Below are 72089 nucleotides of genomic sequence, written 5' to 3'. Positions count from 1 at the left end.
CTCCTACAATTCCCAGGCAAAAGATACTTGTACCTCTCTCTATTCTCCAACAAGAATGCCGGTAGGTGCACTGCAGAAAAGGTGCTTGGAATCGGTCCCATTTTTGCGATTATTTCTTGAAAGGTATATTCCTCCGGCAACATATCAAATAAATCGGCGCCCTTGCAAATCACATCCTGGATCCGGCTTCGGTTCAGATAGTACGCAAACCGAATCCGATCCACATGACTGTAAGCCTTCATCTTGAAAAGAAAGTCGTTGATATGGCGAAAACAGAAGCTGCAGTGCCAACCCGAATCTGCTAAGAGGAGATCAGTCTGTCTGTAGTGCGCATACCGGGTCTTACCAGCCTGGTACCGGTGCACTGACGCACGCCAACTCTTATCATCCAAATAGAACTCAAATGAGTACAAATAATTTTTCAGTTGAAGATGGACCCGGTCCGGTATACCATTGCACCACCTCAAGAGGTCGATTGTGTGGCCGCTAGGTACTTCATCCACATCTGACATGATTAACAAATCATCCTCTGTTATACCGGCGATCTTGATAAGCTGATCCAATGCCACTCTTTGGTACGATTCCTCCACAAAAGGATTCTCTCCCTTCATAAACCTTCCCCCAACCATTCCATAAGTCAACCTGGACTCGACAAAGTCAAACCGGGCCCTGTCATTTGCGAAGTACAGCGGCTTAACCAAACCAGTGAATGTTGAATTAGACTCCAGCAGCACAAACTCCGATACATATGGGCTGAGTTCCTTCCATCTGATTTCCAGCATGTCAAGTTCATTGGAAAATAGCACCGCATCGAAAACTCGTCTTGGAGATTCACGAATTTTCCACCCATGCAGGGAACATAAGGTTTCCATGGAAACATTAGGATTATAATAATGCGGGATTATGTTGAATGGTTTTGGTGGTGACTCCCATAGGGGTCGTAGAAAGTAAGTGATTTTCTGGCCATGAGCGTAGATCAAAAACACAATGGTGGGGATGCAGATGAAGAAGAGAAGAAGGACCTTTATGTCAAAGTCCCGCAAGGCACATCGCAATCGGGAGATGCTTATCGCAGCTCGTGAACCCTCTTTTAACTGCAATAATGAGAAAAAATAGCAAGTGAGAAGATGCTGACAGATAGTGACTACAAAGGAAAACGACATAAGCACCCAAAGGAAAATTATAAAAAATTGTTCGGGCCTGTTCGGCAGGGGTGGTAAACTTAAATTTTAAGCTCCGCTATGGAAGACGTGTTCGGCAACAAAGCTTAAGAGATGAATGTTTATCTTTCTTAAGGAGACCTTTAAGCAATGCAAATGCTTAAGCTATGAAGAGATATGCTTAAAAAGGCAAGCTTAAAAAAGTGGGCAAAAGGAAGCTTAAGAAAGAGATGTTAAGCTTTGTAACGGAGTACGTGTTTGGCAAGCTTAAAACTCCTTTAAGGTACTAAGGAGCTTTAAGGAAGCCTAAGGAAGACGCGCCGAATGGGGCCTTCATGATCAGATTGAAAAAGCATATAACTGGTACAAAATAAAATGTCGCTGTGCCATTGATGTGATGCCACCTTTGTAAAGATATTAGAATGAGAAGTATTTGAAGCCACTAAAATGGGAATACACAAATTGAGAAAACAAACAGTTCAATAACTAGTCGCACTAGTAGACTCCACTAAAATGGGAAGTATTGTGAAGCCCAAACAACACAGAAGATTTTGCATACTTGCAACTAACACAGTAACACTTAACCTTTTGAATAATTTCTGAAGAACACCAATCACGGAGAAATAGACAGATGCAACGGAAACGGGCCATCCTGTCAGATTTTCAAAACATTCCAAATGTTTCTGTCAAATTTTATAAACTTTCATGTCTCTTTACTGTTCCTACTTGGCTGCAGAAAACCCATAATGAACTATTTGAGCCAACTAAATATGGGTGGCTGTAGATTCTAAAGTTTCAGTGTTGACAGATCTACCCCTCTTTCTAACCAAACCCACTTTGTTTTCCACTTCATTAAACCCAAACTTAAACAAGATTAAGCAAACTAATTGCGGGCTCAGAAGTTACATTCTAAGTTTTAATGAACAAGTTTTGAGTGTGCTTCGTTAAGGGCAATTTGGGCCATTTTTTGGTGCAACCATTTTCAAACAGTTAGGTGTCAGCAGGGACCTTGTACTATATAAATGTTTAATCTAGTCTGCAAAGACGGTGAACATGGGTATAACTTGCAAAAGTCAGATGGTTAAAACAAATTGACTGAGCATTAATTGCATAGATAACAATGAAGGGGAAAACAGTAAAGCTTTTGGTGCCAGCAAATAGCAGAAAAAATGAATATGGTTTAACAATGGACAGACAATGTACAGTTAATTCAAGAAAGATACCACTTGGTCTTTATAATTTTGAATAACTGAAAATTGAAACAATAATGAAGCAGATAATTCAAACTTCAGTTCCTCCTTCAGGCTAAAATAATTAAGAATTCAAAGATTTGAAGGGTTCCATGGGGTCACAAAATTTTCAGATCTCCCTAAGTTGAATTTAAACTGTGTTTACCCAAGAGTCTACTAAATGGTACAACAATGGCTATAATAAGTTAATAACTAACACTCTACTGTGCAGAAAATCAGAAAAGATAAAAGTGTTCTTTCTAGGGTTAACGATTTCAAGAAAGTGATCAAATTAGCAATGTTACCTTGTCTATAACAATAATAGCAAATATACAATATGAAAGTTATTTTCCACAGATCAAGAATTCAATATTTCAGATTGAATTTACAATTACAAAAATTGGGGGCCTCCATTTCGCATAAAACATAGCCATTTGAGCCAAGGTTACCGGAAATCATAAATCAGCACTAAAAATCCAGATGTCCCAATTGAATTTCTAACCAATAAAAGAAACCAGATAAGATCTGAAATTAAAAATAATCAACGAATCTTACCCGGCCGCACATCTCCTCGCACAAGCCGTCCGTCTTCTTGGAATTGCAGTACGCCACATCTTGCATCGTACAAGAAAAATCCCCCAAAGTTCGTAAAAGGCCGTAAAACTACTCAAATCTTGATATAATAAATTTGCGAAACGGGGAAGAAACCCCCTTCCCCTCTTTTGCGAAAATCCGAATCGACCAAGATCGGATCAGCAAGAAGTGGTCTTTACGGCGGTGATCCCTCCAGGCTCCTCTCTCTCTCTCTCTCCTGTTTCTATGCTTTGCTGGCCTTACACTGTCTTTTCTGTTCGCCTTTTTTATTCTCTCTTTAGTTTGTGTCCAATTATAAGGAGAGACGGTCTCTCTGTTATACTCTGTACAAAAAAAGCGTGTTATTATAGCCGTTTGGGAAAATGGGTATGGGTCATGGATGGACGGATGGGGTCCCCGTGTTGAATTCTGTTATCCTAAGGTAACTCAAATTTTGATTTTGCATCAAGACTGTTCGATCTACTCTGGCATGAATATTAAAGATCCCCTGCATTCTCGAATTCTGATCGGACGGTCCATATCTAAACTCAAAATTTGGATTACTTTAGGGAATCTTCTGTACAGGGAAGAGATGCTCTGTTCTGTTATACTCTTGAGTTTAGATCTGGACCGTCTGATCATAATCTGTGCCAATCCAGCTCGATGTAAAATGTACGGGACCAGTTAATATGCGTGCCAAAGCAGATCAATCGGCCCAGATCTAATCTCAAAACTTGAGGTACTTTAGGTTGTATGAATTCGGATGGATGGATGCCTCTCATAACCTTTATCGCTCGATATAGAATTGTAGATACGACCTCCCAAAAAAGGTATTTTGCTATTCTGGTTTAAAAATTCAAGATTCAAGAATTCGGTGCATATTTTATTTTATCTGTGTATATAACGCCTGGCCGAGATAACCTCAAACTCATTATACATTTGAATAATTATATGGAGCCTGATAATTGTACCCCAGACAAAATCTCTAAACGTGCTCCCTTTAATAGAAAAAACTTTCAATGTTATCTAACTTTCATTTTCAGCGCTAATATTCAAACATTTAAAGCTCTGTTTATAACATTTTACAATGTCACTCGCAAGCATTTAAACATTTGTCTGCAAGCATTAAAATTCTAAATTTGTATAATTTAAACTCCTAACTACTTTAGTTTTTAAGCCAAAAACGAAAAGATTCATTTCACCCACTTTTTTTTATTTTTTCTCTGATCATTCTCATCAATTTTCTCGACGATCCGTGATGAATTTTGCGAATATAAAAATATGAACGTTTTTTATCCGATTTTCTCTTTCAAATGAGATCCATGAAGAATAACTTTCGAGTTATATTTGTGTCGTAATTTTTTTTACCACTTTAAATCTTTGTGACTTTCAGTTTTTTTTTTATATTTTGTTCAAAATAATTTAAACCTCTATTTACAAGCATATAAACCTCATGTACAAACATATAAACCTCATTAATAACACTTTAAATCTCTAGAATAAAACATATAAACCTCATGTACAAAGAATTAAAACATCAACAATAACATTTCAAAACATATAAACCTCAACAATAACACTGCATTTACAAAGCATATAAACCTCATGTACAAAGAATTAAAACCTCAACAATAACATTTCAAAACATATAAACCTCAACAATAACACTGCATTTACAAAGCATATAAACCTCATGTACAAATAATTAAAACTTCAACAATAACATCTCAAAGCATATAAACCTCAACAATAACACTGCATTTACAAAGCATATAATCCTTGTGTACAAAGCCTTGAAAATTTTAATGGTTGTAGACTGAGATTTAAAAACTTGAAAATTTAAAGTCTCATGAGTTTTACTTTAAAATTAGTCAAAAGTATTTCTTCATGGATCTTATTTGAAAGATAAAATCGAATAGAAAACGTTCGTATTTTTAGATTCGTAAAATTCATCATGGATTGTCGGAAAAAATAAATTATAATGATTAGAGAAAAAATAAAAAAGAGTGGGTGAAAGAAATCTTTCCGTTTTTGGCTTGAAGACAAAAGTAGTTAGGAGTTAAAACTATGCAGATTTTGAATTTTAATGCTTTCAGACAGAGGTTTACATGCTTGCGAGTAGCATTGTAAAATGTTATAAACATAGCTTTAAATGTTTTGATATTAGCACTGGAAATGAAAGTTAGACAACATTGAAAGTTTTTTCTGTTAAACTACTTGGGGGACGCGCTCAGGTATGATGGCTCGGGGTACAAGAACATTTCTCTAATTATATAATCCCCCCCCCCCACTCCCATCACTTCATCATCCCCCCATCTCTTAAACAGATTTTAGAGATGAGTTTTTTTTCTTTTTTTCAATGTCATCCACATTTCTCACGATCTATGAGGAATTTTGCGAATCTAAAACCACGAATGTATTCTACGCAATTTTATCTTTCAAATGAGATCCATGATGACATACTTTCGGGCTCATCATCACACAAGTATTTATACCTCATCGTGTAAGTATTTATACCTATACTTGTAAGTATTTATACCTGTACTTGTAAGTATTTATCCCAATCGTGGACCCCGCATCTCCGCATCTCCCCGTCATCCCCTTATCTCTTAAACATATTTTAACTTCCATAAACTAACTTAACTAACTAGTTTAATTAAATTTATTCAAAACATTATGGTTTTCCAAGTTTAATTAAATTCATAGGTATAAATAGTTGAAAGATAATAAATTAATACTTGCAAACTAAGATATTAATACTTGCATGTCTAACTTGATATGACTATATGGGGGGACCACTCAAACTACACGGGGAGAAGAATCATACACCTTTTTAGAGGTGAATTTTTTTTTCTTTTTCAATGTCATCCACATTTCTCACGATCTATGAGGAATTTTACGAATTTAAAACCACAAACGTATTCTATGCAATTTTATCTTTCAAATGAGATCCATGATGACATACTTTCAGGCTCATCGTCACACAAGTATTTATATCTCATTGTGCAAGTATTTTTTTGTTTTTTGAAAAAGTGGATATTTTCACCTGTTTCATTAGAAACTAGATTGTTCTTACAAAAGCAGAGATATAAACTCTGGAATTAGACTAAACATTGTCCAATATTCTGGTTTCTAGTATACCAAGAGTATATCTACCAAAAGTTCTAGCATCAGGATTAGTAAGGCTGCTAAAAGAAAATATACTACAAAGCAGCAGAGAAACAAATACAGCAGTAGATAAGCAGGTAAGTCTAATAGCAAAACAAGAAAACAGAAAGTGAGCAGAGTGATTATAGCATCAGTGGTCTGAGGTGGTAAGAGATGAACTAGGTGCATTTGGGTTTGCTCTTGAGGAGTATTCAGCATCCAGAGCCTCAAAATCTGCCCTGTCTCTTAGGTATGCTGACAGGTCCGACCCCTCTAATCCAAGAAAGGGTTCTTCCTCGGAGTCCCAACTGAAGGTCTCCCCCTGAGACGTATCTGTCTCCGAGAGGATTATAAGGGGGCCTGCCTGGGGCAAAAGAGATACATCCATTGGTAATATCAAAGTTAGTTTAAGATAAGAGTCATCTGCATTAGCTTTACACCAGTATGTTGTTAACGAAATAATTTGTGATTCTAAAGAAGCTAATGTTGGTACTGGACTATTGTTAAAGCATACTTTGTTTCGGTTTAACCATATAACCCAGAGTGTTGCTGCCCTAATTAATTCTAACAAGAATTTATCTTTAAGAGGTATGTATGCATCTAAGATGCATAAATCATAAATATAATTACAGTTAAAGAGAAAATTGTTGTGTGATGCAATCCATGACCAGATAGATTGGGCTATTGGACAAGTCACAAAAAGATGGTCAATGGTTTCAGGTAAGTTACAAAAAAAAGGCATGTTTGATCTCCTTGCCAACTTTTTCTAGTTAGATTATCCTTTGTTAGAATTTTGCCATCTCTTACTAACTAAATAAACACCTTTATTTTCAAGGGAATTTTTGTTTTCCAAAGAGTGGTGTAAGTTTTGTCCTTCATACCCCCATATTCTAACCAATTATATAAGGAATGTACTGTAAAAATTCTGGTATGGGTCCATCTCCAATAAATTGAATCAGGTTTTGAGATATCTGTGAAAACAGCTGAATAATAGAAGGATGATCTAAGTGTTAGTTTGTAATAATCTAGAAGTCAATAATATGATAAATTATCATAAAGCTTTGTTCATGAATTGAATGTTTATTTATATATCATTTTGTTGCCTTGAGTATTATTGAATTTATGGATCATTTCGAGTTCATGACTGAAATTGTGAAACTCCATAATATAGATGACATATACTCTTCAAAAGTCACTGACCAAGGTAATTAGCAGGAACACTAATTACCGCGATAAGATTAGAATGTGGATTAAAAGATGGTTAAGTTTTACAAACCACCTGACACGAGATGTCATTTTAATCACATAGATACATGTTCTAGGAACATGGTATTTGACAGACCCCGAATGAAATATTAAATAAAATTGTGTTCGTGTCATTTATGTTTTCATTCAGTGTCAGGTTCTACAGTATGAGGTATTTATCATTCCCACTGAGAAATATGTATATGTGATTGTTATCTAACGATGTCCGTAAAAAGCAGTCATAACGGCAGCTTTTCCATATGTATAGCTTAGCTGAGGAAGTGATAGTTTACCAAGAATACTATTTGTCCCTCGTATTTTATACGAGCTATAGCATCACTAGGCCCCTTGATAGAGTAAGATTATCTGCTAGCGGTATAATTACAATAGTAATTATATTTGATAATCTGCTCAAGATCAAGAAAAGATTCAGTTAGCAAGGATGACACACATCTACCTTGAAACTAATCTGATAGCTATGAGACAGAAGAACAGACACAAGTAAATAGTTTACTAGATCGTGATATTGTACAGTACAGCATCATCTGTGTAATTGGATGATCATGATGTATACTGCCAGATACTGCTCATGATTATAGAAGTTATAACAGTTTTAACTCTATTTACCAACATAACACAGATCCTATTGGGTCACACCATATAGGAGTTAATCGGAGAATCTTATTGTGATTGATTATAAATTGGTTATGATCAATAGTAAGATGGTTATAATTAATTATATGTGTTATAATTAAATTATAAATGTCATATAAGATGACAAGCAGAAACAAAGGTTAATTTATAAACGTACACGTTACGTTGTATAAAAGTTACCGAACAACAACCGAAAAGAAATATAATTGTACATGACAATTATATATATATTTGATTTGGATTTTAATTATTATTTAAGGATTTGAATTATGGGTTTAAAGCCCAAAAATAATCAAAGCCTTAATTAAAATTAAAAGTCCAAAGTCAAAGCCAAATTTATAAAGCCTTTTACTAATCATGACACACCACCTTCCACACTCTTCTACATGCTTTTACACCCTAAGGTGTCATGCAAGGTGGCATGGAATGAAAGGTGGCATGACATTTTGGTAAATAGGCCGAACTTGAGGGGTATTTTGGTCATTGACGAACCTCCTCAAATGCCTATAAATAGAGGGGTGAGATAAAAGAGAAAAATTACTAATTCACGTGTTATCGGATTGTCTGATCAGTTCGTTAATTATATTTTCTCTCTTTCTCGGTTTACGGTTTGTTATTTAATATTCACGAGATCGGTAAATAGTGTTTCTACAGAAAACCGCAGTTTACGGTATTTCTGGCAAAAGAAATAAATCGCTCTCTGGTTAGTCCTGGTGGATAACCGATAGAGGCATCAGACGTCTGATGCTCCGAGGAGAATCATTCTCGTGATGTAGCTCTACTCTCTCGGTCTGCATTCCAACTGTGATTTGGAAATAAGGTATAAATATGTTATATTAATCTATTTAATTGGTAAGTAGATTAAAGTTTTAGAAATCAATCATGGAGTAGATCTGTAAAAATAATTAAATTGGGTTTTGATGCCAAAGGAATATTGAAGGTGGATCGCCTTGGAAAGTTTCCTGACATACCCCGTTTAATCCTGAGCTTAAGTTGGCCGTAGAAATTTTTGTTCTACGATCATTCCGTAGCTTAAGCCTAAACGGGATTTGGTTACCCCGAAACCCAACACTAAGTTGGTTCCATTCAAGTAAAAGAATGCCTGTAAGCTGGCTGGTAAATTGAATTGATACATAGTCTGATCTAATGGCCTGAGCTACTGAGATTAAAGGGTTAGATGTGATACGAAATAGATTTGGGTATTTGCAATATAAGGCAGATTCACCTGACCACCTATCTAACCAAAATGATGTATCTATACTATTACCTACTATTCTATTTATTCCTAGATCTACAATATGTCTAATGGAAATGATATTGGACCAAAAATGGGAGATGTGTTGAATTTCTAAACCTGAGGGGGTATATTTTGATATCAGTATATCTTTTCATTCCCTTTGGTGGTGAGATCTTTGAATCTATACCACCATTTGGCTAGTAATGAAATATTCATTCTTTCTAAGTTAATTATTCCTAAACCTCCTTGGGACTTACTCAAACATATTTGACCCCATTTCACTAAATGGTATTTCTTCCTTGGAGATGTGACAGAACCTGACCAAAGGAATTTCTTCCTTAATCTAGCTATGGTTTGTCTAACCCTAACAGGGATTTTATAAATAGAGAGCCGGTAAAGTGGAATGGCTGAAATCACAGAGTTCAAAAGTGTTATTCTACCACCTAGAGATAATAGTGTTCCTTTCCATGTTTGTAGTTTCTTCTCAATTTTTGTGATCAGGGGTTGCCAATCAGAGTATGCAAGTCTCTTCCAATGTAATGGAACTCCTAACTAAGTAATTGGTAATGAGGACAATTGACAACCTAGTTGATTTGATAGATTAGTTGCTAGTGTGTTGGAGATATTAAGAGGGATTAAAGCACTTGTAAGTATTTATCCCCAATCGTGGATCCCGCATCAACCTTTTTCAATCGTCCCTGCATCAACCTTTCTCTAACAAAAATAGTTGACCGCATAGATATAAATACTTCAGTGCATAGGTATAAATACTTGTAATACTTGATATTAATACTTTTAAATGTCAGCAGTGTCATATGTGAAAAATATTAGATATAAATACTTAGATGACGAGGTATAAATACTTGTGTAACGACGAGCTCGAAAGTACGTCATCATGGATTTCATTTGAAAGATAAAATTGCGTAAAAGACGTTCATGGTTTTAGATTCGCAAAATTCCTTGTAGATCGTGAGAAGTATGGATGAGATTGAACAAATAAAATTGGAGAGATAATAGGGAGATAAGAGTGGGGGACAATTATCAGGGCCCTATGCATTTAGGTAGTATTTGGACCTATCAATTCTTTGTGAGGTCCCCATCAGCTGGCATTAGTATTTAGACCGTTGGATTAAATCGGTGTTCTTTCAATGCTAATTTAATTTAATTTAATTTAATCAGACGGCGTAGATTGGAAGATGTGAGATTTCGCATCCCCTTATCATTTATCCCCAATGCAATCCGAATTCGCGTCCTATGAGGTATCTCAAACTTTTTGAGTGATTATGTACATAACGTGGACCATTCAAATCCTGTCTGCACGAATCTCAAAGCACAACCCTCTTTCTTCCCCTCGAATTTCATGATCCTGAAGTACATCAAATAGTTATCGTTAGATCGTGCCAATGTTCGATTTGGACATTATTTATCGGTCCATTTCTTAATAGAGACTAGCTGAAAACAATGTGAACTAGGCCTAGGTGCTATGTCAAATCCAGTATGGATGCATAACCTTGATAAATCTCATTCTTCACATCTTGAAATTTGATTTACTTTGAGGCTTCAAAAATGATTCAGAAACAAATGGAGGAGCAAAAAAATAACGAATCGGATTTAAATAGTTAATTAGATTCAATTCATTAGTTAATTGGGTATTAAATAAAAAATTAAAAAACAATGTTAATTTTAAATTTTCAATATTCTAATTTCTAATATTCGAAAATCAGGGGAGACAAAATTTTGTGGGCATGTATATCTTCTATAAAATAAAATAAAATAAAAAAAAACAGTATCAAAAGTTACATACCATTAGTTAAAAACATATCAATATTAATTGAAATGTTAACAAACAATTACATTGTCTAAATCAACTGAACTAATTATAGGTTTTACCAATAATGTACTAACTTATTACTTATGCACTAATCAGTAATCACCAAAATTAATAATAAAATAACAAAATGCATGAAGGTAATGCCTCGAATTTATTGGTGTTGTCAAATTTACACAATGCATTAAAAGGAAGCATCTGGAAAAGTTATAGTGGAGTGACGATTAGAACCCGTATCCTCTCAGGTATTGCACAATTATTGCAGATGATCACTTACTTTACGGTTTGAGATTAAATCTCAACCGGCTTGGGATTCGGGTCACTGTAGGGGCCCCATTTTTGGGCTTTGAGATTCGTGCCAAGTTAAAAAGTACGGTTCAGATCTAGTAATTGTAAAAGATTCCCTTATCAGGTATTGGAGAGGATGTGAATTCGTGACGATTAGGGGTGTCAAAGGGTACAAAACGAGTCGAGTGAAAGCATTTTCATATTCTTTTCTGTTATGTTATGAAAAAAAAATATTCTTATTCGTATTCGTATTTGATAAGTTTAAAAAAAAAAATAACTGTACATGTTTTATCGAATACAGTACAAATTAGATAAAAGGGTAAAAGAATGATATTGAATAGATATATGACAAGGAATCCACTTACAACATTTAAAAGTTACAACGTCTTACAACAATTTAGTTTTGCTATTTTTAAAGTTCAAACAGTCAATCTAAACCGTTCAACATGTAATTTGTATTAAAATGTGCTTGAAGAACAAAAATTAAATAAATATGAATATCAACGCGCTCTTCTGAATTCTGAAATTTCTATAATACAATTTAATGGTAACAAATATCCGAAAAATATTTAAATGAATGCAATTGTGTTTGATATTATATATCTATATTTGAAAATTGAACGGAGATGTACCTAGATAAAAGTATCTTGCAAAATAATTGCAATTTTGACTTGACAATTATAATTTTAATTGCAAGAATATAGAGTAATTATTATTTTTGCAGCTCATTTAATTAGTAATATATTTAGAAGTGCCACATTAGCTCACCACTTATTTATAATTCATAGTTGCATATAGGGCTGCAAATGAATCGAAACGAATTGAACTTATCTCAGTTTGAGTTTGGTTTGAATTAATTTCGAACTAAGTTTGGTTTGAATTAATTTCGAATCAAATTTTTTACGAACTCAAATTTGAATCTTTTACGAACTTTTTTACAATAAGAAAGAGTGATCGTAGTCGCCGAAAGTGAAAGGTGAAAGTCGTCTAGGGTTTTAGAATTAAGAGCGAGGGTTACGACTTACGAGTTATGACTTATGGCTGGGTGGTCTTATGTTTTAACTTTTAAGTCATCAACGAACATAAGTCATCAGTTGAAATCAACGGTTCACGTTACTTTGAATTTCGAACCATAATAGTTTGCGAACCTATTTCGAACGAACCAGGTCGAGTTTAAATTTGGTTTGAATTAATTTCGAACTATATATTTCAAATCGACTTTTTTACGATATTTTTCGAATCAAACACAAATTGAATCACAAATTACGAATTTTTTGTGCAACCCTAGTTGCATAGATATAAAACATATTATTGTAAGTTACTGAATACAACTGAAATTGCAGGAATGTAAAATAATTACTGTTTTTGGGAGCTTGTTTAATGTGAAATTAAAATTATATTACTAAATATAATTTAAATTCAAATTAATTATAAAAATAGAAGTAACTAGTTTACAATTCACATTGGAGATGTAAAATTTTAAATTTTAAATTTTAAATTATTAAATATAATTAAGATCCGAATTCTTTATAAAAATAGAAACGAGATGAAATTAATCAGGAGGTAATTGTTAAATTGTCAACGAATGAAAAGTCGTGTTTTCCAATTTTGGATATACAATTGTTCGAGACTCGATTGATATGACACGTATTCAATTTTGTCATTAAAAAGTACCAATTGAGCTTACAAGGTCCACCATAAGCAATTTTTAACGTGTACACAACTTTAAAAATTTGATCTAAAATATTTAAACATGTCATGATTTCTTCACACTAATTTGATGATATTATTAAATTGTAGGGGGAGGATTTTTACCTTTAAAAAGTAAAAGAGTACGAGATAATGATTCGTGAGTATATTAACACGCAGGGATGGGGTTTATTTATTTATTTAGAAATAAATAAATAAATTTAAACGAAATAAACATTTTTTATGTGTGAATTAAAAAAAAAAACAGCTGAAGAATAGAAGCATATCATAAATCTATGAACCTTAAATCTAAACTCTCCATCCGTAGAACTGTTTTTCACAATTTACGAACCAAAAGTGCTTCTTTCGTTTAAATATATTTGTTTATTTATAAATAAATAAATAAAATCCAGAAATAGTGTCAAGAGATAAAATATGGTAGAATGGAATTTTTAAAGTAGGACATAATTGTATAATTATTTTAAACACAAATACATTTTTATATTTTTTTCTAAAAAAAAAATATTAAAAAAAATGATGATTAGAGGTAGGCAATTTCCTCCGAACTCATATGTTTCCGATTTTTTTATTTATATCCAAAATAAAATATAAATTTAAAAAACTAACCAACTAGCTAATGAAATTGCAAAACTACCCAAACCGGTTAACCATTAACCGGACTCAAATCAAATTTATGGTTATTGGTTTCCCGGACCCATTGAAATAGTCCGGTTAATCATTAACCGGAAATTTGATTTGAGTCCGGTTAATGGTTAACCGGATTTGTGTATTTTTTTTTTTTTTTAAAACAGAAATTTTTTATTTTTTGTATTAAAATATTAGAAATGTTGAATATATTTCTTTGAAAATAAATGGAATACAATATAATTTGATTTATTAGAAAGACTGCAACTAATAACCCGGATCAATATTTTTCAGGCCGGATTTTTCGCGGCTGTAAGAAAAATTAATATATTTCTTTATGTGTTATTGGAAAAAAATAAAAATGCTTAGATTCTGAGTTATTGATCCCGGTTCAAAAGTCACTTCTATGTAATCTATAAAATATTGTGATCCTTCTAGGACATTTAATTTATAAAAAGTTGTATCTATTTTGAGAATTCTTTTTTAAAAACAATCATTAAATAAATTAAAGTTTTTGTTTTTTTTTCAAAAATAGATACAACTTTTCATATTGATACTAGACCATATTATTCATCATTTATTTCCCCCAAACAGCTCCCATACCTCTTATCTTAAAATGGAAATAATATAAATTAAGAAAAGCATATATACCTTGAACCAATCAAGGACCGCTCAATCCAAAGTTCTTGGCTAGATTCATTTGAAAGATCACCATCAAACATTGTCTTAAATTTACTAAATATTTTTTCAGAATAAAAAAAAAATGTTGAAATCGGACATATAATTTAATTTCCAAATGCCTCTCATATTGTCTGGACGCCAAAAACTACATAATTGAGGTAGAGATGTATTTTTGTCCTGTAATGATGTATTTTCAGTTATTTAATGACAGAACAACTGTAGAAAATATTTCCAATAAAAATATATAATCATCACAAATCTGTGCAAGGTCTGACATGAAAGTGACAAAGGAGAGTGTTTGCAATATTAAAGAAAAAGAGCACAAAGCAATTATGTTCAATACACTTATAATGAGATTTTAGTGTGACATAACTAGCTTCAAACTAATTTTGGAGAAATATTTATAAATTTGAAATTAGCTTGGTAAATATTCAAATGTAATGATTTGATGGGATAATATTTAAATAGTATTTTTTTTATTTTTTATTTTGATAGGTATATCAAATACTGATATTCTAAGGTATGTTAAAGAAATACAATATTCTAATCGACAATTCTTGCAATATAAAAAAGTTCTCATATTGAATTTATTTTATCAAAAAATATCAAAGAGGAAAGAAAAAACAAAAGTGTAATTTACAGGTCATATCTATGTTTAGTAACTATTGTGGTTCCCTAGCATCTTACTTTAACACCTAACACCTTGCGCCATTGAAACTTTTTCTTTGTACATTTTTAATTAGTTTGTTGTAATAGAGGCACTGTGTTCAGGACAAGTATTGGACAGTGGGACTCACAATTTTACATATTAACTCAAGGAAGCCAATATTATTTGTGCTTTAAGATTCGTGCAGAACTTAAGTTTAATATAAGTGCTCCATAATCAACAATTGGACATACTCAGTCTCCTCTAGTCTGTGGCCGATATATATTACATGGTGTGGCGAGTTTCTGAATTGTAGGGTCTATAAGGATGGGAAGGTCCTTGAATGGTCGCTGACTAGCTACAGGATATGAGAATCAGTACCGCCGCAGAGGATCCGACGCGGATTCTGATCACAATTTTCTTTGTCGTGGGCGATCGAGACGAATTCGTATCCTCTGAGATATCTCAAACTTTGCGTGACTTTGTGGAAAATCCCAATCGTTTAAATACGTTCTGCACGAATCTCAAAGCCCACATGACACTGACCCCATACATTACCCCCGAATATGCACCGGACACGTCGGTCACGCAAAAGTTGAGATATCTCAGAGGATACGCACCCGATGGAGACTGCCACCACATTGCGTATTGTGTCGGATAGATTGACAACGGACCCAACAAACCAAATATCTCTACAAGTTTCCTATACTTTCCTAGAAATTCATGTACTTGGATCCGGTATCCGTTTCTTGCATATTTTTTTAGAAATTAAGAAATTGGTTGTAAAAACAATTTTTTGATGATATTTTATCTTAAAAAATAATAAGGATCAAACTATTAATTCAGTTCAGTGTGAGATGACCAAATCAATTATTCCTACCGTAAATTGAAAAAATGGAGTGACCGAATTGATTCGATCACTCCCTCTTGAACCGAATATTCAAAATTCAGACTCCACCATTCCTTCTTTCAAATTCAGTTCGAGAGTGGTGACCGAACCATTAATTTGGTTTTGGTCATGCATTTTCTTTCACAATCTATATTGCCAGTGTAGTTCAAATGTGATTAATGATTCAGTTTACATTGCTCGGATCAAATCTATAGTTTGATCCTTGCTATTTTAAGAAAAAAAAAATATCAATCTTGTTTCCTGATAAATAAAATTTTAATTTCTAAAAACAAAAATTGCGTTTTCTTGAGTCATTTGATTATTTCTTTTGTAAATCTGAAAAAGATTGACAGTTTGACAATTGAGACCATGTCGTCTTGTTGTATGATCAAATGATTGACACCGCACTTTACCAACTTCGTGCCACGCATCTTCAAGTGTTCGGTCACCGGTGCCATGTGATACCTACGGGCCCACACCAACTGCATGTCAGAGGTAGTGGGGCCCCCTAACTTCCGTACCTTGATTTCTACAAGTACGGTAGCATGTCAAGGAAAAGATTGGCTACGGGCTTAATCTCAAAAAAAAAAAAAAATGTCAAGGAAAAGATGTTCGATTTTACCGTTTTTTTTAGTTACCATTCAAATAAATCTAAATTAAAAGAATACTACCCGAATTACTAAATTTAAGATTCTGCCACGTTCACGTAATGGATTTGCAGACGGATCGCCACTCGTTCGCGTAATGGATTTGCGGACTGACTCGTTTCCAACCTGACTCGCTCGACTGACTCGTTCTCTAAATAGGTCTGCGGACAGATCCGTTCTCTAAATGGCTCTGCGGACGGATCCGCTCGCAAGATGGATATGCGGACCGACCCGTTCGCGAGATGGTAGAGCAAACATACATGTTCAAAAAATAATGAAGAAAAACACTAACCCTAAATATGGTATGGTATGGTATGGTATAGCTACCTTCATTATTCAAGGAAAAAAGATAGCTTAAATAATGATTCTTAGAGGAGAACATGCTTCAACTCAAAAGAAAGGAGCTCATTAAATGTAGTACTTCATTTTGTCTTGTGTTTGCTTAAAGTTATACATCATCTAATCCACCCCACATGTCTAAGATATTAGATATATATGCACATGCTTAGAGAATCAAGGTAGCTGATATTTGCATGTGCAAAATTTGCTTTCAGTATCCGTCTAATTATTTGTTATTATATTTGTGCAAATATAATTAATTAAATACGAATATTATTAGGATAAGTAAAAAAAGGATGTGAATATAAATGGATTCAAAGAATTAATAATATTAAAATAAAATATGGGTATATCTGAAGTTTCATTGCCCCCATCTTAAATCCTGCCTGATTTAGTTTCTTCCTGTTCATATTCATTTGATATAAAACTATCAATTCTTAGTTTTTAAATATGTACATGTATTATATCAATTTAAAAGAAAAAACACATACAATTAAATATGATTTTAATACACACGATTTGGTTATCAATTCTTAGTTTTTAAATATGTACATGTATTATCAATTAGATACTTTTATAATTAATAAAGTATTTAATGCCCTCAAATTTTTGTTTGGTTTTTCATTATCAATCAGTGTATGAAGTATTTGAGAGGATGACATACTATGGGATATCATCAAACCTGGTGCTGTACCTGACAGAGAAGCTCCACAAGGGCACAATGGCATCAGCAAACAATGTAACCAATTGGGTGGGTACAATTTGGATGACACCAATCATATATAGGTGCCTACATAGCTGATGCTCATCTCGGCCGCTACTGGACTTCCGTTTTTTTTTAGTTACCCGCTTGACTGACCCTATGATTTAAAAAAATATATATAATATTTTGTATCCAAGACATTCCAAGTACATTTTAATATGAATGTCATATTGAGTGGTTCGAATCGACTGTTTAAATTTTAAAAATAGAAATAACAATGTTGGAACATAATGGACACAAAATTAATAAGACATTTTAACCCTACTCATATATTATTTTTTTGTTATATTTTTTATTAAATTATATAAACTCATCAATTTTATTACTAACTTTCGTTATTAACGGTAAATGATAGAATACAAGTAAGATTAATTCATACGAGTACGAATACAAAAACACTTCCATCCAACTCTTACTCTACTCTGATTTTATTTTGCAATATTAAATATTATATATATATATATATATGTATATTCAGCATTTTAGATTTTTTTTAAGTGAAAATATTAATTTTTTCAGCATTTTCGCCCTTCAAGAAAAAACTTTCAATATTTCAGCTCTTTCCCCCTAGCCCTAACTGAGCATGAAATTGATGGATTTATTGATGAATAAAAGTGACATTTAGTTAGAAGACACTTGAACAAATTTGGAAATTTTCAAGGACAGAATAGATGTTATCATTAGCCCATAAAAAAGGTAACCTGTTTCGATTAGACAATCACCACCATCAATTGCTACCCCATAATAAGCTCCCTGCCGGTTGTCCCATCTACTTTGCATTTCATTATCGTAAATTTATTGTCTGTATTTGCCTCTTTCTTCGTAATGATTACATCACTAATATGAATTATTCGACATTTTCTTTTAGGCTGTGCTTCACAAAACTCACACGGAGAGGAACGGAAAAAAAGAGAAAGGAAGGAGATAACCGCGGTTCCTCTCGTTACAGTAATTTTTACATCCTGATTTGGGAGGTATAAAGTTGAAAGATTTGTATTGAGTGTTACCCTCGCTACAGTAGCGTCTTCACTCCTTTCACTCTCTTATTTTCTTCTTCTAAAGCAAGGCAACGATCTCGGGCAAATCCGGTTTGCTGGCATTTCCCCTCTTCTCCTGTTCCTTCCCTTTAATTAGCCATGTTTGGATGTAGCGAGAATAGCGAGAACAGCGAGAATAGTGCTGTTTCGATCCATCCAAACATACTCAGGAACAACGAGAATAGCGCCGTTCTCGCTATTCCTACAAAAAGTTGGAATAGCAAACGTACTCTCTCAAATGTTCAATCGCTGTTCTCGCTATTCTAAATGTTCAATCCAAACAACATTCCGAATAGCTTTGAGTTAACGCTATTCTTAAATAGTAGCTATTCTAGACCTACTATTCTCAACAATAGCTATTTTAGCTATTCTCTAGTGCATCCAATGTATAAAAGTAATTACAAATTAGTGTTTGAATTTTGAGGACAATATTCGTTTTAAAGGGGGGGACGAATGTAACACCAGGTAATTTGAGTTACGATCTAACTAAATCATTATATTTTAAATATAGTACCACGCAATTGAAATACTAAAATAAAAATACACTTATGTATTGTTCTTCTTATATTTTTTTTTATGTAAATAGATTAATTTAACAATAACAAGTAATTCAAAAATAACATTCTTGAATAGAATGAATATATTCTAATTGGTGATATTAGTATATATAAATGAGTAAGGCTTGGGTGCTATGGATAGCATAGAGGGCTACGGTGCTACGGTTCAATATTCGAATTTTCAAAATCCTAACGGTCGATCCGAACCGTTCATCTTGTTCTCCATATTAATATGTGTTTGGAGACCAAATTTTACATTTTTTGAAAAAAATTTACTACTTTTTTAGCTAGGTAGAAAATCACTTGATCTAAAAAATTCTGCACCATTAAGATATTTGATTTTCTATCTATCTAAAAAAATAGTAAATTTTTTTCAAAAAATGTAAAATTTGGTCTCCAAACACATATTAATATAGAGAACAAGATGAACGGTTTGGATCGTCCGTTAGGATTTTAAAAACTCGAATATTGAGCCGTAGCACCGTAGCCCCTATGCTATCCGATCCATAGCACCCAAGCCATACTCTACATAAATTAGCATATATTTAAACGGAGTTAGCGTAGAGTCGGCAGTCATAAATCCTCATTAATAAAAGTAAATTGACAACTCTCTAGCATAACCGCCTCAATTAATTAGCGACTCTCCATAATAAAATCTACCATCTACCTATCTGTCTCTTCGCTTTCTTCACAGTTGAGGAAAAGGTTAGACTCTACGTAATTATTTCTCCTCCTTGGTAACTCATGTAGGAAATCCAACTCAAGAAAATAAGGTATTCAATCTTACATTCAAGTATTTGCTTAGTAAATAGATTAAACAATCTCTTATAGTTATTCATTTGATAAGATTTCTTATACTTATTATTTGTCATAATTTCTAGGTTATATTTGTTTATTTGATGAAGATTCTGAAAATGATATAATTTCTGAAAATCATTTCTTTATTAAAGTTCATTATATTTATTATTTGATAAAATTTCGAGATCATATGATCTGTGGAATTTAAGAAAGATCTCGATGGGCTGAAACTTGTGAAATTTCATAAATTAGTTTGTTAAACAATATATAATCAAATATTATTTCGTACTATATCTAGATATAATTCATGTCTTCTAGAATGTATTTTACTAACTTCCTAATATATATGTACTTACCCGATCAAAGTACGTATCATACTAATTTAATTATATTTATTTTATATAAATTCTTGTTCGTTTGTTCTCGTCACTAAATCAATATTTTGATATATCTATCTTACTTTAATTATAGTTAATATTAACATTTTGAGTTTCCTTACAACCTTCCCTACTTGAAATTAATGTATTCTTCTTATAAATCTCCAATATATGCAATCATATACATCGTACTATATATATATATTCATAAAAACTATATATCTTTCTATATGAAAATGTTTTCAAATGTCTGAAATTAAATTAGTTTACACTATAGTCTCAGATCATATTAATCACAAGTAATTATAATTGTGTTATGTAAACGGTAAACCTTCATCGAAAACCCTAGGAATTATTCACCGATGACCCTAAATTTATTTTTATTGTAAAGTAGTCTAGTCCTAATCTTAATAAATATAATTTGTGCAATGAGAAATCTACATAGATATTAATTTAGAAATCATGTTATGTGGTCTAAATCTGAGTGGTAAATTACGGAGAGAAGTAGAGACTACAGTAAATTACCTCACGACAACAGGTACGGGTTTTCTGGACATTGTCAAATTGTTACTTACCGTTTTGTTTGCATTTATTTATTTATGAAATTATTCATGTTGAATCGAACGATTCCCTTGGCTTTGTTTAGAATACTAGGATATGATTATTCGTTTGATCAACGGATTTATAGGATGTGTTGTGTTGGGTATGACTCATGTGTGATTAATGAAACAAATATAAAATATAATGGATAAGTTAAAGAAAAGGGGCCAATATGCGTTGAACGCATGTTGGAATGTATACATTGGATCTAGTGTCCGCCTGGACCCCTCGTTAACGTGGCGTTGGTTGAACTTTCCATCACGGGTTAATATCTTGCGGTGGTTCGAGTCCCCGTTGAGTGAGACAGTTGAACTAGTGGTGGTTTGAGTCCCCCTAGTGAGACGCCAATAGCTGGGGTGGTTCAAGTCCCATTCGTGAGACAAAGAAGATATAGCGATGGTTCGAGTCCTCGTCTAGTGGCATGGCCAAGATCTAGTGGGGTTTGAGTCCCCCTAGTGAGGCAGTTAAAAACATGAAAGATAACTAAAGAAGTGTATGTGTGTGTGTTTTAAATATGCATTAGTAAGATAGCATGTGGGGATATATTTTTAATATCTTGTTTGTGTTAATAAGTGAATTTGACAAATTTCGGGACTGGAACTAAATCTCGTACTGAGACACTGTTCGATCTCTCACCCGTTCCACTTTTATGTGGGTTCCAGGAAATGATGAGGCCGACATGGAGCGCGAATAGGAGGGATGCGGATCAGGAGGTCAACGAGCGAATGGCTCAAGTGTCTTTTTATTTTTCTTTTTAGTTGAACTTTAATGTTCTCTTTGAAAGTGGATACATTGACTGACATGACAATTATCGGTTTGTTTGTCATGTTTGTCTTGATCTTATGTTGATGTGTGTTATGTACTCGAACTAACTGTGGTGTTAGAAGACTTGTTTGATTTTTAAATATTGCATGAGTATTTATTATTGATAATGTATGTGATGTGCATACGCCTTACGTGTTAATATGTGGCGGGTTGTCTCGGGGTGTGACATGGAGCACAGCCTTAGAGGTGGAAACGCGGAATGTTTCATCTCAAAACCTGAAGTCCTAAAGTAATTTAGTGTTTTCGCTAAAAAAAAAAGGTAATTTGGAATTATTCAGGCATTCGTTTGGAGTATGAAATGAGATTTGAAATATTTGAGGGTATAGATATTTTTTCCTTAATTTTATGAGTGAAAAATATCTTACTTATTGATTTAGGATGTAAATTTTCGTCCCGTATTGTGAATTGTATGTTGCGATTTGAGTCACGTGTCGTGTTGTGATCAAGTCAGATTATTATATGTCATGCTGCGATTAAGTTTAGAGAAATGGTCCCAACACATTAGTCGCGTATATAAATGATGATGTTTAGACCAGTTCGTATGTTGTGGCTTATTAATTTTAAAAAAAAAGATAATCACATGATACGAATAATCACAACATAGAACACAAAAATCACAAGACATAACCAGCACACATGCCATATCGTACCGTGATGTATCTGATCACAACATGATGTTTTACGTCCCTATATTACCCCTTAAACATGCTTTGCAAAATTTTAATATTTTTTATTTATTTATGATAAGTAAGGTCGAAGCCCTCATTTATTGATATAACATCCATTACATGCATAAGATTTGTAACAAACGAAAATTTTAAAAGCAATTTTTAGCTCATGATAACGAGCTTCCAAAATAACCAAAGAAAACGAAAAGCAGTAAGATCTACCCTAAAAATAAAACAAAAGCCACACAATTTTTAATATTTTAGAAATATACACAGCATGCAAAACGAAAATACTTGGAATAAGCAAATAATTAAATGTATACATTTCTCGGAAATACTTTTTTCTTTTTATGTGATTTGATTGGTTTCTGTCCCAGTGATTGTCCTTTTCTTGGTTGACCCGATCACCGGACATCAATCGGATCAACCGCATTACGTGTCTTTTAATTTCGACCACTTCTGATGGAAAAAATTGACTCTGATGGAGTCTTTACAATTTTGCATTATATTCATAAAAAAATACATTTTTGCATTTAATTTAAATACGTTACGTCATCCGATGAGGTAGGCTGTAGGCATAACTAGGGGTGTTCAAACAATCGGTTCAGTTGAAATTGAACTAAAATAATCAAACTAAATTTTTTTCAATTTTTAAAAATAAATCTGAACTGAATCGATTAAACTTATAAACCGATTAAGAACTGAACTGAACAAACCGAAACAAATTTCAGTTTGCTTGGTTCAAACCAAAGTAATCCTATTAGTGTCATTATTAATGAAAATTACACATGTTTATACACAAGTTGTTCAATTTTATACAAAATATGTAGATATTCTAAAATATTTAAACTAAAATGATGATTGAACCAATTAAAATATAAATCATACTTGAACCAATATAATTTAGTCGGTATTGAAAAGTCTAAACCGAACCGATCTATTTAAACCGAAATAATTCAAAAATTCAACCGATCCAATCCATTTAAACCGAAAAACTGAACCATTTAAACCAAAACTTTTTGATTCGGTTAAAAACCGAACAGACCAAACAGTTTGAACACCCCTAGGCATAACAGAATGAGAATTTATAATTTAAAAAGTAAAGAAAATATTTCTGAAACGATAATATAAATTATTTTTTTTCTGCATTATGACTTATGAGCTGTTGAGGTCTTTTATTGTATCTAACAAGTATATAGGCCTGAGACAGACTTGATCATTATTCCAGGCCAAATCCATGACCTTACCAGCATTGTATTAGGCGATTCATATCCTCTCCTGCCACGTCAGCTTCCAGCACAAATTGGACAGCAATAGGCTGTACGCAGTGCTCCAGCTCCGCACTGCACGGGTATTAAGGAAGAGTTCGGATCCAGTGAAGTAACTCAATTTTTGAGTTTTAGATCGAGACCGTTCGATTCAAATCCGTCGCTCGAGATCTGAAGTGGAACGCACACATCCCAAGCAGTGAATCTGAATGCCAAGACAATCTTGAGTGACAGATTCGAATCGAACAATCTCGATCCAAAACCCAAAAGTTGGGTTACTTTAGGGGATCCGGACCCATTAAGGAAAGGATACCGGATATAGACTACCGATGTCAATGGTGGGTCGGATCCAATTGGTTGATCCGACGATAGCACAGAATGTCCGATACGGTGAAATCTGATTTAATTACGAGCCAGAAGTGAATCGGGTCATCTTGATCAGCTCGATGTCTGATCAGATCCGTTTAAAAAAAAGAAAGATATATATAACCCAATCCGAGTTTTTGCTATTTCTAATTCATTCATATAGACCTACATCGAGTGCTTTGATTGAAAAATGATCGAATCCATATCCTCTTAACATAATATTTCTATTTAGATCCGGATCGTCCGATCAGAATCCGGACCAATTCAATCTGTGATGGAATGCTACGGACTCCTTTGATATTCGTGCGAATTTTGATCAGGCGGTCCGGATCTAAACAGAAATATTCTGGAAATCTTAGGTGATATGAATTCTAAATGATTCAGGTTATAGATAATAAGGTCCATATACGACATTACCAGCCCATTTAATTACAGGCCTCAATGAGCATCCAAAAAAATTATCTGTTAAATCGGTAGAACGGTTTTTTTTTTTCCTTCTTTCATTTAATTTCCCATTAAATTCTAGATTTCTCGAAACCAGAGCAACATGCAGCACGTCTTAAACGAAAGCCGACACGTCACAGAAACACATTGCTCATGAAGTAGTTCGGTTTCAATAATAAAACTTTATCTGTTGATATTGATCCAATAGATTTTCCAGTTAAAATCCATCAATTATTTTGGTTATGTTCTTACAGCATTACTCCAAATGTAATTGTATGTTGAAGAAAAAACTTAGACATCATTTTATTTGGTTTAGCACAGCTTCAATAATTTTTAATTAACATGGACACAACTAGTTCGGTATCATTAAATTAATTATAATTGAACTATCTTCAAATAGTATATTGTGTATACTATAATTCTCTTTTATAGTAATTTAACAATATATGGCTGCATAGTTTAACAATATATGATGCGAGATGATTAAGAAATTGAGGTACTAATGATGCTAATAAGCTGTTTAACATCATTGACTTGCTTCATCAAATACTAAAGGAGAGCAAATTAAATAGCTTGAAATGCGCTTTGGCTTGTTTTACTTTACTTTTTTACAAAAATACGATTCTTCAAACAAATATTTCTCATAAATATAATATCTTATATTGGATTTCGGTTACTTTTTGCTTTACTTTGGTTTTGTTTCTTCGAGTTACAGTCGTTTCAGACTTTCAGTTCAGATGATTAATTTTTATTCGAATACTCAAATAGTTTTAACTTGTAAGTGTATTTAAGGTTCTAATTTATCCGGATTTAAATCATTAACCTTTAAATATTAACAAATCCGATTTATCAAATATGTTATTTAGATGGAGTCAAGTTTGCCAGGTCTAATTATATATGTGAGTTCCATATTATACTTTCAGTTCGTCATTCTTTCATATTTCAAATTTCGACTTTATATTTTCTTTTGATTGATTTCATTGAGAATCTGCCAACCATTTGGTATCTCTCTCTCTCTCTCTCTCTCTCTCTCTTCATTTCGGTAAAACAAGAAATCTTTACCTTTAGTACGAAGCTGCTGTGAAGGAGGTATCTCATATGGCTTTCATGTTGTATAGTCGAAATTGGGCTTTCAAAATAATATGGGCCGTGGAGGAGGTCTCTGGGCCTTATGCTATTTCTATATCATACAGCGCATCGATTGATAAATGATGTAGATGAACTGGCGTACTTGATTGAAGTCAATTTAGAAATTAAGGCCCATATACGACATTTCATTCCTTACAGCCCGGCCCATTTTATTACAGGCCTACACGAGCATCCAAACAAATTATTTGTTAACTCCTTGGAACGGTTTTTCTTTTCTCGGTTTTTCTTTTCTAATTTCATTTCCTGATAAATTCTAGACTTCTCTAAACCCAGAGCAATGGCGTTCGCCACTAGCCACTCTATCTTTTCCTCGCCTCCACAGCAGCAGCATATTTATCCTGAGACAAGGCCGTGGAGCCTGCTCCGCCTCTCGCCAGCGTCACCTCTCTTTCCTCCAAATCGAGCCTGTACTTTCTCATGCCGAGCGCAAAGTGTAGCCCAGCAAGCCACTCGGACTCGCACTCTTAGGGAGCTTTGCCATGGCCGTGTGCCGGAGAGCATACTAATGAGGTGGTCTACTGCTCTCTCTTTCTCTCTCGCTTGCTTTTTGTACAGTACCTTGCTCTTATATATCTGAGGCATTTCCGCAAACACCTTCTCATCTCTTCTCAACTATGCCTTCAAGCATCTTTAGTTCCCCCTTTTTCTTCATGTAGCTCATTTCCCCTTGAGCAATTTCATCAAGTACTGTCTCTCTCGCGGTCATATTTTAGGAAGCATCATTTCCTCTCTCATCAACAATCTCTCTCTATTTGACGCAAACAAATAGCATTTTTATATATTGGTATCTCATTTGATCCGGAGCTTTCCAGTCTTGCATATTCTACTCATTCCTCTCACCTGACCTGAGCCTTTTGCGAGTTGCTCAAACTTGGTTCTATGCAGCAAATTGTGTATTCTTATGCGACGTCTCATTTGGCATGAGATAGGTCTTAAACCTGCTCTAGCATTTCATCAAGCACCTCTTGGATTACCCTTCTCATTTTTATGGTTATCTTGGAGAGGTATCACTATGATAAACTATGTCCACTGTCACTGAACTGTGGTCCCCAAACACTGAATTAAGGGCTTGATGTCCAAACCAGAAGTAAACGATTATAGTGGGCAATTAGGAATACTGAAGAGACTTCTTTTAGCTAATCATGGTCTAATTGAAGCCAAATTGGAAAATATTTTATTAAGAAACAGAAATTATACTCCGGAAACCAGTACTGGTATTTAACACCTCCTCCTGTTGATGCTAGCAAAGTCCTTGGTTTATGCTATAGTGCTGAATTAATTATATATGCCCCCATTTATTTCAAACTCACCTACATCCTTCGGAGTTCTATTTTATATTTCTTATATTGTCTTATGCTATTTTTTTTAGGTCTGAAGAAGTAGGATATGTTACACCAACTGATGTACAAGAGCAGTCTTTGCCAGTTCTACTCTCTAGACAAGACTGCGTGCTTCATGCGCAGGTCATGTTCATGTAATTGATCACATCTAGCATTTAGTCACTGTATTATCCATCTCAGTTATGAGTTATCATACTGTACTGTCCCAAAATCTCATGTTTGTTGGTCCCTTCTTGGTTTGTTGCTATTTCTTTCCTTCTTACCTTAGGATGTACAAAATCCAGGCTCTGGTACTGACATGAATTAAATGATACGGTAATGAGCTCTAAATGGAAAATTTTGAATGATTTTGTTAATTCTAATTGCTAACTTTTCTTTCAAAAATTATTTAAATTCTAGACAGGCTCAGGCAAAACATTGGCATACCTATTAGCAGTATTTTCGGCCATAAACTCTTCAAGGTCAACTGTACAAGCAGTCATTGTCGTACCGACAAGAGAACTTGGGATGCAAGTAGGTATTTTTTAAAAATTGGTGCTACTTAGTAAAGGAATTTTATCTATATTTGGTACTAATGCCAGCTTGTATATACTGTATTATTTGCCTTTACCCCATATCTGTTCAATTGAGAAAAGAGTATTTTGCAAATTACACTCTTTTTATTCCTGGATATTTGCAAATGATACTCAAGTGCTAAATAAGGGTAAATCAATGACTTTGTACAAGCTGAACCTAATTGTTTCATAGTTATTATCTGATCATGAAATTTAGCAGTTGAGTGATTTAATTTTCATTGAATTTAGCTTTTAGGAAAAGAACCGGTCATGGTCAGTATATTAAGTAATTACCTTGTCCATCGTGCTAGAATAACAGTTGGGACTTGGGAGTTATTTGCATCATTCTCATGTGTAATGAACCAAAGAGGATTATGGCATGTCTAAATAGACCCTAAAAAACAAATAGGAATTGATAACTCTTGCTAGGTTACTGGCTTCATTACAAACAGACAGGCTTTTTAGAGCTTAAAATTACCTTTAGTATATATTTTCTCTTTATATTTTACAACTGGTAAATTATCTGTGTAAATATTAGGTTACAAAGGTAGCTCGAATGTTAGCAGCAAAACCAAAAGGAGCAGCTGAGAAGTCACAAAAGGAATGCAGTATTATGGCTCTATTAGACGGTGGTATGCTGACAAGGCAGAAAAGCTGGTTAAAGGTATTGATTAAGTGAGCAATTTGCTGCTTTGTGGAAAGATGGTGATTACCACATAAGGTGTTTCTGTTGTGTGTTCATTTTTTTCATGGGCTAACAATGTTATATAATGTCAGGCAGAGCCTCCACAGATTATAATAGCCACCATAGAGAGCTTATGCCGAATGATTGACCGACACCTTTTGAAGCTTCAATCCATATCCATTTTAGTTATAGATGAGGTTAGTATTAGAATACCAGCTTCTATTTGTATGGAATCTTCTTCTTGATATCTCTTAGTGGTTGCAATGGGTTGGTCATGTAGAATTCAGTCCTAGTCATTTCGAATTAGTGACAATTCGTTTTTAATTTGGATCTGTTTGCATCTCATTTTTTTGTGTTGATCTATCTGTCATTTTTTTTTAGTTTGGCGCTTGTAGGATTAATGTCTCAGTCATTTGAGGTAAATAACTGAACAAAAGTTCATTTGTAAGTGTGATTGATGTTTTCTTGTTATTGAGCTGACTCAGTTAGCTTAAAATCTAGTTGGGGCACAGTCATGTTAAAGGTTGATTTGTATATCATAATTGGATTTTGGGTTACGGGTTGGATCAGATTTTCTGAACCCAAGTACTTGAGCACCTGAATCGAGAATTTTTTTATATAAATATTTTGTTGGATAAAATTATAAATTGAAACAGAAGGTTAGTTGTAACTTTTCATATAAGATATTTTTGTACCTGATACAGTTTGATTATATATTTGGATCAACGAAACAAGTAGCACTTCTTCGAAAGCTTCTCGGTTCGTATTCTTCGTCCGCAGCACGACAAACGGTTTTTGCAAGTGCTTCCATCCCTCAACACAACAGATTCCTCTATGACTGTGTCCAGCAGAAGTGGACTAAGGTCTCTGTTTACAACTTCACTTGTGCGTGCATGTGTGTTTGTGTCTGCATGTGCAGGAGTGTGTGTGTGTGTGCGTAGGGGTGTTCATCGGGTCTGGTTTAATCAATTTTGAACCGAACCAAGAGAGTCTGCATTAAATAGTTCGGTTTTTCTGGTTAAATGGATCGATTCGGTTCATTTTTAAAAACCAATTTAATTGTTCGGTTCGGTTTATAATTTTTAAAACCGGTTAGACCGAAATTTTTAAATGGGTCCCCGTCTGAACCAAACATTTAACAAAATTCAAAATTACAACATAATGTATAATGCTTGGTTCGGGTTTAAAACCGGTGAGACCAAACCAAACAAATTTTTTAAATCCATCTTGAAAAAAAATTAAAAAAATTAACAAAAAATGTTTATTTTTATGATTAATATATTTATTTCGGTTCAACCGAACAAACCAAAATTTAGTTCGGTTTGTTCGGTTCGGTGTTAATTCGGTTGATAAGCTTATTTCGTTGGTTTAGTTGTATTTTTGAAAACCGAATAAAATTTTGGTTTACATAATTTATTTCAATTTTAACCAAACCAAATCGATGAACAACCCTACCTGTGTGTGCACTTGTGTTTGTCTGGGTATCACAGTATGGTTGAGTTCACTTGTGCAAATGAACCAAAGAAGAAGGAAAAAGTGTAAATGAATCAGGATCCTACCAGTTTGGTCCAGTAAGTCCTGGCACATGGCCTGACTGAAGTTATTTTTTATTGGTATGCAGTGTGGTATTCATTAGTATGTATTTGTTCCTATGAGGTTTAATTTATAGTGATACTTTCCTATGTAAGTGCCGTTTGTTCTAATTTATCTATCTATTTATTTGTCTTTAATTGGGTATGTGTTTCAATTTTTGCACAGAAAGATGTTGTACATGTACATGTTAATCCTGTGGAGCCAATGCCCTCACACCTCCACCATAAGTTTCTGGTAGGTTTGATAAACTCTCCCACACCAATACTGCTTTTTGACAGCAGTTTTTCAATAGTGCCCCCTTTTACCTATATATTTTGATTTGATAGTACAATCTTTTGTTGTTTGTGACATTGTGGTGCTTGTTGGTTTTTGCATCAATTATTTCTTTTGTTAATTTCCTAGTCGGGTGTCTTTGTGGCATTATGTGCAAGATTTCCTGGATTTATTGATATCCTATAGTTTTGGTACTTTCAGTTGTAAATTATTATGAAATATTTAATACCCGTGGGCTTTTGTTTGCTTATTTATCTATTTTTGTGGCCAGATGTGCACCAAGAAGGAGAGATTGCAGGTTTTGCTCCAATTGCTTCATAGAGACAAACCTAAATCTGGCATCATATTTGTTTTGGAACAGGTTAGTTTTTCTTCTACATGTTGAAATCTGACTAGTTATAAATGCTAAGTCGAGTCACAGTTTGTGAATACATGGTCATTTTCTATTAAGGAGAAAGTTGGTACCCTTTGTGCAACTTATCTCAATAAATAAATGAATAAATAATGTGCTACATGTCAATACACCATCATACCTGAATGCTACTTAAGGATATGATGGTGGTAATGAAATTAAGCTTACTATAGATTTATATTTGCTAGTATCCAAAATTAGGTAGAAATTTCCTTGCCAACCCAAGTCTTCGAATAAGTACAGTTCTTGTAATATGATGGTGGTAATGAAATTAAGTTTACTATAGATTTATATTTGCTAGTATCCAAAATTAGGTAGAAATTTCCTTGCCAACCCAAGTCTTCGAATAAGTACAGTTCTTGTAACATTCCCATTTAAATACAATGCAGGAATGTCTGCTATTGTAAAATCATTGCTTGGTATGATATAAAAATGTCGCTTTGCTCCTTTTATTCTTTTTCCATGTAAATTTTTCTGCTATTTCTGACTTATAACATTTCTCACCATTTCTTTTTCTCTTTTGTGTAGTCAGAAAAATCAAGAAACGCAGGTCATAGTCCATCAACAACTGTAGTTTATGAGTTCCTTAAAGATTCATATGATGGAGATCTGGAGATACTACTGCTTGAGCAAGATATGCATTTCAATGCACGTTCCACCTCTTTTTTGGTATGTTTTCTCCAAGGCTTTACACTTTAGTGGACTGGGATCAAAGTACAGATAAGGGGATGATAAAAAAAGAGCTTGTTGGGAGTATGTTGGTGAGGGTAGTGAAGAAAGGGCAAAGGGGGAATTTTGATTGACCATGTTACCCTTCTTGATGAGAAACAAGGAGCTTTAGGGTTCCGTTAGGCAAGTTCTCTTGAAGTGCTCTCAATAGAAAATCAATTGGTTGGAGACCTTACTAAGAAAAAATCACCATTACTCCTGGACTTTTCTCAAAAAAAAAATAATAATAATAATAATAAAGAAAGAAAAAAAAAATTAAAAAATTAAACATAGTCCACGGGCACATGGTCAACAAGTGGAATCATGTAGTGACATGATGAGATTGAACAATCACGTTATGTGGTTATGAAATGACGAAAATTATTCCCCTTTGAAGGGTTTTCTTTGTCATTTCTCGTGACATTGTAATTGAAAGGGCAAAACTATTAACAGTGTAACTTGCAGTCAATACTTTACTTTTAGCTTCTTGGTAAACCATGTTTATTGGGTATTATGAGAAGAGAAGGGCTATTGTGAGGTTTCCGTTACATATTTAGACAGTACCTTTGAACTGCCATTGTGTGTTTACAGGAATCAAGGCAGAAAGGGTTCTTGCTAGTGTCAACTGACATAGCAAGCAGAGGGTTTGATTTGCCACAAACAACACATATCTACAACTTTGACCTTCCCAAAACTGCTATAGATTATCTCCACCGGGCTGGGCGTACTGGTCGAAATCCGCTTTTAAAAGAAGTGTGCACCGTTACGACCTTAATTACACAGGAAGAGAGATTTGTTCTCCGAAAATTTGAGGGTGAGCTGATGTTTCAGTGCGAGGAGCTATCTTCTCTGTAATTATTTTCTTCTGTCCCTAGGTTTTCTATATTTTACCAGTGTATTTGACCTGTGACTGTTTATGCAACTTGGTGACATTTTTCAAGATTCTTTTGGGTAAAACTTGCACCTTTAGTCATCTGAAACTTGTTTTATTGTACCTTTTGTGGACTACTTTGGTGTGACTACGAAGGTGCTTAGAACATCCAAATTGCATTTCTGTATATACTTTTTCTTTATTCTATATCCACTTCTCAGCTTTACGCTTGAGTAACCATGTTACACTTCCAATCTGGTTACACCTGCACCAGTTTGGACTTTCTTCTGATATAAGATTAAGCTCACATCATTCTGCAGTGAATCAACGTTCCTACAAAAGGTCATGTAAACGGTGCACGTTTTGTGAATACGAGTTTACTACCATAAAAGTGTCACAATAAAATATACTACGAACTATAAGTAAAAAGTAAAAAAAAAGGAAAGAAAGAAAGAGTTGTGGAGATATGGGTATGGGATGGGGATACATAAATGAGATAATTAAGCAGATCTCAACATATATCAAACCACTGCAACACAACATGAAACCTAAAGAGCCGAGGCTCAAAAAAGGGGTCTACATTGTCCATAGATGAATCCTCATAAGAGAGAGAAGAGAGGTTTCAAAAGAAATTAAAAAAAAAAAAAAAAAAAATTGAAGATTGGCAGTTTATTGGGATAGAAGCTTGGAATCACATGCCACAATCTTAACACGGTTAACAGTTTCTTGAATTTCGTCATTCTTGAAGGTTGCGTCTTGTAAAATAAAGGTCCATACATTGTCACAGAACCGGTACGTGTGCAGATGCCCCTATTTCGTAGAGAGAGAACAAAATGAGTAAATTAGTTCAAATCTCTAGATTCACAACAGTTCAATAAACACAACATAGTACATAAAAAAGCACACCATTCTTTTCTTTTCTTTTCTTTAATTCCAAAAGCACCCTTTTAATTTATTTTTTTAGTAAAGTTGGAGTTAAGCCGCCAACTATTTTAATATCTGAAAGCACCCTTTTAAATTATATTAAAACACAGACTACATCTTTCCCACAGTATCTAGTGCACCTACTAAAAAGATAAAGTTCATTACAACAACAACAACCACGTCTTTAGTCTCAAATAAGTTGGAGTAGACTAGAAATGAAACCAACTGGAGTCTCAAAGTCCCAAACAAGGTTTTCATTAGCTCACACAAAAATTCTATAAACTTGCATATTGTCTACTTTTCAACATTTCTTGTTACCATATTATATATCACCACTTGGGAAATACTACACCAAAGGTTATACTGGTTCTTAGGGACCGGTTCAGTGAATTTGCAGTTCTCATAAAAAAATTCATTTTAAGGACTGCCAACAAGCAGTGAAAATAAGCTCCATGATGCCTCCATCGAAAATCAATGTATCAAGGATCCGCTGTCAACAGAGGCAGAAACAGATATTTACCATTGGGAGAGGGTGGGGGGCAACTTTGGTAAGAAATAAAAATTTAGTAAGATATATTTACACTGAAGCAACTTCTTAATTTGCTTCTATTTTTTTTTATATAAAATAGCAGCAAATACACATGAAAATCACAGCCTTGTAGGATCATAAGGGGAAAATATGCACCCGGAGAAAGATAGAAAATATCAACAATATTTGTCCTAATAGAAATTCTCTGAAAAACTCAAAACTACTAAATATTTTTAGATATAGAATGTGCTACATTGGTCATTCCAAAAAAATTAGGATGTGATAGGATATCAATAAATTAGGATGTGATAGGTTATCAATAAATTATTTTGTAGAAACTTTGCACTATTTCGTGTATTTCATGGGAATCATTCAAGATTGAGGATTCAGGTTCTTATGGGGCAACTATGTGATGAGCACCTCCCTGCCAGACAATCTAGTTCCATAAAAACCCAATTTTCTAATGATATAATGCAAACTAGTGGTATATCAATCTTTAAAAAAGAATAAAAATTAAGGACCTACATGCGCATGTGCACAAAGTAAAGGAATATCACACAAAAGATCAGGAATAAAGAACCTCTTCAGTTCCTGTGAATACTGTAGAGATGGACTAGAGATGTAGACAGGATAGCCAGCTGGGCTTTGGTCAACTAAGGATTATTGATAGTATTAGGGTTTTAACTCTCTTCAGATGTCAGTTCACTAAATTCAGGTAGTCATTGGTTTCGGGTCAAAAATACAGGGACAGTTAGGTTTAATTAGCATTGAGGTTTTGTTGGAATTACTACCATCTCTATTTTGCAAACCAATTCAATTATCTCTCGTTCAATTTGGTTCAAGTACAAATCAGATCCTTTCGTGGGTTAGTAGGGTATCCCTTAAGATTCAGGCCATCGATTTCTTCACCTATTTTCAGCCAGGTTTAGATTTCCCATGTATTACCAAGCATATTTAGCCAGAATAAAGATATAAAAAAAAAAACACTAGACCAATGAACAAAGAGGTCCTGTTACTTATTGCGTGTTTCCAAAATGTCAAGTTATTATTGATTTCTGACATAGATGACAGTTCAAATATTAAATGTTATCCTTTTGCTCCTTAAATATATTTTATTTTCATATGGTATATAAGATTATATTCCAAATGTAAGTAAATCAGGCATAGATTAACTAAGCAAGGTGGAAGCAAAGATTGGATACCTAATAATTAGCAAAGATGAGGAAGCTAAGGCACCAAAAAGTTATTTTCTATTTAGATGTCGAAAAAAAAACTTGCTATGTGGCATGTTATTTTGTTCCTCAATGTTAATAACCACATATGCAGTTGTTGACATTGCATTTAAAGAAGGACACTTTTCATGAAAATACATAAACAGAATTAACAATTCAACTCCTTCAATATGCAAGTAAGAATATACCAAAGACTGCTAAAACTTCCATCAAAAACACGAAAATGTATATATAACAAGTCAAGGATTGTAAGTCAACAGGTAGCAGAAAGTACCTTGATAGTAACCTTGCTCTTTACTTGGCTTTCCAAGGCTTCTGTCATCGACTGTAACAAAAGTTTCATACAAAGTTCATAAAAAATAAAAATAAAAACAATTTGATGATATTTAAGAATTCACGGAGCTCTTCATATATTAAATCCAGAATCAACCCCCAAATGAAACTTCATTGCAAAATTAAGCCTCAATAGGTTCCTCAATATAGCCACAATTTAGACGTCCCCAATAATTATTGTTCAAGTTAACCTTAGTGCACTCCTCAACTTACCTTAAATATTGTCCAATGAACCAAACCCAACATGGGGAAATCAGATAATAAATAGAAAAAGAAAGGGTAATAAACAAGTTGGAGTTAATGTGGAAAGTATTGAACAGGTTTGCAACTGGGTCCAAACTAAACCTAAAAAATTCAAAACCAACCTTATTTATACAATTAAAGCCATGTTGTAAGTCTGCCTCATCAGCTCGCTTAATATTAGTCACTATCAATTGTGCAACTAAACATAAAAAATAAGCCATAAAACGGCCAGAGCTGATCAACTTGGTGCTATTGCATACTATACAAAAAACTCATACCAGTTCTGGACAGGACACTCAGTACTCAATGGTAGTAATTTTACCCCCAAACAAAACAAATCAAGCATTGAAACCAGAGCCAACACTCAATAGTTGAATCAATTTTCATATTTCTATCAATTAAACAAGTCAACCCCAATTTACCACAACAAGCTCAAAGTTTTACAGTTCTGTGCAAAATTAATCACCCACTTGAAGCAATTTGCCTCAGTTTACCTTCTCTAAGCAGATATATGTGCAAGCTGAGAAGATAAAATCTAGAAAAAAGAGGAATAATGATATAAGAAACCTTATCAAACTGGACTAGCACTTGAATGGCTAGCTCGGGGCTTAGTGTGCCATTTGATACCATCTCATCTAAAGTCTCTGTCAAGCACATGCCAATTGACGACCGACGATAAAGCTCAAAAGTCGCCATAAGTAAATAACTGTGTTGCCAAAACATGATAAAGACTATTACTTCACAAAGTATACTTTACAGGTTAAAAAAAATCTGGGTTCAATTGTGCAAACTTATCTGTCAATTATCTTCAATTAACCCTAAATTTCACAATCCAGAGGTGCAATCAAGAACCAATTTAGTGTAGAAATCAGGGTCCAGTACAGGAATGTTGCCACAGGGCACAATTTGGCTAAAGGAATATTTTTTTTATGTTGTTTTCCATGGTTTTTTGTTAATGCAATTTGTTAGATCTAAGTCTATTGAAAACAATTTTATCGAATTATTTTAATGCCAGCCTAATTAAGATATGATTGTGGAGTGATTTTCCAAACTGACTGGCTGCGTTTTGTGCATAATAACACTTGAATAGGAAGAAACTCACAGTGAAAAATTACACCCATTCTTCTTTGATAGATTGGTTCTTCAGATTCGATTTTTTACTGATTTCTTTAGAGGCAAAGGAAAAGGAAAAGGTAGAAGAGATCAATTGATGATCGGAAGAGAAATTTGGGGATAGCGTGAAGTATGTTTCGTGAATTAAAAGAGTGTCGGCCAGGTGGGAGGAATTTCCTAAACCACTAAATTTCACTCTTAAGAGCCAAATTCTAAGAAAAATAATATAATTGCTGGTAAAAACTTACCGCCTCTAACCCCCGAAGCAACCAAGCTCTTCAGATCGACGACCTGGTGAAATCAGCAGATTAGGGTTTCTCCAAAGCAAGTATAATTGAACAAAGAAACAAAATTGTGACAAAATTGGATGTATAGTGGAAATTTGAGAGATTACCTTTTCGGGGGAGAGCAGAAAGAAAGAGAGGAAAAAGAGAGGGGGAGAGAATTCAAGATCGAAGCTTTTATATAGCAGAGCGTCTTTTATATAGAGAGAGATTGGAGAAAGAGATTTTATAGCTTGTTGGGCTGTTGGCTATGTCGGGGAGTTTATTGTATAGACCCGGTGTTTCGGGACCTTGATATTCTCAGACTTCGACTGGAAAGTCTGAACGCTGGATAAATATATTGACAGAGGATACTTTGCTTCATGCAGCGTCCGATAATAGAGTTAAAATAGAGTTGTATATGACTTTTTATCTGTATGAAGTAGAAACTACTCTGTAAATATATTTATCAGGAACGCTGTCTTTAATATGTGCAATAAATATATTTTTCCGGAACGCTGTCTTTCCCTCAAAATTTTGAATTTTGATATGGTTGCATTCTCAAAATGCGGCCACTTTTCTGCGGGACGCATCTAGAGGATGCGGCCAACTTTTTTTTTTTTTCATGCAGTTCAATCTGAATGGAGAAAAAAAAAAGGGAGTGGCCGCATCCCCTAGATGCGGCCCGAAAAAAGGTGGCCACACTCAGGGGATGCGGCCATGTCAAAAATTGAATTTTTTAAAAATTGTAATTGTTTGATTTTTTTTTTTTTAGAAGTATGGTATATTTACAAATTTCGGAGTTGATTCCCCAAGTCAATTATCTTTATCTCCGATCCAATCTTTTTTTTTTTCCTTTTACCTGTAACAGTCTTTTTTTTTTTTTTTTAATACGGGATGTGTGTGCTCTGTTTAGTTACTGTTGGTTGTACGTTTTTTAAGAATACTGAATCAAAAAGCTTTTTCCATTATTTGTAACCTTATGTATTTAAGTTTGAGCAGGGTTAAAATGCACCATTGGTTTTGTGTTCCAATCATATTCGTCTCTATTTCCGTTTTTAAAGTTCAAATAGTCGATCCGAATCGCTCAACATGATATGCATATTAAAATGTGCTTAGATACCAAATTTTATATTTTTTGAAATTTTTTTAGATAGGTACAAAATTACTGTTTTTGGATGGTCCAGATGCAGTGATTTTGTACCTATCTAAAAAAATAGTAAAAAAAATCAAAAAATATAAAATTTGGTCTCTAAGTACATTTTAATATGGAGATCATGTTGAGCCGTTCAAATCGACTGTTTGAACTTTGAGAATAGAGATAAAGAGATGAAATATGATTGGAGCACAAAATCAATAGTGCATTTTAATCCTACTCTTTTAACTTTTTATATTATTTAAACGGTGGAAGCCGCTCACTTTCCAAACACCTATCCCTTTTTCAAATCAAATCAAAAATCTATTCGGTTTGCATAACTGAACCAACTTAAAAATCCAATCAGCCAAATTATAAACCGAACTTTAGTTGGTTTATTTGGTTGAACGGAATTGGTATATTTTTCTTTAATTTGCAACCAATAATATAAAGTGCTAACTTGATAATTTATGTGCTAATATAATATTTATTGAGTAGAACTAGGGTGTTCTCAAGTCTAAAATCCGTTAAATCGACTTCAAATGACGAATCTGAACTGTTGAAACCCGCCTACCTTACGAGTGATGCGTCTACATGTGAAAATTTTAAACATTCGAATTAATTTAGTTCAAAGTCGAGCGGTTAAAATTAGAAGGTTAATAAATTAATTTTAATGCGTTCATTTTTTGAACGTATTTTGATCATTTGATTATATGCAAAAAAAAATTTTTTTTACATGTAGATGCATCACTCGTAAAGTAGACGGGTTTCAATGATTCGTATTCGTTGTTTAAAGCCGATTCGATAAGTTTTAGATTTGAATTCACCAAAAGACTTGGTGAACTTAAGAACACCCTAGTTCTACTCATATTTATTAATAAATATTATCGTTCAGTTAATTTTGTTCGATCTATTTTATTTTTAATCATTAAATCGACTATAACCGAAGATTAAATTATTATAATTTGTAAAACGAATTGAAGTGGGGACCATCTTATCCAATATAATTTGATTTGGTTAAATCAAACAAATTTAAAACCCCCACTCTCTTACCCAACCAATCTCTCTTCAAGAGCTCTAATAAATGCAAAGCATCACTCATTAAATCAGAAGGTTATGAGGTGTAATAATCACACACACCAGCGTTCATGTATTATTATACTTAATGTGTAAGTAACACTTCGAAGCATAAATTCTTCTTCATAAAAGAATAATGGCTCAAGTTACCAAATTGCCCCCCACAAAAGATCGGGTTTGCTAACGCATCAAGTGATGCATTCAGAGTTTCAGACCATGGCAATATTAAACATGAGCAAAAAAAAAAAAAAAAAAACCTAATAATAATAAATTTATAGGGACACCGGACACGTGCTTGCGTTTTACTTAATTAGTCTGGAAACACAAATTTACTTTAGTGAGTGAGTTCATTTGATTAAAAAAAAATATTTTAGAACGAGACATATTTTATTTATTGTTTTAATTAAATAAATGTTTCACTAATTGAGGAAGTAAACTATAAAATTGTATTAAAATTGACAAAAAATACATATAAAATTTACAAGTTTTTTTAACCATAAGGAGACTTAGCTACCTCTCACGCCCTTTAAGATATACAATTATAGAGTGGTGATAAAATATCTCTATCTCTATAGTCTATTCTATTATTAAGCACGTTGGGTGTCCGATCCGCCAACGGCTACGATTGATAGATGAAACTTCGGATTTGATCTCAGCTCTCCAATTACATATTTTGTCTTCTTTTGATTAAATGCATCTGTTTTATGTATAGAAGTCTAAATTTAGTTAAAAACATACTTACCACATATGTTGCCACACGATACGTTACAATTAAAATTGAATAAATTCTTAAATTTAGCGATACATTTATCTGTTTCCTTATTTTTTTTGTTTCCATATTTCTCATCTTCAATTGAGAAGACTCAACTTTCCATTTTCTTATTTATTGTTTCCTTACTTCTTCGTTTCTCTTTCTTTGTTTTTATACATATTGGTGTGGACAATTTAGAATATATTTCCGATATAGAATATATCAATGTGTGTGTGTGTGTGTTATAAATTGGAAACAAAGAAGAGTATAAATTGGAATGTGTGTGTGAATATATATTTTTCTTATAATATGTGTGTGTGTATATATCCTATACATACACACGATAACATTTTTTATTTATGTTTTTTGATATCATATTATATGTTGATATTGAATTGTTGTATGATATTTGATATTAGATTCGAATCAAGCTATTATTTGATATCATTGGTACTTAAAAATAAAAAATCATCATATCATCAAATTGTTATCAGAGATCACGATTAAAGTTAATTAAAAATACATAATCATATAAATTTTCTATTAACATGTGTTTTAATTTTTAGATAATTATTATTTTCATTGATATATTTGTTTCTTATAATATGTCCCCGTTGCAACGCACGGGTATGATACTAGTATTTAATAGTGGGAGTAAAACTAGGGTGTTCTTAAGCTCACCAAGGTGTTTGGTGAGCTTAACTCCAAAATATATTATATCGGTTTCAAACGACAAATCTAAGCCGTTCAAATCCATCTAGTGAAATAATGAATTTACATACAAAGATTTTAACTTTTCAAATTAATTTAGTATAAAGTTTTTTTTTTGAGAAAATTGGTAGTGGCTACCAAAGTAATTTAGTATAAAGTTAAGCGGCCAAAATTAGAAGGTTTATAAATTAAATTTAGTGCATTCATTTTTTAACACTTTTTTACCACTCGACTTTATACAAAATCAATTCGAAATTCTAAAAACTTTACATGTAAATTCATCAGTTGTGAATTAAATCGATTTTAACATTTTGAATTTATTATTTGAAACTAATATAATAGATTTTGAGATTAAGCTCACTAAACACCTTGGTGAACTTAAGAACACCCAAGTTCTACTCTAATAGTGGACTTATTTTGTTGACGAGAATGCCACGGAAAATTCTAAATTAAAATCAATTCACCGAAGTACGCATTAAAAATATTTCTTCACCGAGATTAGTCTGCGATTAAAATTAAATCCTCTCTTGTATACACACGCTAGAAACCAGTGTTCTAAATAGCTAGCTATAACGCAGCTATAGCGGTTTTGGACCTAGAAAGCTAAGCTACGGGGTAAAACTGCACTAATCGAGCTACGGCCGCTATAGCGTGTAGCGCGTAGCGGCAATAGCGGTCCACTATGCTACATGGAATTATGATTTTGTAATTTTAATGAACGTTAATGTCCAGATGTTTTTTTTTTACTTTATCAAACTATATCAATATAATGGAACATGTGCGGGCTATACCGCTGTATCAATTAAATTTTGTATTATTCATTATTGTTGGGTTTTCCAAAAATGAAAAAATAAAATAATGCCTAGAGATCTTGTCCGTGAGAAATTGAACTTCAATATGAATATTATAACTTCTTAATCAATTTGGTTTTTTTTTCTCGATGAAACATGTTTACTATTAGTAGAAATATACAATATAATTTTTGAAATAAGAAAACACTATTTATGATAGCTTCCGCTATAACTACGCTATTCGCTAAAGTTTTTTTTTTCTCCCCGCTATGCTGCTATAAACGCTATTTAGAACCTTGATAGAAACTCATTGGAATGTTGGATGCTTTACCGACAGATTTGATAAGAAAGTATTATTAATGCATCCTTCTGCTCCTGTATGGAATCTCACCATCTGGTACCGTGCCAATACGGAAAAGGGGTAACAGAGCAATTTTCATTTCATGCAGCGGACGAACCATATGTAGCGCTGTTTTAATTCTATAGTTCTTGCGCTGCATGAAGCTAAAATTGATCTGTTAAAATCTTTATCCCGAAAATGTGGTTTGATTGATGCATGCGGCATGTAGCATTGTAGCGTGCCTTTGAATGGGATTAATGATGTAGTAGCTCTTTGACTGTTATGATGTTATCTGTTAAAGCTAAATTTGGGAACTTGTAATAAAAGGTTGGTCAGTACTCGGTAATCAATCAATACTGTGTGCATTTCACTCAAGAGAGATCAACATAACTGGTGTTAATATCACTTTTATGTCTCTAATTGTAACTGTTAGTGGCGGACCTACTATACAAGAATGGTGTCAATTCATCTTCATTCTTTTTCAAAAACTAGTACTAAAAATAGAGTAGAACTAGGGTGCTCTTAAGCTCACATCAAATCGATTTCAAATGACGAATCCGAACCGTTGAAACCCGCCTACCTTAGGTGTGATGCATCTACATGTGAAATTTTTAAACATCTGAATTAATTTAGTATAAAGTCAAGCGGTCAAAAAATGTTCAAAAAATGAATGCACTAAAATTAATTTATTAACCTTCTAATTTTGATCGCTTGACTTTATACTAAATTAATTCGAATGTTTAAAAATTTCACATGTAGATGCATCACACGTAAGGTAGACGGGTTTCAACGGTTCGGATTCGACATTTGAAATCGATTTGATGAGTTTTAGAGTTAAGCTCACCAAAACTTTGGTGAGTTTAAGAGCACCCTAGTTCTACTCCTAAAAAATATATATCTCTTATATAAATTATAGTAAAATATTAGAGGTACAAGAAATTGACCCCTATATTTTTTGTGAAATTAATATATTATTGACCCCCATTTAAAAAAAATGATTTGTGTATAATTTGAGAGATTTCTAGCATTTTAGAATTTTTTTTAATAAAAAAAAAATCAAAAACTCACATGTGACACTTCTTATTTTATATTATCTCTCTCACTCACCATTATTATTAAAAAAAAAATTGTTTACCCCCATTCCATGAATTCTTGGCTCCGTCCCTGGATACTGTAATGTAAATCGTGTAATTAGTTGAAGAAAAATAGAAGTAAATATTGAACTAGTATAGATATCATCATCAGTGAAGTTTTAAATGTTAAAATATTAAAATTGTCTCTCGGAATTTGTTTCAACAAAAATAATATCGATTTAAAATAAATTAAATTTGTATAATAGCAATAATTTCTAAAAAAAGATTATTCAAATAAACTTTGGATATAGAAAAAAAAATATAATAAAATACACGGTTGACTGCATATTTTTAAAAAAAAATTAAACATATGTTCTATCTTAAAATAAGGAGAAAATATGAGCTATCCGATCATAATAAATAAAGAGAGAATAAAATCGATGAACGAGAGTGTTAATAATATGAGACAGATAAAAAAAAAAAATTTATGAAAAACCCGTAGGTAAAATATTTTGAAACTTACTACAGAGACAAAAATATTTATGAGCCAACACACTATAGAATATTAAGTCCACAAGCATTCCAACTTAATATCATAAATTCAATAAATAGTTCATTTCATAGTTCGTACAATTAAGTACCTGGTGACTTAAAAATGTTTCGAAATTTCCAACAATATATTAGAATATGAGTGAGTCTATGGTACTATGCATATTAAGATTTGGCACTGTGCTAAGGCTTTATATTCGAGTTTTCAAATCCTAACGGTCGATCCGAACCGTTCATCTTGTTATCCATATTAATATGTGTTTGGAGATCAAATTTTACATTTTTTGAAATTTTTTTTACTATTTTTGTAGATTTATTGAAAATCACTGTTTTTGGATGGTCCAGAATTTTCAGATCAAGTGATTTTCTAAATATCTAAAAAAATAGTAAATTTTTTTCAAAAAATGTAAAATTTTGTCTCCAAACACATATTAATATGGAGAACAAGATGAACGGTTCGGATCGACCGTTAGGATTTGAAAACTCGAATATAGAGCCATAACACGGTAGCAACCCGTGATATGCATAGTACCATAGACTCACTCTTAGAATATTGTTATAAAGTCAAGGAAAAAGTTACCAAGAATTTTTATTGCTCAACAGTGTCAATAACTGTAAGCATCATACTACGGGAGTACGGGGTACAAATCCATACGGCAATTTTGTTTTATTTTGAATATATGTTTTTTTTGTCTTAGAATCGACCAATTTTACAAAACAAAAATTGCATATGAAGCATATTTTTTTTTTCGGGTGATTAGATCAACTTATAAATAGTTGAAATAGTAGAAATGCAACAAACATTAAGATCACCATCGATCAATTTTACACACAGTTGTGCACAGGCGGCGACACAAAGAATCACCAGGTTTGGTGAACTGCAGTCTCAAATCTCAACACTTGTGCACATGAATTGAACTATGATGATGTGATTTACTTCAATGTTCAATCATTTTATAATACGTCGTAACACTTCTCTTTAATTTAGGTTAATGCAAAAGGCAACAATAAAAAAGACAATACAAACAAACAAAAAAATCAGGACAGGATATATGCATGTAAATTAAATATTATAAAAAAGAAACAAGGCAAAAAAGTACCGCTCAAAATTGATAAACAAAATTGGTATGACTAACCTAACAATCACACAAAAATGGAGTGGAGAAGAAACATGCAATATGACAGCAAGTATAATATGATAGTCATCTAAGTTGTATGCACAAATAATGCTCTTGTGGGCTTGTGGCTAAGCTTTATAAACAACATTATATACTTGTTCGTCATCTTACTAGTATTTTATTTTGGTTTTGCAAATGTATCAAGGGAAAAAAAAAACATCAATATGAGATGCTGGAGAAGACTAAAATATAAGTTGAATATGACAAATAAAAATGAACGATGATAGAGCAACTCAGAGCACATTATTCAACTGAAAATGAACGATTTCAAATCAATACCCTTGGGCGTCGTTAACCGAAACAATAATGATAACTACACTTTAAAATAAGTCTTTTTAGACAATTTATGCTTACAAAAATTGTTTTTATAGAAAATAAGTTTACACTTATAGTTTTTTTATGATAAATAATTACATTCCACGAGAAAAACAAGTATTAGACTTTTATTAGCTTGGTATTAGTTTTTATTTTATTTTTGTCCTAACTCCTAAGTGATAGCCTATAAATTGAGTGAAAGCTGTGTTGGATCTTATGCAAATTGAGTGAGGGCTTTGTATAGAAGTACCAAATGTAATGAAAAAAATTCCAATAGGAAGCAAAACTTGAGGAAAACATGTTGGGAGGTGAAATCCTACTAGTTTTGTACTTGTATTTTATTTTAATATTGAGTTACACTTACATTCTCTGTTCTTAGCATAGCATTCATCTTTTATAGTGAAAGCATTGTTTCTCGAAAAAATATTAAATCGTACAAAGAAAAATCTTAAGAATAAAACAAAAAGGGGGAACAACTCTCAAAAGTATCCTTTAGTAATAAGTTCCTGTAATTCCTCAAAATTAAATGCATCATCAACAGAGTACTCTCCTGAAAAAAGTGCGAAACATGGAAGTAAAATGTTAGTCAATTTTTTCTTTAGAAGTACAAAAGACAAATAAAAAATCCTAGTAGTAGATTGGTGCTAAATACTAATTGTTGCTAGCATAATTTGGACCCTACTATAGAACACAAATAAAACATTGCAACATTTTACTTTGTTCTTTTTTCATTAGGCTACTATTTTGATTTCTAAACCAATAAAAAAAAGGAAGTTCTAGTAGTCTGTACTGTACAGTTCAGTACCAGACATGACAAAAAGGTAACACAGAGAGAAATTCTTGAAGCAGTTAGAAATGGTGAACAGACAATGAATAATTTTATATTTCAAGAATAGCAACATTTATTGCTCGACTAAAATTTATATGAATACATATATGCTGATAAAGTTACCTATTGAATCCCGACGTAGGGCAGTTAAGTGAGCACAGCTGGAAATATTTATAAAGTCAGAAAAACATGGTTATTTCCTATGATGTTATCTTATAACAAAATTCTACCTCCTGGCCAATGATGTTTGACCCTTTTAAAATAACTTTTGTTCTGTTGGGATTTCTATGGCAGGATAGTGCTAATTTAAGGGGGGATATCGTAAAAAACCAATTGGTACTGCAACAATAAGGATTGGTCCTGTAATTGAACTTCTAAAAATTTATATGCATACCTGCCGAGAGCTTTTCCAAGATCAGCACATAGAGACCGAATGTATGTTCCTTTTGAGCATGTAACTCGAAATATCAAATTTTGCCTAAAGATTTTCACCAAAAATAATTTTAACAAACAAAAGAAAGAACAAATTCAAATAATATATTGTCCTCAGAGAGGCATTTGGATATTGGTGATGCTTAACTACAGATATTATAACAAAAAAAGAACAAAAGCCAATTGATGAAAATAGAGACAACACATGAAATGAGAACTTTAATTTAAAGTTGTCTGATTAAAATAATTGCCTTTGCACTTCCATAACATCTAGAGGCAAAAACACATCCACTATATTAAGCAAGACTTCACAACTACCCGTTTAAAAAAAAATGAAAAACTTCAATTACCTGGACCATAACTCAATAATAAACCATTACTACAGCTACAGCTACAGATACAACTTTAACAAACAGTACTAAGTAGCTACCTGGCTCATAATTTAATGTGGTATTTGGCAATGTTACAATACTGAGACATCATCAATTCATCATTAGTATAATATTTGTACAGGTTTTGGTGTTATATGGCCTGGTAGTTGAGCATGACTTGAGCCTAGATCAAGAACAAAGCAATGATTAGGCAAACACTGAAGAAAACAAAGTAAATATAAACAAACCTGGTATTAATTAAAGTTCAATGGAAAAGATAAGTAAAATATAAAATAAAACCTGTCTTCCAAACTTCGCTCAATTTCAAATTCATTGATAGAAATTCGTCTGGGTGCCAACTCTATTGTCTCTCCTCTTCTGGCTTTATCATACATTTTCTCTCCTCCAACCTTTGCAATTTATTATTAGCAAAAAGTATTTTATTAGATTCAAGGATTGCCATATCAGTATTCCAATTATTGGTACCATGAACTGTTTTAACCAAAAGAGGGTCACATTTTATTTTTTCTTCACTCATTTGGTGCTTAACTACATAATTGAGGTTAAACAGATTCTAATTTAGGCCAGATTGAGGGCTACTGAGATTAAATAGAGTCTAATTGAGACATACCTGGTCAAATTGGGAGGGGTAAAGTACAATGTCCATATTGGAGAAGTACATGGTATGAAATTTCTTTGAGGCAACATGCATTACTAAAGGAATGTTCTAAACTTAAAAGGAAAACTTCTAAGCTAGAAATAGAACTATTAAATTAATAAGTTTCCATACCTTAATAGCAGAGAACATTGGAGGGACTTGCCATATCTCTCCCAAAAAAGAAGCAGCTGCCTTTCTTATGTCTTCATCTCTTATGTGCTCCCAAGGCTCTCTTTGTATTACCTTATGAAGAACAGGAAGCGCACATAATTTAAAACCAGAAAAACAAAAACAATGAAAACCAATGAAAAAATAATAACAATGATCAACTACAGTAATAAAAGTTGAAATTATTTCCTGAAAGTACTAGTTCAAAAGATAATCTACAAATAATTCACACTAATAAAATATTACCATATGAGATGATACAGTAATTATCTGTCTATTTCCAATCATAAGAGCTTACATATGGAAAAAAAAATAAAGCTACCTCCACAAATTTCAGCTCTCATGTAAGATGCTTAGGAGTAAATGTCAGGGCATGTATAAGGAGTTTTGTACAAGGATCTTCAAAACTCAAAACCCTAAATGATATAGTGAAACAAAAGAAAATATAAAATTTAAATGAAGAAAGATAGAATAACTCACTGGTGAATCAGCATCCCAAGTAGATGTGGCCTCTCCTAACCTAAAAACGCCACTATAACCTTTCGTCATTCCTTGATATCTATCAATTCAAAAACACAAAAACATGATAAGGAGGTATATTAATAGGAACGATCCAAAAGTGGCATTGGTAAATATAAGACCCTGCTTAACGATAGCAACTACATAATGCCAACAACTTGATTCTGGCTAATATAGAAGTAAATTGTTCTGTTATGGGTCAATTAAGCTTAAACACTTAACCTGTTTAGTCATGCGCATAAACAACTCAGGACAAGGAAAAACAAATGAAACAACTAACAAGGGGCTTAAAGTATGAAATACTGATATTTAAAACAGAAAAGTACCGAATATCTGAGTGTTTTACAGGGATAGGTATACAAAAGAAGCAAACTTGTAATATGCATATAAGAAATTAAATTAGCAATTAGCAACAAGACAATGCTATAATACCTATCGGCCACCTTAGTAGCTTTACCCACACAAACAATTAATAGACCAGTCGCCATTGGATCCAGCGTACCACAATGACCTACCTACAAATTTAATAAACTAAGTTGTTAAAATCATACTCCGGTATAACATACCTACAGGAATTTGTAGAAGCACTCCCAAATTGCTCAATTTGACGGTCATGTTTTCCAGCTAAACCTCAATTAACAAAACAGCTTTAGCTCAATTACCCTCATTGTGCAAGAGAAGAATCAACAAGCCAAGCAAAGCTAAAAATAATTTTAAACGGGCTCCAAAAAATTGACAACTAATTGAGAATAAATCGATGCACAATGTGGAGACACTTAACTGCATTGAATGAGTTAGGACTAATTAATTAAATTGGGGTTTGGTCAAACTATTGGAAACTGGTATCACACCGGTAGATAGTTAATATAAAATCAACTAGACAAGGTAAAAAGTGTACTCTGCAGATCTGTACAGGTCAAAAAAGCACCTTTTGTACTTTTACCAGCCGCCGTAACTTCCCACAGACGGTAAACGAAGTCCATCCTATCTTAGGAAAAAAAAAAGTCAAATTAAAAAGGACAAAAAATACAAAACAAATAGGACTATATGCCAAATATTCAGTAGATAGTCAGCACCACATCAATTTACTTCCCTGCATTTTCCGAAATGGTAGCCTGTACAGAATGCAGAAACTGCACTTACCAGGTGAGGTACAGGTAAGCTACCAGCCACCAGCAAGATGCTGCACAAGCATGGTCCTATACCAGCAACTATAATTTGAGTGGCATTAGCCAGTACTGCACCCTTTAACTAACTCCAGGTCATGTAGGGTTCAATGCAAAGATACAAAAGGTTGAGCACTATTTGCAATACAATGAAAAAAGAAAAGAAAAAATCTTCTGAACTTAAAAGAGATAAATAAGAACAATTACAAAAAGAGAATCAGATAATCATAACTTCACCTTTAGGCTTATCAACAAGCACAACTGTTCCATGAGGCCCATCCCAGCGAGGAGGGAGCTCTGTTCTCCTACTTGCCAAAAACGGGACTGTCCCATGGGGCCCATCTCTTTCCTCTCTGTTCCCCATCCCCTCTCTGTCATCCCTTGACACTTTATTCTCCCTCTTCCCTTCACCCTTTATTGGCTTTTTCAATGCCTTGAAGAACTCTGCTACCTTTCTCTCTCTTACATCACCCCCTATTGTTGTTCCGCTCTCCTGCTCAAAGAAAACCAAGTCCCTCTCCTTTTCATTTCCATTGTTAAAATCTTTTTGCTCACATTTGACGAAGGCATTGTCAAGTGATTGGTCAGGAAAGTACTTCTTCTCTAGTTGATATACCTATTATCAGTTTAGGGTATGTCTTGCCATAGTCAGTTAAGGACACTTTGGGTTCAGCTGAGACTTAATTATACTTAACTGAGTGCTCATTGGTGCGCATAATTTGGAATTCAATATATTTGAGCACTTTAGTACCCTGTTCTCTGCATATCAGTTTCATGTATGTATTTGGTGCGCATGCACATGAGGTAAGTGTGTGCATCAGGCATTCAAAGTTAATTTCTTATAGATCAATTGTTTATCAAAATGTCTTAACAAAGAAGTTTCAAAATGTCTTAATGCTTGAGAATTGAACCTTTTGAGGCGAAAATGGGTTAAGATGACATGACTGGTACCTAATATACTCCACGAAGGCTCATTGGTGGTCTGAATGGGGTATTTAATTAAGCATTAAGGTGATTCACCGCCACCATATTCTTGAATCTGTGTGTTTATGAATATGAGTGCCTTATTTGCAATCATGGTCTCAATGGGTGTAACGTTAAGGTACAACACCACCGTAATACATGGGTCAATTGTGTGTGCTTATGCACATGCATATTTGTTTACAAATGCGGGTGCATGTGCATGTGAGTGTGTGTGAGTGTATGAAAATGCACATGCTTGTGCTTAAGTGTTCGCGTGCGTGTGAGTGTGTGTCTGAGTGCGTACTATTTAATTGGGGATTTCATGACTAAATAAGGAACTTTTATGCATCTATATATGTACTGGTTTGGTCGAAAACAGTATGGCAGAATTGGTTATCTTAAAACAAAGTGTTAAAGTGTAAACATTCATGCACACCTACTGTTTGTCATAAAGTCACAAAGAAAGAATGGTACGGTAACCATGACTAACCATGCGGTAGTGCTTGTTTTTCTCCCACGGGAAGGCAAAAGCGTCATGGAAGTAGAGCTCCTCTTCACGCGCATGCAACCGAGGGAAATCGATGATCTCCGGCTTCAGCTCCACGGACTCCGTGGAGCCCTTGGATCGGGTAGTGGGCTCATCCGAACCATACATTCTCTTGTCGCGCTTGGCATAGTAACGGCGCTTGGAGCGGTCCATGACGGGTGCTTCCTCGACGTCTTCATCTCCACTGGAAGAGGAAACATAAGGCTCCTTTTGGGGGTCTGGTTGGTGTTGGGCTGAACTTCTGGCATCTTTGTGTGACTGGACGGGACGGTAGTTGACGAGCTCGTAGTAGAGAGGGTAAGGCGTGGCGGTAGTGGAGAAGGGGACGCGGGAGAAGAGAGGCGAGGGTTTAAAAGGGAGGAAGGAAGAGAGAGGGGGTTTCAGCCGGAGAAGAAGCATCTTTTTTTTTCAATAATTGCTGTGAGATAAGACGCGGCTTTTGTACATAGTTTTATAAATTTTCCTTTTATATTTGTGTCCGGCTACTGAGCTAACTGTACTATTTTAGTCTTAAGTGTCAACTGTTTCGAACATCTTTCGAATAGATTTCAAAGAAAAATACAAATCGTTCAAACTAATATACTTCAAAAATCACGAATAAATGTTCTGCATACTGGTAGTTTTCATGTGATTTAAAGGACATGATACGTCTACACCGGTATTCAGGGGCGGATTCAGAATTTCTGTCATGGTAGGGCACTAATCGGATTCAAATTATTTAATCGGGTTCAAACCAATTAACTAATCGGGTATGCTAACTGATTTCTTCTCGCAAGAGATAGAAATGAAAGATCGCTGGATGAGCGCTTCTTTAGAACTGAGTAGATGCTTAATCAATCCAATCCAATTTTAAACGAAAATAGGAGTTAATTTCTAAGCAGTTTTTATTTTGCCAGTTTAATCTCTTTTCTGTTGCAGTAAAATAGTGGCAAACAGAAAACTGGTATACTGTTACCCAATTACTTTTTTTTTTTTTGGTTTTGCTCACCTCTGCTAGCAGCCAATGAGAATTAAGTGACTTTTTTTTTATTTTGTTGCAAGTGAGTCAATCAAAGCCTCAAAGCAGCGGAGGAGTATTTTATTTATTGGGCCAGCGAATCAATCAAAGATTCAAAGTAGTATTTTATTTAATCGGAATTAGGCAGCGGAGAAGTCACATCGAAGTCTGTTATTTATCTTTTAATTCAATCAAGCGGAGCGGGTCTTGTTATAATTTTATCTGAGCCAGGGTTAGGCACTGTATCTAAGCCAGGGTTAGGCACAAGAGTAAAAACGTACTAGGCCTAATTTTTTTTTCAAATCTAGGGGTAGGCAAGTGCCTACCCCTGGACCTATGTGGATCCGCCAGTGCCGATAGTTTCCATGGTGAATACACAGGCTTCAATCTCTATGCTTGGAGCAGGGAACTCTCCAGTGGTAAAGATGATAACTCTTCTAAAGATTCCGACAGTAGTGGCACCATACAGAGCTATGAGATTTCTTAATTTGCAGGGACTTTTTTTTGCATATACGGATATATTGAGGATATGATAGCTTTTTAAGAGCTGTTTTGCTTATTTCTTTAAACGTGTGATATGCAAGTTGTCATAGGTTTCTAGTTATTTTGATATACTTTGTTTTGTTATTGTTACTTCTCGGTATGTTTGTATGGTGCTTGGTACCACTGGTACCAGTAAATTTTGTAATGGTTTCTTGCAATGGATATCGGTGGCATAGTCCACTTATTTCAACAAAAAAAAAAAAAAATGTTCTGCATACTGGATTTCTGGTATTTTACCTCTTGAACTGAATTTTACAAAAATCTCTCTTGCATTTGCTATAAAATGTAAAAATTATTAGTTTATAAAAAGGCACAGCGACACAAATACAAGAAATAAATTCTATATTGATTAGAATGTTCAAAATTTCCTTATCGAATAAGTGCTGTTTTTCAGTGCAATCAGAGCCGAACGAAAAGTTCATTATACAAAATACTATAAGCAGAAAAATGAAAATAACCCAATATTAAAAAAAATATGTATTCTTATTACGCTCTACATGGAAGTTATCATCTCTATCTCTACTAAGTAAACTACAAGGGTGATCAATACAAAAGTAAAAATAAACACTACGGGAAGAACAGAACAAAAAAGAAAAAAAATACAAAATTTAAATAATAAATGAAGAGAAAATAAATAAATTAAACAACAGTATTGTTAGGGAGAACAATCCCCATCATCTTGTAATATGATCTCTCAGCCTCAGACCAACGTGCTTTGAAAGTTGCCCATTCTTTCCTACATCTCTCTCTCACCTAAATATTCACACCATGTAATAATAATGTTAATTTAAAAAGATCTTGAAATAAAAGTAACTATTTTAAAATGAAAAATCTACAGTCATATAAGACATGGGTTTATCACACACGAGCCTTATGCCAATCTCTCCTAGTTAAACAATTGTACATTTCTAATGTTACATAGAATATAAATGGTATTTTTCATTTTGCAGGACTGCGAACGGTAATTTGCAGCCATACTTCGCTAGCTGGGATGGGAGGAATTGGAAATTGTTCTAGGTTTTTGGATAGATATCTAAGATATTACTTTATGATAAATGAATGACCCGATCTTTGGGATAGAAAATCTTGGGTGCACACTTCTATCTTTACCAAAGTTTAAACAGAACCAAACTCAGAAAATAGCAAAGATTTGTATTTACTTACCCCTTCCCACGGAGCTTTTCCATTTTCCGATTTACCCTGCATTATAGAAGTTAAAAGTATGTTATGTGACTTCTGTGCATACTTGAAAGATAAATAATTCAGTATTAACATATTTGAAATGAAATATGAAAACAATCACCTGGTTTCCAAGTGAAGGGACTGATTGATGTACAATCCATTGGGAATCTACAACTCCAATTTTCTCATGAGCAGGCTACCACATAGAAGATAGCACAATCAAAAACTGGATACAGTAATAACCAAACTTTCAATTTCAGACCAAGTATTACCTCAACACATTTTCTCAAAGCAAAATCAAGGCCCCATCCATGAATCAAATCATTCTACAAGCATGATAGACAATGATAAATAATAAGTTTATTGAGTAAAACAGATAGCTTGCTTCTCATGTCTTAACATTAGTTTCTCACCGTCTCACATCCAAAGTGGAAAGGACGCACCACAGCCAATAGATTAAGGTCATGCTTAACACATCATGGTTAGGTACAGGCAAGTAATGAGTGTGATCTAATATAGTGTTCCTGTTTCTTTGAATCTATTTATCATTTAGGTAACCAAGAGTCCTGTACAGGTATAATTTAATTTTGTAACAGCCTTAATGCTACCATTGAGTTGCAAAATGATAATACCTGAATCATATGCCATACACATCTCCATGAACTTTTGGAGAATACAGGTGCCATTATCTCTACAAATCTGAAAAAGGTACAATTCATTAACTACCAGTATAGGTACTTGTGGTGAAATTAAATAAAGCAAACTAGACAAATGAAAATCAAGGGAACATACGCAGCACAAGGTGGGAGGAGAGGACCATCGCTACACCAGCCAGGTCTCTCTATCGTGTCTCTGTCAAATTCAATAAAAAAAGTTAATAAAGAGTTACCCTGAAAACAAAAGCAGATATCTGCTTATAGGCTTTATTTTATTGGCATATAAATTGCGCTTGTTGCTTCATGAACTACAAGAGGTCTAATTAGAGTTCAAACATTAATTGCAGAACCCAAGAATGCCTGACCAACCGGTGTTAAATGGGTAAAGTTAAGAAAAAAAATACTTGTGGACTTCTGAATCGCCTCTTCGTTTTGTCATTTGCCATGTGAGCCCTTGGTTTGGCTCCAAGCCGGGTTGTGATATTTCCAAACCATGCTTCTTTACCAATTTTATGTACCTGCCCATTTATTAATATTCAAAATGTGATGATAGATTAGTTATCTACTGGCTATTTGTACTAAATTCAACTTCCAGTGCACCTACTGGCAATTATTTTATGCTTACCGTCAGCAAAAAGTTAAGCTTGGAAATAGGGGTGTACAAAGATTGGGGTAATAGGTTTTGTCAAAAAACTTAAAACCCAACCCAATTATACTGAGTTGGAAACTTTTTCAAGTCAGCACACCTGTAAACCCACCCCACCCATCTAATTTTTAATATACATATTTTATAGGCTAAGATCACTACAATATATATCAAATGGATCACGAGTAGATACGGATATCTCCAGCTGCACAAAGGTGAAGCGGAACTAATACTGCCATTAAAAATCTGATATGACACACTTAAATACAAGAGAGAAAATGAGAACCATACTTTTCAGCATTGAAGTGTTCTACCCCAAGATCTTCATCCCATATAAAAATGTACTCAAATGGGGCCACTATATCCGGGTGCAAGAATCTTTTCGCAAACCACCTGACATATATGGAAAGTAAAGTAATTAACAAATCCTTAACGTTTTGTTGTAAAGAGTAATAGAATACCTTGCAACCTTTATAGAAAATCATCTGTTATCCTAACCCCCCCCCCCCCCACACACACACACACACAGAAACACACGAACTTCCCTGACCGTCCTCTCACCGGTACGTGGGATAATTTATTTCCATAGTTCTCTGAGAGAATACAGTGATGCTTGACGCATTTTATAATGCCATCTTGAAAATTGTCATTAATTTAAGAACTTGAGAAGGGTATGAAGTTGAGAAAAATGACCATTTAGTTTGTTTCCTGCCACTAACGTGTATGGCTTTCTTTGACCACTCAAACTCATCCCATTCACTTGTCCGTCCATCATAGTGGAATAACATTATCAGAAAATCATCCGAAAACTGCAACAAAAAATAAAATGACAAGTAGTTTTCAGCAGTCGTGACAATCAAGGGTCATGCGTCTAATGACAACAAAAAAAAGTACTGAGGCTTAAGGAAAAGCTTAAATGTTAAGCTCAAGCCTTAAATAGAAAGAAAAAACAAAAAAAAAAAAAGAACAGAGAGTGTCAAGAAACAAAATTCTATTCCTGCTCCATGTTGACCTATAATCCAATGTGGACCAGTTGATACAAGATGACCATGACTATCTAACTAACAGTCAGGTAAAATTTTAGTAGGCATACTACAGCCTGCCAACATAATTTTGAGCGGGTGATCTACCAGAGCAGTATGGTGGGAACTTCTACCTTTTTTACAGCCCTATCTATATTGTGCCTCTGATCATACCCAACTGTGAATGTTACAAGGTACTTCTGCTTAGTTCGCAAATCCTGCGCATTAAAAAAACAATTATAATAACTGTTACTATGAATTTAATTAATAAAGCAAGCACTAGATATTCACAAGAGCTGAAAGCTGTTAGCAAATTGGATAACCTCTGGAATGACAAACTAAGAAAGAAAGACAAAAAAAACATGCCCACTTCACTTCTCATAGTAAAAGAAGAAGAAAACCAGAACCAAAGTTTTGATAAAAATAATGCAAACACCTTCTTGTAGAAAAGGAACCACACAAATAGCTTCTTTTTATTTCTCGTTTTTTTGTAAAAACCATAGTACTAACACTGCTGAAAATGATATTATGATAATTTGTTATGTGCAATACCTCACTAGGGTCACCCCACAACCTGCGTAGATATAAATCTGACTCCTGTACCACTATACCAGGTGCAAGTTTCTCTGCCCCCCTTGGATTTGTCGGAACATATATCTGCATAGCAAACACATCAAAGTTTAGTTTCAGTTAGTATCAACACTAGCTTAAATGATGTAACTCATCGCTACGACATACAAAAGAACTTTTAGTATAAGTGTACTTCAGAAATCGTGTACTAGTATGCAAAGGTCGGACTACTTGTCTTGGTAGTTGGTACCACTAATAGGAGGTTGAACACAAATAAGTGCTCAGTTATACAGAGTTAAGGTTAAGGGTGTATCAAGAACTTATGCAAAGCTTAGTAGTACAGAGCCAAGGAAAAATCGACATCATATTATAACTGTTGCTTCATTTGTTTTATTTGGGAGTTGTGTTACTCATTTGGGAAACCACCAGCTCCAGAATACTGCACCACCAAGAAAAGGTTCAATTTTGGGGCATTAGGAATACCATAAGATCCTGCACCTACCTATGGTGGGAAAGTTAAAGCAATCTAAGAGGGATTAGGATACATATATTAGGCATGGCATGTTCATTGTAACCTGTCAGGTGACTCAAGTCAACCCACTAACCTACAGGATTTGACAGGTTGGATTGAGGTCCAGATTTATGGACCTAACCAAGTTCAGAACTTTAGATTAAATGTTCTCCATAAAAGGTACAAGATCAAATTCAATAATCTCCTGTTGAAAGGGTAATATCTGATATTCACAATACGGTCAAGATTTTCATGGAAATTGAATTTCTTTCTAACAAGAAAAAATAATAGTCATACTCTAGTACTGTTGGAATTTAAATGAGTGTCGTTGTCTCTAATATTCCTGGCAGAAGCCCAGGCGTGGTTGAGGAGGGCTTGAGTCGAGATGCCCGAGCTCTTATCCTCCACATATGATATTATGCTCGTGGGAAAGTGCAGCTGCAAATAATTCATCTTTTAATATTCAAAATAAGGACTACCCTCCTGGTTTAGCACAAATGCAACGACTTTTCTGCAAATAGTTTAAGCGCTCTTAAATTTTTCAACTCTTAAAAGAATGATGCCTAACATGTCTGATTTGCAAATAGCAACAACACTTCTCATATTTCCCAACCAACCCTAAGCATTTCAACTATTCGCCAGTAAGACCCACTCAATAGCTTACTGATGTTGCAGGTATGTTCTGCTATGCATTGACAATTGTAACCAAAATAAAGAATAATTGAACTACCAAAAAAAAAAATTATAGGCTTCTACATTTAAATAAACTTTTTTATCAGAACTTGGTCATTATTTTTGCATAACCATGGTTTTAATGTCAAGTCTTACTAGCAAATATGAAAAATGTTGCGTAATTTCTACAATACTATCATTACTGGGCATAATTTGTGAAGTAAAAGAGAAAACCAGAACACCCAAAGGCTCCAATTACATGTTTAATCCTTCACAGGCCTTGATCAATTAAAACCAAAAGAAAATAAGACAAAGATTAGGCTCTTGGTTTTGCATGATCAAAGAAATAGCCATTCTAAATAGAAGGTTTGGACTACACATACTTTCCTTTCCTCTTTACATGGAAAGAAAGTTGGATGTCTATAAGTTGGTTTAGCTACTGAACTTTACAAATTTTCAACTAGAGAACCAAAATTTGATGTATCTTTGCAATGAACTAGAACTAGGCTGGATTATTGTAGAAAGCTTTCTAAAAGGCATTGAGTAATGTCCATACTTCAGACAATTCTTTCTCATGCAGTCAACACATATATTGGCACAAGTGGTTTTAGGTTATTGCAAAATTTCAATGTTACAGGACAGAAGTATCCAATCTTCTAGGATAAATTGGATCGCTTTAATAGGTTACCACAATAATTGATAATAATAATAAAAGTATACCTTTGTGATACTAACTGAAGGAAAAGATATGCCAATGCAAAACCCAATTACTGCTCCAATAACAGTAGTTATAACCAATCTCATGTTCTCATTTGATCTCCTATAAACACCACTGCAATTTGATATATACATGATTAAATTAAGTTAAATTACTAGAAGGAGCTCCCCACACAAGAATTGATTATCCAGAACTGTGTATATCCATATTATACGGTCATGGTTGAGCATGCAGCTTTTGAATAAGCCTGCCCTTTGAGCATCAAGACCGAGTTTAAATAAAAAAGTGGATAGCAAATTTGGTACCTAGTATCAAAATTGTGACACTTGGTATGACACTGGTACCTAATATCCTAATTATCCATACCTAGTAAACTGGTATGGATAATTAGGTGCGACACTCAGTATGAACCAGTATCGCTTGACAGATTGTGTGTTAGAAGTTTGTTGTATGGTTCCAGGACTGAATATTTTGTTTGATGATGTTTATTCCAAATTTTGCTTGGTTCATATGCTGGTGGTTTATACTGATATAGAAATACAACAACAACAACAACCAAGCCTTTAGTCCCAAACAAGTTGGGGTAGGCTAGAAAAGAAAAGAAAACCTGTGTCTAGGTGTCTTGGCCATGATACAAAATTTGGAGGCGGATGATAAATGGGTATTTTTTGTAATAAGCTGGAGCAATTATACATGTCTCATACAGCTCATTATTAAATAAACCCTTACAACCACTTCAAACCCTGCAACTGATAAGAAATTACAGGAGTCAAAGAAACATTATTGTGCATATATTTAACAAAAGATGCACAGAGATAAGGCACTCTGAGTACATATGCTAATTCCCATGCCAACATAGATATTATGGATGTAATTATAACTTATAAGGTTATTACAGAGAAACCTAGTCTCACGCATAGAGACGAATTAGAAGTACCAACCAAAGATGCAACTAAAGTCAGATGTAACAGAATTTTAGGCCCAATGGCCAATGCACTGACATCAGAATGGTACTAGTATGGCATCACACCTGTTGAAGGCACTCTTCCGTTTTATCTAGCTTAATTTTTTTTTTCATCTTACATGCAATAAGGACTGGTTAAAGCCTAGAATCCAACATCAAATATTACGGGGCTGTGCTCGGATCTAAATCTCCATTATATTTAACTCTGTTGAATCAGCTTAAATCATCGGATTGACATCAAAATATAATTCAAGGGCAAAGTCTCCAGAATTGCCCCTCTTTCCAGATGCGAAACAAGAAACAAAAATCCAAAATAAATTAAAATTTAATTTAAATAAAACTGAACACACTTTTGCGTACCTGAACAGATCCAAGGTCGAAACCCTCGATTCACCAAAATTCTGTCTCCGTGCCGGTCTGTTTTTCTAAAAATGTCCAGAAATCAGATGAGATCAATTCGAGCGTGATTCTGTACGAAACGAAAATCTAAGACTTTGGTTTTATTTAGAAAACCAAAATAAGCTCAAAAGTGAGAAACAGATACAATGGAAGCGAAGTCTATAACGGAACAGTAGAGAATGAGAAGAGAGAATTGGAGGGAAGTGTATCGTGGGAATATATCAGGGATGTGAGGAAACGGATTTGGAAGAAGGGATGAAATTTCCTTTCTTTTGTTCTTCCTGTCTCCGTTGTGGGCTTGTGGCTGATGGATCTTAATTTCATTGGAAAATGTGGATTGCGCAAGGAGCCAAGGATGCAAATGATCCGAAACCCGATAACAGGATCCGAATGTAAATTTAATAATTATCCAATGATGCTGCTACAATTGCTAGTGCTAGCGGCTTATAGAACTATTTTTAAATGAGATCCATCGGGTGTACTGCTTAGTACATTGATGTTACGTTATGAAATTTTTACAATTAAATTCGAATGATTTAAAAGAAAGAATCGATAAATCATGTTAATAAAATGGAAGTTTAAACCTTAATTAAGGTTCCCCTAAATAAGTAAGTTAATTGTGAATTGAAACCGCGTCGAAATTTCGAGATTTCGGAATTTTATAGCCCCAGTGCGGATTAGGTTGACCGCAGTGCGGGTGGAAGCCATCCGCAGTGGCTCAGGCTTTTTCTGGAATTTTGCCAAAAAAATGACTAAGTAGTGAGTGCGGGTGAGGGATCCGCAGTGCGGATGAGTTTAGCCGCACTCATGAATTTCTGTATTGCACTGAATTTTCCTGAAATCGGCTAAGTAGTGAGTGCGGATGAGGGTGAACCGCAGTGCGGATCAGGTTCATCCGCAGTAGGCTCGGACTTTTCCTGGATTCGGCTGACAACCGACTAAGTCTCGAGTGCGGATTAGGTAACCCGCAGTGCGGATTGGCTAATCCGCATTCAGGGTAATTTTAACCCTAAAACCCAAATTAAACCTTCTCTCTCTCTCACTTCACCATTTTCCCCATTTTCAAGTGAATTTCGGTTAAGAGAGAAGGAAAAGATCCCGTGAGTTTCCGTTTCGTTCAGACTCCCGATTGTTGCGAGAAATCGAGTCTGGAACCGAGAAAGCAGCCGAGGATCTCTCCGAACCCTTCTAATTGGTATTTCTTTCTCTCCTTGTTACTTTCGAAACCTCGAATTTTCTCGATTTCTCGGATTCTCGTTTTAAACCCGAGATTTTTGTTCGAATTGCTCAAGGACTAGTTCCTCTACACTTCTTACTAGTTTGTTTGTCAATCTTTTTCCCGATTTCTCCCGATTTATGAAATCTTATTTCTAGGGTTTCGTGCCAAAATTGAAAGTTGGCATAATCGTGATTTGATTTGTTTAACCCGACCAATTAGACTTGTAATCGGTAGGGTTGCCTCCTGATCGTGAATTTTTAGAACATTTAACGGCTGATTTGAGGTTTTGACCAAATTAGGGTTAACCAAACGGTGAATCGAATTGATCCGAGAACCAAAGTAGTGAAACGGTGATTGATGGTTACCAAAGTGAAATAGTATAAGGCTAGAGGGCCTAGATGGAATTGTGTACCGTTATGTGAGATTTTGGTAAGAAAGAAAGAACCGAAAAGAATCGATACCAAAACATAAGAATTGATTTAGGACTGTACAAACCCTAAGTAAACGTATGGACCACTGAATCCAAATTAAACCAAGTATACGTATAATATAGGTGTAGGCTCGGTCGAGCAAGAACTTGCGAGACAATACGAGACGTCCGATCCTTAAATTAAGCGGTACGCTCGTCATACTAAGGTGCGGGATTCTTGGACTTGTTTGATACTTTATTTTCAGGAATTAAACTGTGTTTTCGTTTGTCATGTTGAATATCATTGATTGCATCACTGAATTGCGTAGAGCATTTGCATAGCCCAATCAAATTAAACTCGAATTGATCTGAATTGAATGATTTGCATACTGGTATGGTTATAGGTTATGTCGATCTATTGTGATCTGATTTTGATTTAAAGTCACCACGAGTGGAATTGATATGTGTGTGAATGGATTTACGAAGTTAAGCACTTGGATCCAATTAATTTGCCAAGTCGGGCTGTATGCTGACTTGGATTCCCAGGATCCTAAATGGCCTTAGGTGAACGGCCCTCGATATTCCCAGTACCGGTTGGGACGAGGGAGGGTGATTATGTTATGAGATGTGTGATTGGAAATCGTGGTTGACTTGTGTAACGTCTATGGCTCGGTAGCATTTTCCTACGTGTTAATGCATTTGAACGGTCGATTGAATATGACGAATATTGGAAACGATTCTAAAGTGGATTTTCTTTACATGATTTGAACCAGACCTTAATAAACTGTTAAGCCAAGCAGTTGCAGATGGGTGTCAGATAAAGGGTCCAGCGGTTGGCCATCTGTAGGTGTCAGTAACCCTACAGATGTGGGTTTGATAAAGGTTCAGCTCGAAAGAACATCTGTAATTGCTACAAGCCCTACTGAACTGAGTTAGGAATCGAGTTAAGCCAAAATATATGTTGTGTTTGAGATTCATCTTGGAAATTCCGTAAACTGTGTTTCAGGTTGATTAACTGTTGTCGAGTAGTGGCATTCTGTTATTTATGTTTTCTTATATAACTGTTTGCATTGTTGTTGTTTGGGTTTCATTATTGAATATAGAGTTTGATTGCAAGTCCAATAGTCTAAACTGTGGCAAATTCGCACTGAGAATTTATTGTCACCCCCACCTTCCCCGTTATTTTACAGGTATTGGTGCGACTGATTCCGGAGAGGCACGAGAGTAGTAGGCCTTAGTAGCTTACCAGTATATGACCCTAGATACCTTTTGTTGTATAGATTTAGGGTAGGCCTCGTGGTTGGTATCCGGATGAGATACTTTTGTTGTATTATATGCTGACCAGACTGTGTACTCTGATATATATATTAGAAACTTGTTTGAATTGCTTGTTGTTTGGTTTGAAATGTGAGTAGCCTTGTAAGCATACACGGCGTTGTATGCTTACGGCGGGGGACTGTTACGACCCGTGGCCGCGGGGTGTGACAATTGACAAAATTAATTATTCGGATTTGGTTCGGCAAGATCAAAAAAATTTGATTTAAAAATAATTCGGGTATAATTGAGGATTGATTCAGAATTATTCGGACCAGAGATCTCAGCTCTGCAAGAGAGCAAAAAAAAATCTAGGAAAAATTCGCGGATAATTCATAAAATTCGGAAAAATTTCGTAAAATTCGCAAATTATTCAGGTTCAATTCGGTCAAAGTTTGGTCAACTGAATAATTCAGCGTTTGATTCGGCATCACCAAACAAAATAATTATTTTAGTTTAATTTGTGAATAATTTGAGAATCTTGTGACTATACTGCTAAGCGGGTTCTGATTTCTGAATCCATAAGTGGTCTGAAACTTATCAAAAAAAATTAATATGATTTTATAAGGCATTTCTTACGTTGTCAATATGTAAGAGAAATGTTATGGTACCTCAAGCCATTATATCTAAGTAGTTAAACAGAAAAATATTTCAATATTGTCTAACTTTCATTTCCAGCACTGATATTCAAACATTTAAAGTTATGTTTATAACATTTTAAAATGTTACTCGCAAGCATATAAACATCTATCTGGAAAGCATTTCTAGATAGTTTTAACTCTCAACTACTTTTGTCTTCAAGCCAAAAAATAAAATATTCTTTTCACCCACTTTTTTTATTTTTTTCTCTGATCATTATAATTTATTTTTTCAACGATCTGTGATGAATTTTACAAATCTAAAAATACAAACATTTTCTATTTGATTTTATCTTTCAAATAAGATCCATGAAGAAATACTTTTGAGTAATTTTAAAGTAATTTTTTTTAATTTTTTTTAATTTTTTTTAAAGTAAAACTCATGAGCACTTTCAATTTTCAAGTTTTTAAATCTCAGTCTACAACCATTAAAATTTTCAAGGCTTTGTACATGAGATTTATATGTTTTGTAAATGAGTTTTGTAAATGCAGTGTTATTGTTGAGGTTTATATACTTTGAAGTGTTATTGTTGAGGTTTAAATTATTTGTACATGAGGTTTATATGTTCTATTCTAGAGATTTAAAGTGTTATTAATGAGGCTTATATGCTTGTACAAGAGGTTTATATACTTGTAAACAGAGCTTTAAATTATTTTGAAGCAAAATAAAAAAAAATTGAAAGTCACAAATATTTAAAGTGGTAAAAAAAATTACGACACAAATATAACTCGAAAGTTATTCTTCATGGATCTCATTTGAAAGAGAAAATCGGGTAAAAAACGTTCATATTTTTATATTCACAAAATTCATCACGGATCGTCGAGCAAATGATGAGAATGATCAGAGAAAAAATAAAAAAAAAAGTGGGTGAAATAAATCTTTCCGTTTTTTGCTTGAAAACAAAAGTAGTTAGGAGTTTAAACTATACAGATTTATAATTTTAATGCTTACAGATAGAGATTTAAATGCTTGTGAGTAGCATTGTAAAATGTTATAAATAGAGTTTTAAATGTATGAATATTAGCGCTGGAAATGAAAGTTATATAACATTTAAAGTTTTTTCTGTTAAACTACTTGGGGGTCGCGCTCGGAGATTTTATTTGGGATACAATTATTAGGCTCCATTAGTCCATTATGTAAAGTTGTTAAAAAAAATCAAGGAATTCATATCCTTTGAGTTAACTCAAATTTTCAGTTAAGATTAGGACCGTTTGATTTAAATCTGCACGAATATTAAAAAGCCTCATGCACCACAAGTGTGGACCAGATTAGTCTGAAATTTAATCGAACGGTCTTGTGAATTAACTCAAAAAGTACAATAATGCAAAGCATGCAGATTCTTATAGAAAGATAGGGTCATGTAGTAACAAAGTGATATCCAATTCAAAGTTTAATTTTTTTTATTATAATGTTTTAAAAAAAGAAAATGCAAAACTGTATTTGATTCCAAAATATCCAAAATTAAGTTTTCTTTTAGAAAAAGGATAATTTTTTATAAATCAATGATTTTTTTAAAAGAAATTCCCGTCAAAACATTCAGATATCTTATTTTACAATTAAATGTCAATATCATTTTCTTTATCCATTTTCTTCATTTAATATATTATACTTGAATAAAAATTGAATGGACCAATCTACTTTACTCTAAATTAGAAAGTAATGGCTATTTGTTACTTGAATTATTTTTGGATTGGAGTATTTGTTATTTTTGAGTTCCTGTTAAAGGGACTTGCAATGGATTAGATGTTATTTTTGCTTTTAATGAATTATGATCATCAAAATTGTTAACTAAGACATTGTCAAAGGATCCGTCCGAAATAAATATAGCACTAACTGTAATGATTTGACTTAAACGGGTGGACCCGTTTAGGGAACACATACCCGATTGCAAAACACAGCAAGTTCGGAACGGGTTAACCCAGTAGGCCAGTATCGGATCTCGGATCCAATCGTCAATTCTGATTCCAGGGACCTCCATATTCCATAACCATAAATGATGAAGTAAATTAATCTATTGCTGACAGCTTGACGAATTCGTATCCTCTGAGATATCTCAAAATTTGCGTGACTTTATGGAAAATCCTAACCGTTTAAAGACGTTCTGCACGAATCTCAAAGCCCACATGACACTGACCCCATACATCACCCCCGAATAGGCACCGGACACGTCGGTCACGTAAAAGTTGAGATATCTCAGAGGATACGCACTCCAGCTTGACTCACCTTGCTAGCGCAATTGCCATGTGCCCCCTGTAAAAACCTTAAACTATATTTTGTCACCGTCTGACTGTCAGAGCATATGATTCGATCCTTAGAATTATCAAAATTACAGTGGCACCAAAATCCTCCTCTCTTTTTTTTTGAAAGAAAATCCTCCTCTCAAAGGGCCTATTAATGCACAGTTAGAATAGTCAAAATGGGTGGACGTCGAATTAAATTGGAGACGCTGCCAAACACAAAAAAGTTTGACGTTTGGAAAAATGTTTCAAATGGAACACGCTTAAGATTGAATTGATCAAATTTGATCTTGACAGCTGCTGTCGAAGGTTTTTCAAACAATAATTGAACTAATTTGGAATGAAAGACCATAATTTCAAAATACGAATTAATTTTCAAGCTTCGGGCGTATCACAAAAATAAAAGAGCGGTGCTTGAGCGGTGGAATATGTAAAGCGAAACGAGGCGAAAACATGGCGTCTCTAGTTGAATACGTCCTATCGTGTTGGGTGTCACACTGAGGTAACAGATATAACTAAATAATCTGGTACGAATCTTAAAGATCTCCTATGTTATGATCTGATCGATTTAGTTTTCAGTCCGGTTTAAGATTCGTACCGGATTATTTAAGATTTGTATAGATTAAAACGGACCATAGATCTAGATAGAGTGGAAAAAATGATACTGCGGAGCTGGCTTCGTCACGAAACGGTACGACACGTATGACTATTCCGTGTCGTGATCAGTTTTTGAAAAATTCGGTATGGCATGGTACATCACACGAAAGATCCGATCACGGCACGGCACGACACGTAATCACGCAAGTCACGTGTAATTAGGACCATTAGGTCTTAATCAAATGGTAAATTTTGAATAAACTAACTTAAATTATGAAAAAAATAGTTAAACGTAAGAAACATTACCAGTTACATTTGATCACGGCATGACTCGCGTGCCGAGACCACTCAACATTTTGACAATAATTGTTTACGAGACACTTGGAGGTTTGACCGCCATCTAATAACAGATAAGATCCTGGCCAGAAATAGCTGACGAGTTATTTTTTTATGATGGTTAGTTTAATTTGTTGGGTGGGCGGACTAGATTAATTAAATCGTAGCGAAATATTACGTTCATCCTTTAAATTTTAGATATTCCATGAAAACACATAGGGTACGTTTAGATGACACAAAAATAGCACTAATTCAGAAATAACTGCTATTTCTGACGAGCTATTCTGAACACAGCACGTTTAGATAAAAAAAAAAATGGTATTCTCAACAAAGAAATAGCTCGAGTTAGCTGCTATTCCGCTATTCCTATGAAATGTTGGGTTAGCAGCTATTCTAAACCAAAAAATAGTTGATATTCCGAGCTATTCCTTGATTCATCCAAACGCACATTCACTGTCGCCAACTCTGAATTTTCTTTTAACAGGCAATGTGTGAACAAAATCATTCCCAACTCTGAATTTTCTTTTAAGAATACAAACAATTAAATCTATAGGAAAATACTCAGTCAAATCTTAAGATCATGAAAATTGGATTTAATTAATTTATTTTTTTCAAATTGCTACAGATAAAAAAAAAAAAAATCTGTCGCTTGCTCTAATTTTATTTCTGGTAGCGTCATTGCTATAATTTTGTACTTAGTAACGCCTCATTGCTTTAATTTTGTTTTCAGTAACACACACTCCTTTGATATTATTTTACCTAACGCAATTTTCTTTTCCGGTAATCATGATTTCTTTAAATTTTGTTTGTAATAATGAGCATTAATTATTTCTTTAATTTTATTTCTAATAATATAATAATAAAATAATCATTAGACTTCTATCACTACCAGTGGCATAGCCAGAATTTTTATCAGGGGTAGGCAAAAAATAAATTATTAAAAATAGTTATTATTTTTTATTTAATTATTAATTTTTTAATAAAAAATTAAATTATGAGCACACCCTTTCTTAAAAATGATTTTTTTTTCTAAACAGTTTGGTAAAAAAATCAGGTTAAAAATTAATTTTTTTTTACTATACTTTGTGATTAAGATAATTTTTGTGATAGTTTAAAAATAAATAGATTCATTGTATGTTAAAATTGTCAAATAGCAAGGCACAATGATCTAGATTAAATATTAAGCTCAAATAATTTCTAGATGCTCCTAATTCTCTGTGAATCAATAATTATTTATATTTTTATACTTAATGGACCACATTAAGTCTATTTAGAAAGAAGTATCTACTAAACTTTCTTCTCCAAAAGTCCCCATTTACTTTCTTTCCAAATTAACAAAACTCATTTTTGTTAAATTCAAAATTGACATGAAAAAGACCGAATGAAGCCACAACTAGAAGAGAATCACAGCAGGAGTAGGCAATGAACCGAAATAGAGGTAGGCAATGATCGAATTTTATATGGATTTATAGGTAATTGTAACATCTTGAAAAATTGAGTCACTATTATTTATGCTTACAATTTTTTTTAATAAAGAAAAATGTGGGTCTTTTGATAAAATATTTTGTTTGTAATAGTGAAAATATTATATACGTCTTTATTGAAAAATAAAAGAGAATTATATATTTTTAAATAAAAGAAGGAAATGAAATATTTATTAGTATTTATTTTACAACAATGTTATATGATATAAAATTCAGACTGAATATATAAATTCAGACAATGTGTACACTATTTTATTAGGTAATCTAATAATTTAAGGTAACATTGAGTCATTATTTTTAATTAAAAATATGTTATTTAAAATAAGCTATTTGCTCAGATTGTCTATAATAAATTGTTTTTCCTTTTTAACCTTCTTAAATATTTTCCTTGATTTCTCTTATCTTTCCTGATTTTATTCAATCCTGCCTTTCTAGTGTCCTACGGTTTTAGAAAGATAAAAGCTAATAAAGAAGATAATTAATGAATGAAAAGTGAAATTATAACTCATGACTTGAATTCGTGAATTGTACAGAATATTAAATTTAGTTTATATAAACTTTCTTTGAATTTAAAACATAATGCATTCTGATTTTATAAATAAATCTCTTTCTTTCTGTAAATAAAATAAAATTGAAACGACGTCATGCCCCAGTACCCATAACCTCTATAATAACTGCCCAACCCTGATAACTCCTATTTAAGCACATCTCTCTGTGTCTCATTCTCTTCGGAAGAAACAAAAATCAAACAAAAGAATAAAGAGAGAGAAATAAAAGAAAAAGGAAAAGAGACAAAAAGAGAGTACAAAAATCATATGATGACAATTATTTTGATGATCGATTTTAATATTCGATTTGAATTCCGACTACGCGGCTGTGATTCTAATATATTATTACAATCCGATTTGAAATTATGAACATCTCGCTATCAGGTAACTGGACTTCTCTATAACTGTGTTTTTGTTTTGTATGGTTGATTTAAATATTGGTATTGCATATTGAATTATGATGACATATTTAACGGGATAGCGGGTCTGAGGTTGGAATTTGATATGTGATTGTAGCCTCTCATTGTTGGATGGATTTCCTAGTGAGTTGGCGGCCTTCCAATGTTGGATGGATTTTCCATTGGACTGGCGGATTAAAGGAATTGTGTTATGAGAATGTGGGAATCGCCTGTGACAGGGATTACACATGTGTGAATATGATGTGACTGGTTTTATGAATAACCTAGACCGACGTGCTATTGTTAGTTAAATATGCGTGCATAATTTGATGTGAATTTGTGTGGATTAATCTGGTCTATTTGAATGGTTGTTAAATTAAGCCAATTATAGAGAAACGCGTCGTTAAATAACCGGTTACTGAGCTTTGTAGCTAACTCCGTTTTGTTGTTTTATTTTCATTTCTGTTGGCGACGTAGGTTGACGGGCCAAGGAAAGGTGTGAAGATGCTTATATAATCACGCTCCGGATGGTAAAAATCTGGGGTGTGACAGTAATTATCAAAATCCAGAGGTATGCGGTTGCCTACCCCTGGTCCATGGTCGCTCCGCCACTGATCACTACAATCAAGTAATAATAATCATATTTGTGTCTAAAGGATGCACATACCTCATGTGCATTTTTAATTTGTTTATAGCTGAATGTTTTAAAAAACACCCATGTCTAATATTATGGAGTAGAACTAGGGTGTTATTAAGAAAATCCATCGAATCGGTTTCAAATAACGAATTCGAACTGTTGAAATCCGCCTACCTTACGAGTGATGTGTCTACATGTGAAAAATTTTAAACATGCGAATTAATTTTAATTTTTAGTCTACTAGTGACTGTCGTGGACCGGTTGATTCAATTTTTAGTCTAGTCTAATTCAATGCCTTGTTGGCTGACTGGTGATTGTTCTGATCCGATCGATTTAGTTTTCAGTCCGGTTTCGATTCAGTATCTGCTCGACTGTGATATGCGTAAGAGAAAACAATTACTAGACTTCTATCATTCCAATCACGTAAGGATTATCAAATATGTGCCCACAAGATGCACATACTCCATGTGCGTTTTTTGTTTGTTTACAGCTGTACGTTTTAACAGACACTCATTATCTAATATATGTAATAATATATGTAATAGCTTGCTTGTATTTTTTTTTTATAAAAAAGAAAAGAAAAGAAAAATTCAAAATACGGCCTACGAAAAATAAGTATTTTTTAAATAACAAAATATTTAATTCTTCAAGAAAGAAAATAATTATTAAAAAAAATGATGGAATCACATTAATAGTAGGGTTCCATCAGGTACAGATTTCTGAAAATGCATCGATAGTATATGGTTTTCGTATTTTTCAGACGTTTAACTCCATTCTAACCACAAATTTCCTAAAAAATAATTAAAATTGTACCATTAGTTTGGTTCCGTCAACATATCCATGGTTGAACCACACCCATATCTATTTTTTGAGAAAAAAAAACAATAAATTTCTTCCGAAAATTTGAGATGTTTTATTTCTAAAAGTAAAAAATAAAGATAATTCTTTTAGAAGTAAGACTAAAAAAAAAATTACTGCGCGACTCACTTCATGCTTCGTCTTAATTATGTAGAGGTGTTCATCGGGTTCAGTTTGGTCCAAACTGAATTAGAATTGGCAAATTAAAGTTTTATTCGGTTTTTAAAAATCAAATCAAATAGAATAAGTCAAGTTGAACATACCGAAATTACTAAATTTTAGTTTGTTCAATTGAACCGAAATAGGGTAGTAATCATGAGAATAAACATTTTTTTGTTAATTTTTTTAAAGATGAAATTAATTTTTTTGTTTGGTTCGGTTTAACCGGTTTTTAACCTAACCAAGCAATATACATTATGTCATACTTTTGATTTGTTTTTAAATGTTTGGTTCGGATGGGTGATGGTTTTAAAAATTTTGATCTGTTTAATTTAACCAGTTTTAAAATTTCTAAACCTACCGAACCGAACTATTAAACTAGTTTTAAAAAATTAAACCGAACCGATTCATTTAATCGAAAAACCGAACCGTTTAAACATTTAAAACCGATTAAATCAGATCCGATGAATATCTCTACTGCCTCCTAATCTTAGTGCCTATCCACTAAAAAAAAGAAAGCCTAATTTACAATTATCTCCTTATATGCATTTTAGATTAATCGACCGATACTAGGGACAAAAAGGATGTTCAATGCATGGTACAGGACTATAGGATCAATTGGCTCTATTTATATTCATACGCAATTTTATATTTAATTTTGAGTATAATGCATATATATGATTGATCTCTATAGTTTATTAAATTGATTTTATTCACAGCATGAAATTATTATATGATTAATTTTCATAGTTTGAAAGTCTAGCTCCGCTTCTGCAACACAACGACACCTCTCTTAGAAAGCATATATGTTGTAGTACTGTATTACTGTATGCAATTCAACCAAGTAATGGTTTTTCAAAACTAATCATAGATACATAGGGGATCTTTAGATTCGTACCGGATTATTTAAGATTTGTATAGATTAAAACGGACCATGGATCTAGATAGAGTGGGAAAAATGACACGGCGGAGCCGGCTCTGTCACGGAACGGCACGACACGTGTGACTATTCTGTGTCGTGATCAGCTTTTGAAAAATTTGGTATGGCACGGCACGTCACGTGAAAGATCCGATCACGGCACGGCACGACACGTAATCACGCAAGTCACGTGTAATTAGAACCATTAAGTCTTAATCAAATGATGAATCTTGAATAAACTAACTTAAATTATGAAAAAAATAGTTAAACACGAGAAACATTATCAATTACTTTTTTTTTTTTTTTTTTTGAGGATAAGCTCTTAGGCAATTAGTTACGTTTGGACACGGCACGCAAATTACGGTATGACTCGCGTGCCGTGACCACTTCTCAATATTTTGGTCACAGCATAGCATGTATCACTTTTTAGTTAATCACGGCACGGCATGATTTTTTCAGATCTAGACCCCTTATTTTCATTAAAAAAATAAAAAAATAAAAAAATAAAAAAAAGGGACCGGGGAAAGGCAGAAAGCCTTCACTATACACGGCCTACACGGTAGGCGTGTAAATGTACTGGATCTGAACGGGATGCCTCTCCGATTTTCTTTGATTTTTCTCTATTTAATTTTTCTATCAGTGAACTTAGTAGAATATTATATAGCGGGTTAACTTTTCTGTAAACACGGGTAATAATAAACTCACATCGTCTTTCGGTGTAAACCCGTTCTGCTGAATATCCAAGAGAAAGTGTTGGTGAATGCCTGACGCAATGCTAATGTGGGGTCCACAGCCGCACGACACATATTTTTCCTTTCTGACGTCGACACTTGGGGATGAAGTACAGATATTATCATGAAGACTTTTGTGTTGAAGTCGTCAGATAGTAATATTTCAGCACGCAATACCAACTATTACATAGTTTTTCTAAACTTTTTGTGAAATAGAAAATGAAGATTTTATCTGTAGCCCTTGAACTTATTTGTAATTACAGATATTTACAAATTGAAATGTTCTCTTTTTTTTTTCTTTTTTTTTTTAAATAAATGTATATTTCGTT

At 33.7% G+C, this 72089-nt stretch overlaps 5 protein-coding genes across 9 annotated transcripts in view; 1 reads left to right on the top strand and 4 right to left on the bottom strand.

Annotated features, from left to right (window-relative positions):
- The window catches only part of LOC144564111 (beta-1,4-N-acetylglucosaminyltransferase family protein), a 3638-nt gene extending 337 nt beyond the window's left edge, over positions 1-3301 (bottom strand). Inside the window, exons 1-3 of one of the 2 annotated variants that reach the window (XM_078313634.1) lie at positions 2945-3196; positions 1746-1812; positions 1-1094 (exon numbers count right to left, since the gene is read on the bottom strand). The exon at positions 1-1094 is cut by the window's left edge and continues 337 nt beyond it. In XM_078313634.1, the coding sequence (XP_078169760.1) occupies positions 1-1094; positions 1746-1812; positions 2945-3003 (1220 nt within the window). In that variant the 5' untranslated portion in view covers positions 3004-3196. Of the gene's footprint in view, positions 1095-1745; positions 1813-2944 lie in introns of both variants that reach the window. The other variant, XM_078313635.1, reaches the window with a different exon arrangement.
- A 22689-nt stretch (positions 3302-25990) lies between these two features.
- Positions 25991-32409, top strand: LOC144564183 (P-loop containing nucleoside triphosphate hydrolases superfamily protein). Of its 2 annotated transcripts, none has more exons than XM_078313727.1 (10): positions 25991-26259; positions 27119-27212; positions 27489-27602; positions 28182-28307; positions 28421-28525; positions 29033-29191; positions 30087-30155; positions 30466-30555; positions 31135-31275; positions 31906-32409. In XM_078313727.1, the coding sequence occupies exons 1-10, from the start codon at positions 26027-26029 to the stop codon at positions 32167-32169; spliced, it is 1395 nt and encodes a 464-aa protein (XP_078169853.1). In that variant the 5' UTR covers positions 25991-26026; the 3' UTR covers positions 32170-32409. The 2 variants fall into 2 exon arrangements, with proteins under 2 accessions (XP_078169853.1, XP_078169854.1); XM_078313728.1 differs by having other exon boundaries at positions 26047-26259; positions 27493-27602.
- A 246-nt stretch (positions 32410-32655) lies between these two features.
- LOC144564184 (transcription initiation factor IIA gamma chain / TFIIA-gamma (TFIIA-S)) lies at positions 32656-37073 on the bottom strand. The gene is made up of 5 exons (XM_078313729.1): positions 36954-37073; positions 36808-36850; positions 36014-36152; positions 35145-35195; positions 32656-32995 (listed from the first exon to the last, which is right to left on the bottom strand). Exons 3-5 carry the CDS (start codon positions 36140-36142, stop codon positions 32855-32857), a joined length of 321 nt encoding a protein of 106 aa, XP_078169855.1. The 5' UTR covers positions 36143-36152; positions 36808-36850; positions 36954-37073; the 3' UTR covers positions 32656-32854.
- A 7970-nt stretch (positions 37074-45043) lies between these two features.
- On the bottom strand, positions 45044-50845 carry LOC144564109 (Pseudouridine synthase family protein). Of its 2 annotated transcripts, none has more exons than XM_078313632.1 (10): positions 50339-50845; positions 49123-49501; positions 48648-48703; positions 48152-48234; positions 47681-47759; positions 47165-47275; positions 46675-46784; positions 45966-46049; positions 45695-45732; positions 45044-45292 (listed from the first exon to the last, which is right to left on the bottom strand). In XM_078313632.1, the coding sequence occupies exons 1-10, from the start codon at positions 50792-50794 to the stop codon at positions 45222-45224; spliced, it is 1467 nt and encodes a 488-aa protein (XP_078169758.1). In that variant the 5' UTR covers positions 50795-50845; the 3' UTR covers positions 45044-45221. The 2 variants fall into 2 exon arrangements, with proteins under 2 accessions (XP_078169758.1, XP_078169759.1); XM_078313633.1 differs by having other exon boundaries at positions 49123-49378; positions 50339-50842.
- Positions 50846-52260: 1415 nt separating this feature from the next.
- LOC144563946 (uncharacterized) lies at positions 52261-59566 on the bottom strand. 2 transcript variants are annotated; one of them, XM_078313402.1, is made up of 15 exons: positions 59237-59566; positions 58520-58661; positions 57915-58026; positions 56820-56960; positions 55994-56098; positions 55576-55659; positions 55113-55228; positions 54711-54812; positions 54178-54291; positions 53910-53969; positions 53750-53816; positions 53390-53443; positions 53239-53313; positions 53100-53135; positions 52261-52688 (listed from the first exon to the last, which is right to left on the bottom strand). In XM_078313402.1, exons 2-15 carry the CDS (start codon positions 58540-58542, stop codon positions 52575-52577), a joined length of 1203 nt encoding a protein of 400 aa, XP_078169528.1. In that variant the 5' UTR covers positions 58543-58661; positions 59237-59566; the 3' UTR covers positions 52261-52574. The 2 variants fall into 2 exon arrangements, with proteins under 2 accessions (XP_078169528.1, XP_078169529.1); XM_078313403.1 differs by having other exon boundaries at positions 58520-58655; positions 59237-59552.
- Between the last annotated feature and the right edge of the window lie 12523 nt (positions 59567-72089).

Source organism: Carex rostrata, chromosome 13, assembly GCF_964058835.1.
Source record: "Carex rostrata chromosome 13, lpCarRost1.2, whole genome shotgun sequence".
Classification (NCBI taxonomy): domain Eukaryota; kingdom Viridiplantae; phylum Streptophyta; class Magnoliopsida; order Poales; family Cyperaceae; genus Carex; species Carex rostrata.
The sequence above is the reverse complement of the archived record's forward strand: the minus strand, read 5'-3'. Positions and strand labels throughout refer to the sequence as shown.

Bases quoted from the DNA above. Each gene is read 5' to 3' on its own strand.
- LOC144564183 (XM_078313727.1), top strand. From the start codon at position 26,027: ATGGCGTTCGCCACTAGCCACTCTATCTTTTCCTCGCCTCCACAGCAG. The intron at 27,213-27,488 runs GTCATGTTCATG...TTTAAATTCTAG, and splicing joins ACTGCGTGCTTCATGCGCAG to ACAGGCTCAGGCAAAACATT. The intron at 30,156-30,465 runs GTAGGTTTGATA...TTTTGTGGCCAG, and splicing joins ACCTCCACCATAAGTTTCTG to ATGTGCACCAAGAAGGAGAG.
- LOC144564184 (XM_078313729.1), bottom strand. From the start codon at position 36,142: ATGGCGACTTTTGAGCTTTATCGTCGGTCGTCAATTGGCATGTGCTTG. The intron at 35,196-36,013 runs GTTTCTTATATC...CTTTTGTTACAG, and splicing joins TGCTAGTCCAGTTTGATAAG to TCGATGACAGAAGCCTTGGA. The intron at 32,996-35,144 runs GTACTTTCTGCT...TCTACGAAATAG, and splicing joins AGAGCAAGGTTACTATCAAG to GGGCATCTGCACACGTACCG.
- LOC144564109 (XM_078313632.1), bottom strand. From the start codon at position 50,794: ATGCTTCTTCTCCGGCTGAAACCCCCTCTCTCTTCCTTCCTCCCTTTT. The intron at 49,502-50,338 runs GTTAGTCATGGT...AACTGATAATAG, and splicing joins AAAACAAGCACTACCGCATG to GTATATCAACTAGAGAAGAA. The intron at 47,276-47,680 runs GTGAGTTATTCT...GTTCTTCATAAG, and splicing joins CTTGGGATGCTGATTCACCA to GTAATACAAAGAGAGCCTTG.
- LOC144563946 (XM_078313402.1), bottom strand. From the start codon at position 58,542: ATGGCCAAGACACCTAGACACAG. The intron at 55,660-55,993 runs GTATTGCACATA...TTTAATGCGCAG, and splicing joins TGTGGGGTGACCCTAGTGAG to GATTTGCGAACTAAGCAGAA. The intron at 53,136-53,238 runs GTGATTGTTTTC...TCTATAATGCAG, and splicing joins TCCCTTCACTTGGAAACCAG to GGTAAATCGGAAAATGGAAA.